General features: G+C 43.6%; 1 protein-coding gene across 1 annotated transcript; it reads right to left on the bottom strand.

The window, feature by feature from the left end:
- Positions 1 to 20514: 20514 nt before the first annotated feature.
- Positions 20515 to 43292, bottom strand: LOC138287173 (salivary glue protein Sgs-3-like). The gene is made up of 4 exons (XM_069227547.1): positions 43225 to 43292; positions 32756 to 32827; positions 26104 to 26142; positions 20515 to 24391 (listed from the first exon to the last, which is right to left on the bottom strand). Exons 2-4 carry the CDS (start codon positions 32813 to 32815, stop codon positions 24065 to 24067), a joined length of 426 nt encoding a protein of 141 aa, XP_069083648.1. The 5' UTR covers positions 32816 to 32827; positions 43225 to 43292; the 3' UTR covers positions 20515 to 24064.
- Positions 43293 to 72089: the final 28797 nt, after the last annotated feature.

Genomic DNA, 72089 nt, shown 5'->3' with positions numbered 1-72089 from the left:
ATCCTACTCTGTCTTCTTGCGAGATCTCAGGTCCCTCTTGCGGGGTGGTTCTTCTCCTGCAGGAGGTGGGGGTCTGGTGGGCTGCTGTTGTGCGGGGGCCTCCTGTCCACTAGCGCCGGCGGAGGTGGTTGGCTGTTCTTGGTCCAGGCTAGTGGCAGGGGCCCTTTGTTGTTGTTGAGTGTCCGTCCTGGTGTTGATGAGGTCCTGCAGCAGCCCTACCATGGTAACCAGGGTGGAGGTGAGGGCTCTGATGTCCTCCCTGTACCCCCGATAGTGTTCCTCCTGCAGTACCTGGATCTCCTGGAACCGGGCCAGTACCGTCGCCATCGTCTCCTGGGAGCGGTTGTATGCTCCCATGATGGTGGTGAGGGCCTCGTGGAGAGTGGGTTCCCTGGGCCCGTCCCCCCCCTGTCCCACAGCTGCCCTCCGAGTTGCCCTGTTTCCCTGGGCCTCTGCCCCCTGGCCGGTGTGCCCACTACCACTGCCCCCAGGTCCCTGTTGTTGTTGGGGTGGTGGGTTATCCTGGGTGCCCTGTAGTGGTAGACACACCGCAGATTGACGTGCCCTGGAGACAGAGGCATGGGCCCGCTGGGTGGGAGCTGTGCTGGTGTTCCCAGAGGGGTTTGGGTCTGTAGTGGCCTGTGCCTGTGTGAGGGGAACCGACTGTCCAGAGGTCCCCGATGGTCCGGGCTGGTCATCAGTGTCCAGGTCGACAGAGCTGCTGTCATCGCTGACGGCCTCTTGGGTGGGGGGTGTGGAGAATTCTGGGCCCTCCGTGGCGGTGTGTTGACGGTCGGGTCCTGCAGGGGTATAGAGGTATGGTTATAGTTTCAATGTGTGGCATATGGGTGTATCTGTGGGTTCCCGTGTCCCCAAGTGCTGGCATTCGTGTGTGGGGGCTTTGGTGAGGGTGGCTTGTGGGGGGGATGTGTATATGCATTGGGCATGCTTTGGTGATGGGTGTCCATGCTTAGTGGACGCATGCAGGCCTAGGTTTTGGGATGTGTGGGTTGTGATGGTGAGACATTGGCAGGGAATAGGTGTGCTGGGGGTGGGGGTGAGGATGGTGGTGGGGGTGAGGATGGTGGTGGGGGTGAGGGTGGGGGTGGGGGTGAGGATGGGGTTGGGGGTGAGGGTGGGGTTCGAGGATGGGGGTGAGGGTTGGGGTATGATTTGGCATGCAGGTGGGGGGGAAGCAGTAGTGAAGCTTCAACTTACCAGTATCCATTCCTCCGCCGACTCCTGCGAGGCCGTCAGGATGCAGGATGTTCAAGACTTCCTCCTCCCATGTTGTAAATTGTGGGGGTTGAGGTGGGGGTCCTCCGCCAGTCTTCTGCACGGCGATGTTGTGCCTGGATACCATGGAACGCACCTTCCCCCGTAGGTCGTTCCATCGCTTCCTGATGTCTTCCCGATTTCTGGGGTGCTGTCCCACAGCGTTGACCCTGTCGACAATCCTCTGCCATAGCTCCGTCCTCCGGGCAATGCTGGTGTATTGGACCTGTGTGCCGAAGAGCTGGGGCTCTACCCGAACGATTTCCTCCACCATGACCCTGAGTTCTTTGTCTGAGAAGCGGGGGTGTCTTTGGGGTGCCATGGAGTGGTGTGTATGATGTGTGGGGTGGAGTATGTGTAGTTAAGTGTGTTGAGTGTGGTGGTGTGTGTTGTTTTGTGTGTGGATATTGTGTGGGGGATGGTGTAGTGTGCCTCTGTGTGATGGTATTCTGTGATCGCTGATGTGTCTCTCAGTGCTTCTTTCTGAATTTTTGGTCGTAGGGGTTTGTGGGTGATGTGGGTGTGTGTTTTATATTGTATTGTGTGTGTGGGAGTGGTATGTGTATGTGTATCAGGTGTGTGGAATTCAAATCGGCCAATGTGGCTGAGTTTTGTTCGTTTGTGTTTATTCTGACCGCGGCGGTGTGTACCGCCAATGGAAAACCGCGTTTGAAAGACCGCCGCATGGATTCGTGGGTCGTAATGGCATGGGCGTATTTCTGTTGGCGTGACGGTGGAGGTTTGGTCACCTCCACTTTTCCGCCGACCGCTGGTCTGGCGGTCTGTTGTGGCTGTCGGATTTTCGGAGGTTTGGCTGCTGCGGGTCAGAATGACCGTGGCGGGTTACCGCGACCGCGGCGGAATTATGGAGGATTTCTGACCGGCGGTAGGCGCCTTTTACCGCCGAGGTCAGAATGACCACCTCAATGTTAGTTTGGGTTGTGTAAGTTAAGGAGTTACTCAAAGGTTGAATGTGTTTGAGGTGGAGGGCGGTGTGGCTGGACAGCTTTTGACTGGAGAGATTATGTGGAACATGGGGTATCAATCGGGTGAGACGCTAGGTTAACGCTAGCAACACAGAGACAAGGTAAGAGAATGGTAGAATAGGAAAGCCCATAAGGGATGGGTGGGCAGATATACACAATTTGGTGGCACTTGTGGGAAGGCAAAATGAAGGGAAAAGCACATGATGTGTATAAGGAAGATGGAAGAAGTGTAGCCAGCAATGAGGGGAGGAAAGGGCAGAAGTACGCATTGTGTGTTAGACAGAGGTGAGAGAGGCAGAGATTTTAGTGCAAGGGAAGGGCGGGGGAATTCAAGAGCAGAATTAGGTGAGAGGTGGAAAGGAGGAGCACAGAATATATGTGAGAAGTGATGGAGAGAGAAGCACAGAATGTAGGTGGGGAGGTAAGAGGCAGTGCAGACTGCAGAAAAGGGAGAGGGAAAGGGAACAGAGAAGCACACAATAAGGTCAAGATAAGGGGGGCGGGGAAGGAAGAAGAGGGGTGCATTTAGGAGACTCGAAGGGAGTGAAAAGGAGCATGCGTTACATGGAAAAAGAAGACAGAAGACAAAAGCACGGAATGTAGGTGAGAAGGAGGGAGAGGGCGGGATGAGTAGTGAGTGTAGATACATCATCATGCATGTTAAAAAGCATCATCATCATTCATGTTAAAAAGCGCACGCCACATGTCCAAAACATCCGATCGCTAAAGCATCCCTACCTGTGTGTCTAGTTTGCAGCTAAACGCAGTGGTTTGCTCGGGGTTCCCTGGTTCCAAGTATGGATATGGCACTGGGCACATTACTGCGCCACAGGTGGAATACGGACATGCAGCCAAGATGGAATGCCGTGATGCTCACTGATAAGTCAGCAACAATAATAAGAAAGAGACGGAAATTACTCACCGTAGTGCCAACGCAAATGGCCTGGCAGTGACATCAAGGTCAGTAGATAATTATACAGGTCTGTCTTCAAAACGGAAATAAAGATCCATTCCCAAAACCCCAGGTCACGTGGAGAAGTGGCTGCTCATTGCAGCAGTTAATCACACCAGCTGCGCTTTCCGAGCGGATGGAGGGCGCTCGCTGTATTTCCTAACCAGGAGTGGGGTGTGCGCAGTAAGGCTGTCACCGGAGAGGCTGTAATTACTTCTGTCTACGTTTGCATTCTGCCCATCCAAGAGCACGTTTATCCTTTCGACACCTGCAGCAGATTACAGACAGGCGGCCAATACCCAGACTGACTTTTGTAAGCAAGGCTCAGTTTTTGGCATCGAGTCCTAACTCGTAAACACTCTCATCCCTGCGCAACATTACCTCAGAGAGCTCTTTGTCCCTCCCTGGTTGGTTTCTGCTCCCTGGGCTAGCTGTAGCCCAAGGTAGTGGCCATCGTTCCAAACGCTTCTAATACACCACATGGTGTGCGTCGCATAAGGGAATTATGTAATGACTGGGACCCCTTACACAACCCCCTGTAGGATTCTATCTGTGTGGGTTGTGGAGGGAGAGGACAGGATTGGATCGCACAAACACCTGAGTGCAGTGGTTGACTGACCATTAACTCAATGTGACGATCGCCAGATCGGATGGGCTGTTTGTAAACTCTTTAGAGTCTGTTATGTTGTGGGATGGAATAACCCAAATGTCTGACCCAAGAAAGTGGAATCCGTACTAGACCCCTCCCTATATCATCACCATGGTCTCTACCGCCACACTGGTGACTACGTTAATAAATAGACTCGGGAGACTTTGGTGGTCATTCTAACCCTGGCGGTAAAAACCGCCAGGGCGAATGACCACGGGAGCACCGCCAACAGCCTGGCGGTGCCCCTTAGGGCATTCTGACCGCGGCGCTTTGGCCGCGGTCAGTGCAGGAAAACCAGCGGTCTCCCGCCGGTTTTCCGCTGCCCGTCAGAATCCTCCAAGGCGGTGCAGCATGCTGCGCCGCCTTGGGGATTCTGACACCCCCTACCGCCATCCTGTTCCTGCCGGTTCGCCCGCCAGGAACAGGATGGCGGTAGGGGGTGTTGCGGGGCCCCTGGGGGCCCCTGCAGTGCCCATGCCAATGGCATGGGCACTGCAGGGGCCCCCGTAAGAGGGCCCCGCTTGTATTTCACTGTCTGCATAGCAGACAGTGAAATACGCGACGGGTGCAGTAGCACCCGTCGCACCTTCCCACTCCGCCGGCTCGATTACGAGCCAGCTTCATGGTGGGAAGGTCGTTTTCCCCTGGGCTGGCGGGCGGCCTTTTGAAGGCCGCCCGCCAGCCCAGGGGAAAACTCAAAATACCCGCCGCGGTCTTCCGACCGTGGTACGGTATTTTGGCGGCTCCCGCCGGGCGCGCAGTGACCGCGCCCGGCGGGAGTCAGAATGACCCCCTTTGTCTCGTGGTCAGTGAAACCAACTACCTGTCCGGTGTTTTCAGCGCAACACCTCGACATATCACACATGCTGCGGCCTATACGCATGCTAGGGCCCAGGGCAGACACTCTAATGACTGGTGTCGAGGGCCCACTAGTACCTGCCTGTCCAGACGAGCAACTCGGAAGTCTCCAATTTTCACTCCTTACGGCTTCTTCTGCTTTGAGCCGTGGAGCGCACCATCGAGTGGCCGACCCAGCCCCTGCTCTCGATTCTCTCCGATCCTGCCGCCTCATCACCACCGCTCTGCGGCACTCCTCAGCCACCTGCACATTCCTTTTGCCGCTTCTCTTGGGCCCGCGGCCTCCACCGCAGCACTGTTTGTTCAGGCGCCACTCCAGCTGGATCACCCGGCAGTCTTACCTCCACAGCATGCTACCCCGTCCTATTAGATCCGCGGTGTGTCCATGCTCCACCAGAGAGGCCCAGGTTTGCTTTTTCAGGCCTGATGTTTCACTGCCCGATGCCTGCCACATCCTACAGTGCTTCTGCCACATGGGGCTGTACACCAGCGCTCTCCTTTTCTGTGCCACTGCTCTATGGTAACTGCCACAGCTTTCGCAGCCCTCCTAAAATGCCTGGCCCCCTTTGTGCTGTTTTGCATTCCTCCAAAGCTGCGAAATAGCATCATCCCAGTTCTGGCACCAAGGCATTCCTGCTGCTCCTTGCACCTCATCAGCTGATATCAGAAATGAGAAGTATGTGTCTGTCCCCACGTTTGGAGGGATATATGTGTACGGCCGACAGTTTGAACGACCAGCACAATTTTGGTTCTTGTCTCCCAACCTCACTGCGAAGTCTATACCACTCACAGCACCTTCCACTGCTCCCAAAGGTTCTTATGGTAGTCTTTTATTATGACTTCCACTGTCTCACTACGCGCAAAGGTGGAATCCATTCTTACTCTTGAGACTTTTGTATGTGATGGTCACCCATCCTGACAGCCTACTTTGAACCACTTGCTAATCAAGACTATGAACACTTTCTGTTACGACATGTGAGACACCAAACTGACAAATCAGTTGATGCTTGTTATGCCCATCCCAAGAGTTGGCCAGCACGTGGACATTGCCTGACGTGAATGATGAAATCAGAGCACAATTTGTCCAAGTTTGTATCTCCGCAAAGTTAAAAGAAACACCCTCCAAGTCCTAGGGATGTCTATGGCTAACATGCTCATACTTGGCTGTTCCAAAGAATTCTCCAAGGCACATGCTGCACATATGGAGGCAGCGCTACAATGGACAATAAAGACTGAGCACTTCAATGCAATACCCATCTCCCATACCAACAAGAGGAAAACTTGCACCAAGCCCACCATAGCTCTGAAAGTCCATCACTGGTGTAGAGATTCTTACCCACACCAAGGTACCTGTCCAGCACATCATGAAACAAACAAAACCATTCTGCAAAAGTTTACCAGTCCATGACCAGCAAGAAACCGCAGAAACCCAAGTCTACGAATGCCATGGAAGTGCCGGAGATCCCCGATGAAGTAGAAGACATGGATGATGACAATGATGATGGCCAATACATGTCATGCACGCCATGCAACCAAATGTATATCAAGGGACCCGCATCCCAAAATGTACTGTCACTGTTACTAGTCATCTCATCCCAGCGTTAATTGACACAAGTGCCTCAATCAGTATCATGGCACAACACATCTTCCAGATTCTCCCATGCCAGCCAGCATTACGCCCCACAGTCAACAACGCCACTACCGCTAGCAGGTGTCTTCACAACCAACATGACCAATAATGATCGCACGACCAGAGCCAAATCTATGTCACTCAAGGGGGCTCTGGAATTCTATTAAGCTGCAAGACAGCTGAACTAATCCATTTGGTCACTTTCGCGTTCTGCATACACCTGTCAGCAGTTGACACCCTGGTGGATGAGTTTGCACAACTGTCAGAAGGGATCAGATGCCTGAAGAATCGCATGGTTTGTCTTCACATCAATGAATCCATTCAGCCCATCACCCTCCATCATCACGAGGTGGCTTTCCACCTTTGCCTGAAAGTAGAAGAAGAGCTCAGAAAATTAGAGGCAGCAGACATCATTGAGAAGGTTAACGGTCTGACCCCAAGGGTGTCTTCGATAGTGGCCACTCACAAGCCCAAGCATCTGGAGGAATTCCGAATCTACATAGATATGCGCCTACCCAACATGCCTATCTATCGAGAAAGACACCTGACACCCACAGTAGATGACCTAGTTGTGACGTAAGTGGCTCCAAGTGGTTCTCTAAAGTAGACCTCTGAGCAGGTTACCACCAGCTAATACTAGCACCAGAATCAAAGGCAATCACCACCTTCTCTTCTCATGTGAGTCTAAGAAGATACAAGCGCCTCAGCTCTGAAGTGTCTAGCTCAGCTGTGGTGTTTCAAGACACCATTCGGGGAGTCCTGGCAGGGCTTTCCGGCATCACCAACATCAACAACAACATTCTAGTACACGCTCTGACCCTAGGAGACCACCTCAAAAGATAGTGAGTGACTTTTTAGTCCCTTCTGGACAACAACCTCTCCGTTCACAAGGAAAATTATGCTTTTCTCAAATAAGAAATCAGCTTCTTCGGATACCGGTTCTCAGAAAGCAGAGTCATCCCTTATCCAGCCAAGATCAAAGACATTGACGCTGCCCAGCTCCCATCAATGTCACAGGAGTATGGACTTTATGAGGACGATGACCTACTGTGGCAGTTTTATTCCAAATCTCAGTGCCTTCACAGACCCCCTTCATGAACTGACCAAGGCCAATGCTATCTGGGGGTGAAGCCCTCACAAGAAGAAGCATTCAGAGCAACCAAACAAGCCCTCTCAGAGCACACTATGCTGGCTTACTTTGACGCACGTCGCAAATCTGAACTGTCTGTAGACGCAAGCCTCCTGGGCCTCTAGGCGGTGTTATTCCAGAAACAAGACAGTGGTAAATGGGCCCCAGTAGTATATGGCGGGTGTGCTTTGATTGAAACGGAACAAAGTTATTCCCATAACATGAAGAAGACTATTGCGATTCTTTGGGGGTGCTGTCATTTCCATCTGTACCTCTACGGGCACCTCTTCACAGTCTATACCGAACACAAACCTTGTTCTTCGCTGTATCTTCCTCCAAGCCAACCCCAGAGATTGAGAAGTGGACCCTTCAATTGCAGGAATACCACTTGTTAGTAGCTTCCCCACTGGGGACCAAGAACCTGGTGGACCGTCTTTCCAGGCACACAAGTCCAGTCACTGTCTCGGAAGAGTATGAAGTGGAGGAAGTGGAGGAATATGTAAAGTTAGTGGCTGAGAGTTTGAGACTGGTACCAATTTCTCTATCAGAAATCCGAGTAGCAATGAATGAAGATGAGTGTCACCAGCTGCCACTGTCTGAAGTAGTGTCAGGCTCTTGGGACAAGATGATTGGGAATCTATTATATTGCACAACAGAGCCAGGCAAACTCTGCAATCCCTGCAGCATAATCGCATTGAGTTGGCCATCTTGCCGGAAGGACATTTGCTACGAGGTCCTCGTTTGGTCTTCCCGAGACAACTCCAACAACAAGTGGTGGACTTGGCACAGTCAGCACATCAAGGTGTGGTCAAGGCAAAGGCCAGACTCTTGTGCAAAGTGTAGTTCCCTGACCTCAACAGCGTAGTGGAACAAACCGTGAACCAATGTTCAATGTGCCATGCAGCTAGTACTGCTAAGTCACGAGCACCCATCATAAACACCATCCATTACTCCTATTCCATGGCACCAAGCCAGCGCAGATTTTGGCAGCCTCCTAGACGGCTGACACATGTTGTCTGTAATCGATGATTTCTCAAAGTACCCAGAGGAAGCGATTATAGAGTCTGCAACAGCTAACCAGACCATTCCTTGTTTGGAGAAGCTCATGGCGACCCATGGTTTTCTGCATGAACATTGCACCAACAATGGACCTCTTTTGTCCAATCAAAAGTTTGCAGAGTACCTGAAATTCATAGGCATCTACCACTGAAAGTTAATGCCCTGGTGGCCCCAGGCAAATGGAGAGGTAGAACGTTTTATGAGTACTGTTAACAAAGTACTTTGGATTGCACTGGCAAATGGCTACAACCTGGACTGTGCCTAGTATGCTTTCTTGTGGGAGTAGAGACTTACTCTTCACATCACCACCAGAGTCAGCCCCAATGAACTGTGGATCAGTCGCATGCTAGGGGACACCATCCCTCATGTGGAAGTTCCTTCTGCCTTCCGGGATGAAGTGACCAATGCACTGCATCAGCGTAAGGCACTGAACAACCAGATGGCCTTCAAACGAAGAGCACGCCACCAACATCTGCAAGTGGGCGATGCCATTCTCGTCTGAGATCGACACCCAGGAAGAAAATTCCACTACATTTTGAAAAATATTTGTGGAAAGTCATGAGGATACGTGTCACTGCCGCAAAGAGTGAAGAGACAGTCACCAGAAATATTGCTTTCCTTAAATGTTACAAACACTCAAGTCGTCGTACTGATGGGAACTCTTATGAATTGACTAATAGTATCAGTAGCAACATGATAATGCACCTTCTGCATGTGTTCTCCTTTAGATGTATACTATGGGTTCTAGGTGCGCCACGTTGTGTATCCCTTGTTTTACTTATTTTTGTTTTTCTTTGGTTGAGGAGGAATGTTATGTTGTGGGATGGAATAACCAACATGTCTGACCCAAGAGAGGGGAATCCCCAATAGACCCCTACCTACATCATCACCATGGTCTCAACCATCACATGGCTACGTTAATAAGTAGACTCGGAAGACTTTGGGCCTGATTCAGACCCTGGCGGCCGGTGACCGCCAGGGTCACCGGCCACGGGAGCACCGCCGACAGACCGGCGGTGCTCCAAAGGGCATTCTGACCGCGGCGTTTCTGCCGCGGCCAGAAAGGGTAAACCGGCGGTCTCCCGCCGGTTTACCGCTGCCCTTGGAATCCCCCATGGCGGCGCAGCTTGCTGCGCCGCCATGGGGGATTCTGACACCCCCTACCGCCATCCTGTTCCTGGCGGTTCGCCCGCCAGGAACAGGATGGCGGTAGGGGGTGCTGTGGGGCCCCTGGGGGCCCCTGCCGTGCCCATGCCAGTGGCATGGGCACGGCAGGGGCCCCCGTAAGAGGGCCCCACTGTGTATTTCAGTGTCTGCCTAGCAGACACTGAAATACGCGACGGGTGCAAACTGCACCCGTCGCACATGCCCACTCCGCCGGCTCCATTCGGAGCCGGCTTCCTCGTGGGGAGGGGTTTCCCGCTGGGCTGGCGGGCGGCCTTCTGGCGGTCGCCCGCCAGCCCAGCGGGAAAGCCAGAATGGCCTCCGCGGTCTTTCGACCGCGGAGCGGCCATATGGCGGTTCCCTCCAGGCGGGCGGCGACCGCCGCCCGCCGGGGTCAAAATGACCCCCTTTGTCTTGTGGTCAGTAAAACCAACCCTGTGTCCAGTGATGTTATTAAGTGCAGGCCCCCCGCCATATCAAAGTACTGTGGCCTACCCACATGCAAGGGCCCAGGGCAGACAATCTAACAAGGTTGCTCCCCTGCTGGTTTAGGATGTTCTTTGTGGGAGTTTAAATGCCTTGTCAGCATCTCCAAATGGAAAAGGGGTTCTTAAATCTGCGTTTAGCAGGACACCTCATGTGTTTCAGTTCCAGGCTCCATCAAGTCCCTCACAGGTGTCTCTTCCCATCAGAGGCATAGGTATCGATAGTGTCGCCGGTGCAGTAGGTAAGAGGCAAAGAGGCTGAAATGGCCTATTGATCAGGCTCATGTACCCCCACCCTCCAAGTGCTGTCCTTTGGTGCTCATTCACAATGCAGACATTATAAAACACTTTTGGGGTGCAGTAAAATTGGATCTGACTACTGGTTTGCAGTTCTTCTCTGCGTGCGTCAGCCTGGCCACCTGTATGGATTGATTAGTGACAGGCCTGGAGTGCGCATGCTCTCATTTTGTGAAAAAAGAGTATGCACTCCATTGGCTGTCCGTCTCTGGCACTGGAGAATAAAAGTAAGGCTATGCTCGATTTTGGAAAACGGATTGTGTGTGGAAGTCATTCTTGTGGGTAGACTAAGGCATGCGGTCAGTGAAAATCTGACACCTTCTCAGCAAAGAGTGGAATAATATTTTTTGTTACATGCTCCTAATCCACTGTACTCTGAACCAATCTACTCTGTGCCACTATAGTCTACACCACTCTATTCCACTCTGTGCCATTCCACTCTATGCCACTCCACTCTACACCACTGCAATCTACCCTGCCACTCCACTCCGCTCCACCCACTGACCTCTATGCCACTATATTCCATGTTGCTGGTCTCTTCGCTACTGCACTCTATGTCACTGTGCTCTACACCACTGCACTCTACTCCAATGCACTCAACACCACTTTATTCAAAACCAATAAACTCTGTGCCAATCTACTCTGCACCACTGCACTGTACGCCACTACACTCTACTCTGCTTTGCAACATTCTACTCTCCACCACTGCACTGTACACCACTCTACTCTACACCATTTCACTCTATACCACTTTACTTTCCACCACTCTATGCCACTGCACTCTACACTAATGCACTCTGTGCCACTCTATTCCACACCAATACACTCTACGGCACTCAACTCTGCAACACTGCACTCTCTGTCACTGAACTCTGCACCACTCTACTCTGTGCCCCTGCATTCTATGCCTCTGCACTGTACTCTGCCCCACCCACTCTATTCTAGGCCACTCAACGGCACTCTATGGAAATGCACTGTAGGCCACTGCACTCTACTCTACTACACTCTACGCCAATCCAATCTATTCCTCTCACTACACTCTGAGACTGCACTCTGTGCCTCTCTACTGTACTCTGCACTACTCTTCTCTATGCCAGTGCACTCTATCCCCTCTACTATGCACCACTGCATTCTGTGTCACTACTCCACTCCATGCCACTGTGCTCTGTGTCATTAAACTCTATGCCACTGCACTCTATGTCACTACACTGTATGACACTACTCTGTACGACTGCACTCTCTGCCACTGAGTTGAATGCCATTCTACTCTGCACCCCTGCACTCTATGCCATTGCACTCTATGGCAATGCACTCTACTCTGCACCACTCAACTCTACACCAGTTTACTGCACTCTATGCCAGTGGACTATATGCCACTACCGTCTACACCACTCTACCCTGCATCACTTCTCTCTAAGTCACTCTGATGTATTCTGCAACACTACACTACATGCCTCTGGACTCTATACCATTCTACTCTATGCCACTGCACTCTACACCACTGTACTCTAAACCTCTCCACTGTACCCTGCATCACTTGACTCTGCCCTGCACCACTCCACTGTACACCTCTTCACTGAAATAATCTGCTCTATGCCACTACACTCTATGCCACTGTACTACACTCTGTGCTACTCCACTCTATGCCACCCCACACCACTGCAGTCTACTCTGCACAACACTACTGTACATCACTGGACTCTAATCCAATCAACTCTATACCACTTTACTCAAAACCAATGCACTCTACGCCAATCTACTCTTCACCGCTGTACTTCACACCACTTTACTCAAGTCACTGTACTCCACTCTGACACTCCACTCCATGATATTTCTCTCTATGATGCTCAATTCCATTAAACACTACTTTGCTCTATTCCACTCCATCACTCTACTCCACTCTATGCCACTGTACTCTACAACACTACACCACATTATGCCACTCTCTGACACTACTGCACTCTATGACAGTTTACGCAACTCCGTCTATCTCCCCCATGCCACTTAACTCTACTGTATTCTGTGACACACTACTCTACTCCACTCTACTGCTCCACTCTATGTCACTCCACTCTATGCCACTCAACTCTACCATGCTCTACACCATTCCATTCTCCTACACTACTCCACTCTATGCCACTGCACTCTGCAATCTACTCCACTCTACATCACTCTACTCTACAACTTAACTCCACTCTACATGACACCCTCTACGGCACTCTATTCTACACCAATTCACAACACTCTATGCCACTCCACTCTAAAACACTCTGCTCCACTCTGCCACTTTACTCCACTCTGTGACTCAACTCTACTCTACTCTATGGCCTTCCACTTTACAACACTATACCCCCTCCACAACATTCCACAACACTGTACACCATTCCACTCTATGCCGCTCCATGACACTCCACTCCACTCCACTCCATGACACTCAATTCAGCTCTATACTCCACACCGGACTACTCCCCTCTACAATTCTCTCTGCATCTAACTTAACACTCCACTCAACTCCACTTTACAACACTCCACTATTCTTTACCCCACTAACTTTTGCCCATGCTGGAAAGAAGCCATGATGGTGTACAACATAAAAACATATTGGCAAAGCCAATAGCTTTTGCATAGGCGAGGCCTATTGGCTTTGACACGGCTTGCTTTCAAAACTTATCATATCTGGCAAAAGAAAGGCGCACCAGAGACCTCCACATCTTGTTTTGGGCCCCAAGACTCACACTAACTTGTGACAACCCTGTGAAGGATGGCCTCATTAAAAGTATAGCCATCTGGATGAAACTTAACATATACTACCTATCAAGTATTACTGAAACCTACTGTTAAAATAGCAGATGCCTAATCAATGGATTGTGAAGTTTATTCACTATGCCATGGTATTAGCGTTCCTGTCCACATATTTCCACCCTAAGTACTAGTGTTTATGCTGCATGTCTCAAAGTTGCTTTGTTAAAAATCGTGACCTGCTTTGAACAGACGAGCATGGATCCTAAAATGCTGGGCCAATCAAGGCTTCTTATTTTGCCCAATGTCGAGTAAGTGTATATCTTATGTAGGACTGCATTGTGCTTTCAGCAGTAGTAGATGTAACCAGTGCTTTAAATAGGCCGGTACTCTCCGGTACTGAGTACCGGCACTTTTTTATTTTGAGAGGGAGAGTACCGGCATATCTCAAGAAAAACGCAATACTTTTAATTGGAGAGTACCGGCACTTCTCAGAAACAAGCAGGTACTCTGATAGAGAGTACCTGCACTTCTATTTTTCCATTTAAAGCACTGGATGTAACCCATAAAATAATGTACAACACGACCTTCCATTCCCACTGAAGCACTGGACACATCTGAAATAGATCTTTCCTCCTGACCGCCTGCCATTAGCTAGGTCTTCATTAGATGGTCTTCCTCCAGGAAGATGGACGAGACCCGTGGGAACCGAAAAACTGGACCCTAAGTAGGCGTGGTCGAGGTGCCAATAAGGTAGGTTCGTCAGGGCTCTCTGCGTCAAAAAGCGTTTCTTCAGAAGAGGACTAGATTGGACAGGAGTCGGCAAAATTGGGGGTCTTCTGATTGAGTCACCTTTGTCGGGCTACCAACCAAGTTGGGTGAGTTCAGGGCACTGAGTGGGATTCTGTTTCTCTCCTCATGGGACGGCAACTGCTTAAAATCTAGGTCATCAGACCTTTTCTTTGTGCCAAAAGGAATCATACTTTCCTGCGAAGTGTACTAAAACGTAAAATGGTTTCTATATCTGTTTTATATGGATATCCTTTCTAGGAGTGGACATAACGTCCTATTAAAATGAAATGCAATGGTTATTTTAAATGACTTTCTTGCAAGCATGTGGCTGTCACGTTAGGGCGGCTCTTTCTAGTGGCATGTGTTTGGAATAAAAAATAACCAATGTGCCAGCTTGCCAAGATCTGACTTGTTGACTTTTCCGATGCTCGTTTCAAAATGTATTTTGCACATTTTGTAGGGCTTATCTATCTATAAGCTCCTAAAACGTAGCCATAAATTCACCCAGACAATCTCTAAAACATAGTATCTATTTAAATATTTTCAAAGAACGTAGTGAATTAAAAATATTTACAAATGGACTAGAACACTTTTGACATCAAAGAGGCACTTTAGAAATAAACATCTTTTTTTGTGAAATAAGATATCCATGTACAGTTTTCATAAACATATTAATTTTAGGGCGTTTTTGAATATTAAACAGTTATATATGGATTTTAATCTGGCAGGACACGAGTCTCGGGTATTTTACTGAAGCTGGATACACGCTTCACTCAAGGCGATGGACTCGAAAGTCTTATTGACGAAATGCTTGATAGTCTGGGGACACACATAGAGCCTCATACTGCTCCGGGTAATTAGCAGGTGCAGTATTATTGCTCCGTCCTGGATTTTAACCCTCAAATGGGGAATAACACAAAAATACTGGCAGTTTCTCATGTTCGAGCTGCACCACTCGAGGTACTCTGTTTAATGCCCTCAAGAATTTCTTTAGCTATTACTTCTTGAATGTGGGCAGGTAAACAATTGTGAAACTTGCACACTACGTGTAACCCAAAAAGGGCAGAACTTCTGATGAATGCATATTGTCTTTTCTTTAGATAGTATTGTGTCTTTGTACACTATTCATATATGCTGTTTGGCACTCAATCTTTAGTTCGTGCCCCATTCGGGGTTACCCCAGGACTCAGAACACAATGTCTTATTTGAAAGGGTGCGAGCTTCCCATGCATGAGGGCTAATCTTTAGGTCTGGCCTAGAGGCAGCCTCGCCAGCGTCAGGTGCTCCTGAATATTCATGTAATAAAATACATAGAAACACAAGTACATAAAGGGGCTTTCAGTCAGCTTTTTTCAACCATTGGTCTGCTCAAGTGTCAATCATATTTCGCTTTTGTCTGCCACAGAATACAGCATGTGGCAACCGTTAATGCACCTCATCAATATGAGCTGTCAGAGGGTGCTGTCATGGCAAAGGACTAAAAAAAAAAAAAAAACTGGTGCCAGATTTTCAAGGCACCATGGGAGTGTCTTTTTTTGCGAGCCTTCGGTGGCGCTAACCACTTCTCAATATTTACAAGGATGTGTTAGGCCACTTTTTGCGGCTTTATGCCTCCTTGTAAATATGGGCACTTCTGACGCAGTTTTCTGCATAATAGAGCATTCAGTGGGTGTTACAGTGGGCGTTCCACAGCAACACCCCTTGATTTTGACGCTGCCCCAGATTTCGAGATTTCGTAAACCTGAGACAGCACCAAAAACTAACGTCACCCCAGGGGTAGCTTTAGCATGGGACAATGAGGAGGAATAGTTTTATTCCTCCTCGTTTTTTGCTTTTTCTATGTGTGCATTCTGCAGCCCACATAGAAGAAACAAAATGCCATGGATGATAGTTTAGATGCAGGAAGGCACACCTTCCTGCACATAAACAATCACACCTCTCATCACAGAGACCCTTGCACTCTGATGCAAGGATGCCTGCGGTGGCGCAAGCTGCTTAATTTAGCACCGGCGCGGGGGGAAACTCAGGAGACGGCGTATTCCTACACAGTGCAGCTAATTTATTCTCATAAATCTGGCCCCTAGTGTTTAGCAATATTAGCTATGTATGGAGTTGCTGCTATGATGATACTTGATTTGTGAATAAACTATGGCCATTTTGCACCATGTCTATTGTATGTAAATTAAAAAAGGGTTATGTGCACACGGCAACAGACGGGAGCTTCCAAGGGGAACTCGTCCGTCTGGGAGGGGTTTGGATTGTATGTAGCACAACCTTTCAAACCACACGCTGCTACAATGTGCATGTTAATTCGCGCTCCATTTCTTGTTTTTAAATTCTCAGGAATGACATGAACTATATAGCAGAATAACATGGAATGTTACAATAACACTTTTAATAATGGCTATCACCTTAAATTTCTGGTACGCACATAAAAGTGGTGCATGCAGTGCTTAATTTGTGCTTGTTGTTTCCGGTGCTGAGCACCGGCACTTATTTGTGAGGGCCGGGGGCTTATTCTTATGCCTCAAGCATTTGCTGTGAGCAAAAGACACATATGGGAAAGACGGAAGAAGGAAAAACTTAAAAGCGTCATAGAGGGAGAAAGTAGAAAGTTGCAGGATGAGCTGAAAGGGCAGTGGTGGCCGTAAATGGATTGAAAAGGCCCGAGATGGCTTCAGGATTACGCTGCCTCAATATTCAGTGCTGGCAGATTTAATTACAGCAGCCTCGTGTTTAAGAGGAGGGCTTTGAGCACCAACACCTCTTTATTTACAAATTAAACACTGGGTGCATGTCATGTTTTACACTGTTGGCAAGGGGTGAATGTTTTGGTTTGATTTTTGATCTCTATGTTTCTTAAAGTCCCTGCTCAGCCCTGTACCCCTCCTTGGGCTCCTCCTATTCACATCTTCACCAAAGTTAGTTTCAAAGTTGTGCATGGATCAGTGGCTGCAGCTAATTGTAGGAGGAAGGAGGGCGGGCGGGACACACATGCACACTCACACTCATTCATTCACACATGCGTGCACACACACATCTATTCACAACACTCATTATCAAATATTCAAACATTCATGCACGCATGCACCAAACATTCATTTAAAAACCACACACACACACTTACCTTCAGCTCTGCCTCTGAGGTCCCAGGACGGTTGGGACTGCTGCCTTCCCTCACTGGCTAACCTACGTTCAGCCAATGCGGGAAGGCAGCAGTCCCAACTCATCACATAGTGGGATTGGGTCAGTGAGACTGCTGACCGCACCCCGCTCTGTGACGAGGTGTCACTTACTGACATGCGGCCCTGGGCGCATCAGGGCTTAAAACTGGTCTGAACCAATTGGTGACGTTCCCCCTTGTCATGAGCTGGAGGGCCTCGAGGCACCTTTGGTAGGCTGAAGAGGTCACATCCACAGGGCTGTGACTTCTTCAGCCCAGCAAAATTTCAGCTCAGGTAGCCAGGAGCCTGCACAAATAGCACATGTCCAGCTCTTGGCTGCCTGACCTGAAAATGAAGCGTATTTGTCAGGCTGACCTTTGCTTAGCCTGACAGACACTCTTCATGAGGGGCAAAAGGTGGAGGTGTGTGGACCTCAGACCCAAAAGACAGGCTGCGGCTTGTATGCATAACAGGACAGGCACTAGTTTGAAAAGAGTCATGGTGGCAGCTGAATTCGAAATATGTAAAATGAAGAGAAAACATATATTTGCTGCTATCCGCATCCAGAGTTATGGTGACACAGAGTTTATTGTGTAAATATTTTGTAGCTTTCAATAGTAATGCAAGTGCAGTCACACCATAGCCCAGGGGCCTAACGAGCCCACCGTACCTGAATAATGGATGATTTTTGCTATCAAACGAGAGAACAGGCAGACCCACTATGCTGGCTCGCATTGGGGTCCAATGCTGTGCCATTGCCTCCCACAACTCCTGGGACTCCTGCATGTCTGTTGTATCTTTATGAACTTCAAACGACTGGACAACCCTACTAGGAAATATTACTGATAATAAAACGTCGGTATATTTTTGTTGTTGAATCAGGAAGAACCTGGAAAGCAGCTGTTTTTTGTAATCATCCTAGATAATTGAAAACCACAATGAGGAGTTTATAAGGCAAAATAACCAAATGTATACCTATAATTGGAAACATACATTTCTGTTACTGCTCTTAAAATAGATTGACTCACTGGAAAGAATGTCATCCATTGACTTAGTCTGGGTATAAATTAATATGTTTTCACAAACACTTAGCCTTAGGACTTTTCTCACAAAACTGTTGCAGTGCTTGCCATCTCTCAAAAGCGAAGAAAGTAAGGAATATTTCAAAAGTACCTAGCTGATCAACAGCTAGCTAATCATACACCCCAATGCTGAAATATGTTTGCAGCAGTATACATTTCATTCATCCTATCCGTTCATTTACTGTACTGTTGAAGTCTTTGTATATCGTGTTAATCAAGACCTTTTAATTTCCATAAATATTATAGGAGTTTTCAGTCAGACCTTTTCATCCATTGGTTTATCATGTCATTCATATATTGTTTCTATCTACTACAGCATACAGCATGGGGCCACAGGCCAGTTCACTTCAGCCTTTGGCTACTTCACTGTGAGTGATGGCATTCAGTATATATTACAGCCCTCTTGGTCCATCGATCTGTCGGTGTGCCAATGACATTTGTGTTTGGCCCACTACAGCATAGGGGCATGGGTTAGCTCACAACAGCTGTTGGCTAACTTCACAGTAAGTGACAGAATTTTAGGCAGTGGTTTTTTAGGTCTAGCCTTTAAGACAGATTTAGCCGTCCCACCAGACCATTGTTTTGCCTCGGCCCACCACAGCATACAGCATGGGGCTAGTGAGTAAAGCCCAATTCACTCACTGGCTCCCTTCACTTTGAGTGAGTCCCCAAAGTCTGTACACATTGTTTACATCCACCTACAATTAGTTCCTTTCTCTTCAGTGACAAAACTACTTTAAATTGTGCTATTTAATTTATTTTATTTTTATGTTAATGTGATATGGTCCCCTTCAAAAATATTAATACAACATGTGCCACATAACTGAAAACAAAGCTAGTAAAACCACAACATCAGTAAACAATATTTAAATTTTTTATGTAGCCATGTGACAGCTATATTCACGAGGGCACATGTGTTTTCCTTTTGTTTCTACCTTTATGATTGCAATAAAAAAGAACCATTGCTTAACCTGCCAAAGACAGACCTATTAGCTTGCCAATGCTTGTCTTGCTTTGTGCTTAAAATGGACATGCTTAGAAATAATCTTGTAATCTGCAGGAAAACAATGCAATACACTTTATTTAAGTGATATAACAATGTGGATACAATGAAGATTTAATTTTATTATAGTTTATCAAATGTAATACTTTTGTGAAAGAAAACAACAGTACAAATGTAATGGGTAAATTTAAGCTAATAAACACAAGCAGTATCATGATCAAAGGATGCGAAAAGGTGAGACATTAAAAACAGAGGTACTTTCAGAATGATGCTGGAAAGGTGACAGTGAAAGTAGAATTGTTTCAGACAGATTTAAGGAGGATCTTGCAATGCTTCAGTGAGTTGCAGAAAGAGGGACAAAAACAGGGCCAGACACAATGAGGCTGGAGAGTTGCAAGTCGGGTACTTGAGGCAGAGGGTTGGTGATGGAGTAGTGAGTGTAATACATCTGCATACAAAAAGAGTAATAAGACAAACCTTTATTGCCCCAGTCACATTTTTTGGATAGAAATCTGCAGCTCATGCAGTCTTGTACAAGTGGATGCAGAAGACTCAACACAAGAGTATCCATTGAAAGAGATGCAAGTAAACACTCAATAACACTAGTAGACAAAAGATGTTTGAAAGGCATTTGTGGCTTGAGGTTCTAAGGTTAGTATGCAAACTAGTTAGTGCTTTTGAATACCGACTGCTCTGCATTCCGACCTCAGTTTATGTTGTGAGTCGTGTACTAAACAGCTCTAGCGCAAAACCACCATTAAGAATGAGTCGCAAAAAGATTTACCTCATCTATATGCGTGAAGGATTCCTTTTAAGACTTACTGTTAATTGGTTGAGAATGCATACATTTGTGAAATATTAATGGGGCTAAAATTAAAATAAAATTACCATCCTTTGTATGAGATTGGGGGAGCATGTAGCAATCGCACATAGGGATGACTGTTCACCCAAATGCAAGCAGAGAACGTTCACAATGAAATAGCTGTGCCATAAAATCACTTCCACTTCATGAATTTGTTTGCACCTTGCTGCTTGTTTGAAATGGGGTTTCTGGTTATCAGAGTACGCACTCAGCACAAGCAGGAACCACCAATCTAGTCAGGGTAAGTCAGATACACACTTTAAATTATCCTGTGCTCACTCTCTGGGAGATTGGCACATAGCAAGCAGGCTTAAATTAGGAGGCAATGTGTAAAGAATTTGTGCAACATACAAACAAAGTAACACTCTACGCAGACTCCACACAGGTTTATAAAAATAGAGAATATTTATTTGAGTAAAACAAGACCAAAACATCAATAATCCAATCAGTAGAAGTCGAGATATAGTTAAAAAAACATAAACTCAAAAATGTGCTTAGAAGTCATTAGCGGTCAAAAGATTACTTGAGGTTGTGAGGGACCTGCGCAATTCCAATGTTCGGCTGAGTGAGATGGAGGGTAGGCCAGCTACAGGACCAATGCAGGGTCTGCTGAAAAGTACTTTAGATGGAGCAAAGCATTGACGTTGAGGGCATGATGCGTTGGTTCCAGTCTATGTAGTCGGGTAGATGTGTCGTCATTTAGCCTCGCACTCCTTTGAAGCGAGTGCAATACGTCATCATCAAGCCGCACAGACTGTGAATCTCCTGTTGTTGAACAGCCTCTGCGTGGGCATTGCAGGGGTGGTGTGGGGGATGACATCAAAGGAACTCTATGAAGTGCACAAGGATCCCTATTATCCTAGCCTAGTCTGCCAGGCTATCCTTGGGGGGTAATCATACCTTTGGGTGGGGTTAGACTACTACCCTTTGAAGTATAAGTGTGAGCCCCTCCACGGAAGACCCATCAGTAGGCAGATAAATGCAGACGCAGCTTAGTGTCCTTGTTATGGCTGTCTGGAGGGAATGCGCAAAGGAGCTGTTGCCCAGCCCAAGCGTGTATTGGAGACAGACTGTCAGGCACACAGAGCACTGAGAGTAGGGAAATGCCCACTTTCTAAAAGTGGAATTTCTAAAATAGTAATGTTAAATCTGACTTTACCGGTAATTCCCAGTGCTGGTCTATGAGAAGAGTAGGCCTCACAGCAGGGAGAAACGACTTTGGGGAGGTTCACTACCAAGACATGTAAAACATGAAAGTACACGTCATGCTTTACATAGCACCCTTCCCTATGGACTACCTAAGGCCTACCTTAGGGTGACTTGTATGTAATAAAAGGAGAGTTTAAGGCTTGGTAAGAGGTTTTAAATGCCAAGTCAAAGTGGCAGTGAAACTGCACACAGGCTCTGCAATGGCAGGCCTGAGACATGTTTAAGGACTACTGAAGTGGGTGGCACAATTAGTGCTGCAGCCCCACTATTAGCATTTAATTTACTGGTATTGGCTATACGGTGTCCCACTTTACAAGAGACTTACAAGTAAATTAAATAAGCCAATTGTGTATACACCAATGTTACCATACTTAGGGGAGAAGCACCGGCACGTTAGCACTGGTGAGCAGTGGTAAAGTGCTCAGAGTCCTAAGGCCAACAAAAAGATACAGCAAAAACAGGAGGTAAAAGGCAGAAAGTATGGGGAAGATCACCCTAAGAATGCCAGGTCTCACACAGCTCTCTTAACTAAAAAGCATGAGCGCAGAGTATCTTCAAGATACTTTGACCCAGATACATTCCTGTTCGCCTATCAGTACTAAGGTCCCATACGAGTACAGCCACTCACCATTTAGTGGTCTCGAGCGTGTTTCTCCCTCTGTTGTCGAATGTTTAACATTGAAATAAAACATGAGCTTGATGTAGACTGGCTGCTTAGGGGCAGAAGAAGGAGTTGATTGTCCTTTTGATTATGGATACAATAGATAACAAGCTCATATCTATGTAATGCAAGTAGTCTGTTTGTTTTGTTGTGACCTCACTTTCACGAGCACTGCGCAGTTTTTCACCTTGTAGAAAACCCATATGTGATACGTTCTTTGCCTTATTTTTTTAAATATAGTTTGGTTTTTATTAAATGGTGTGTTGTTTTTGTAAGTCAATACATAACTTTCTAAGGGGAATCCTTGAACTCCCACCAAGCAGAAAAACGTTTCTGCGAAGGATACCCCCGACGGAGTCACCTGATAATTGTATTTGTAACAGACCCCGATGCTAATGGCTACCATGTTTACCTTGTGTATGTTTATCTGTCCACTTCGTAAAGGACATATCGCCCCTTCGAGATGTTGGTAGGTGATTAATGGCTTGAAGGTGAAATTGGGGTTGTAAATCCCTGATACCTTCTACAACGAACTGCAAAGAGGGGCCTCCCTTTAATGTCCCCTTTACTTTGTGCTATGTTGTAGGTTGCAAAATGTACTTTGCATGTCGGGATGACATTTCTGATTTGCAAAATATATTTGGTACTCTTGCCTTTTGAAGCCGAAGTGCCTGTGAGTGTGCAAATCGTAGGTTTTGTGACTGCGAAAATCCTTGATACTGCTGGCCCAGAGTCTCTAAACTAGCTCACTTGGGAAACTGGTCCTTAACATGAACTCAATTTTCTCTTGCACCAGGTTTTCAATATATATTAGCGCTGAGTGATGGAACAGACTTGGACCAAATTTACCGACAGCTCCTTTTCTTCGCACTATATAATGTTTGCATAATGTCAGTGCCACAGACAAGCACACTCCTCAGAAAGGGCTACACATATATTGCTCAATATAGGAAAAGCAGGATCTCAAATACAGAAGAAACATTCAAGTGTGGAAGTGTGTTGCCAAATATAGACCGACTGGTACCGCACCAGGGCAAGGAGAGGGACTCGAAGAGCTGGTTACAGATTAACTGGGACCTCATAGCAGTTCATCTATTCTAGCAGTACACCCTAGATGCCCATCTGTGCTTTCAGCATTTCCAGGTGCAGTCCATTGGTAATGCTGTGAAAAATCACCGAGACATAAGAGCAGTATTGATGCCACCAGTCCTTTGTCCCGAATACTCAAGTGATCACCCCATAGCTGCACTGTAGTGGTTCTGTGATGCACTATTTTCATTCGGGTGTTTTATAGGTGCTTAGTAGGGAATCAGTTTCAGTTTCTATGCAGTGATTTCATTGTTTGTTTCACACTTCTTGACAATTTTGCTCATGGAGTGTAAGGAGGTGATTGATTGAAGGCTTTGCAAGCCATTTCTGTCTAGTTTTGGTGTTTTCAACACGCCTAACAGTTCACCAACTTTAAAGAAACTTCTAAATTCTCCTCCATCTAGTAAACATTGATGGCAGGAAGTCATTGTGTTCCCAATAATTCTAAGCATTCATTGATTCAATTGCTAGACAAAAATATTGACCATACAGAAACTCCGACATTCATTAAACATTACTTAATTTTAATAATAGAGTTTAAAAAGTGGACTGTAAGCAGCATTGCAACAAAAATCAAGGATGGCAAGGTTCAATGATGAAAAAAAAGGCACAGAAAAATGTAATCCTAGTGCGGACTCCACAAAGAATCTCACAAATGTACTTGAGATAGTTGGTCCTGTGGAATTAACTGAATTAAGCCCATTGTAGAAGGAGCGCGAAAATTCCCAATTCTTTATCAGATGTAGGGAGAACTTGTATCTGTGTTGCTCTAGCTTGTCCCATCAGCAGACGTAATTCTTTTGAGCAAGTAGTTGCTTGATCAAGTCTGTACAGAGAATAACTCAATTTTGGCCTGTGGAAAAATTTGATACAGCTGTCCAATGTTAGTGTAATCCCATCTGTTAGAACAGATTGCCACATTCTCACCAGTTTATCAAGATTGTCTTAAACACGACTGTGGCATAGGGTTAAGTTCCTGCTACACATCCCCCCTTTTCACGGTTGTCGTACTTTGAGTTGTTGTTGAGACTGTACTTGTTGCTGATGTAGTGCTTGTTGCTGATGTGGTAGTCGGTGTTGATGTTGTGCTTAAAGTTGAAGCTGTACTTGGCACGGAGGATGTACTCACTGTTGAAGATGTGGTTGGAGTTGATGTGCTTTTCGCTGTTGGAGCTGTTGTTGGTGATGTAGCTGTGGTTGTAATTATCCTTGCTGTTGTAGTTGTCTTTTCAGTTGTGGTTGTAGTCACCACTGGTGTTGTTGTTCTCTGCGTAGTTGTTGGGGCTGTTGGTACTGGTCGTTTTGTCTGTATAATAATAGATATACAAAACTTTACATATAATATTGCTTGTAATTTTAATTTCTACGTTAAGCATTACGGCTATTCCTCCATTTAGAGTTTCTATTTCAAAGTTGAAATACATTGGATATTGCAATATATCTAGTGCATCATAGATGGTAGCATTTTCCAGTGTAGATCTAGGAGGCTACTTTCATACCAGATTTTCAGGATATCCATTTAAAGTAAGTTTTAATGCTACAAATCTAAATGAAACTCGATTAAATAACCAATGTCAATCCTAAAAATCAGATGTACCTAACCTTCCTGGACCTATGGGGCACTGAATGTCATATTGCATTTATTGCCCTTGTTGAAGGTGGGGAGGGGTTAGTCTCATTCGAGGTGGTGTGTTGATTTACTGATGATGCCCCTTCCCTCCCTTATTGTGAATGGTTCTATATAAAGTAAATGTTTGCTGAGTTATTTGCAGAGCAAAACACACACAGTTCAAGATGCTGAATCACTTCATAAGTAATAGTGAGGTGAAGGCATAACTTAGCTCAGTACAAAATTTTACACCCATTGAATAGTTGAAAAAACAAATTCTATTTTGCTAGAGGAAGTAATTTTTCAATGTCTCAGTCAGAAGCCTAATTACATTTCAGTCGTTTTATCCTGACCCGTGCGTAAACCCCTGTTCATGCATGGGTTTTAATAATGAATTGAATGATATTTAACATATCTGATGATTATCGGATATGTTGAATACCTCAACCTTCGTTTAATTTTGGCAGGTGAAACCTGATGAAATCGGATGGGAGAAATCAGGAGTGTAACAAAGGCCCCCACAAGCTCCTGTGATGTGGGCCAGCCCCCGAGCTCCAGGGGGCCCCCTCAGCACAGCACCTGCCCCCCCATGTTCTGTGCAGGCCGTCCCCCCTCCAGTTTTGTTACCTCACTGGGGGAAACCATACGGTAATTACTGTACCACGTGAATTTTTGTGCGTTAAATACCAAAATCCACGTCATTCCCAAGAAACTCGTAATAGGGGGGGCAGACAAACAACAAACCCTCTGGTATTGTTATTTACCAGGTGGGGAAAATAGCACCGATACTTCTAATCAGGCTCTAAGCAAGAATAATATATGTTGTATGCCCTTATATTTTAACTGTCCCTCCTAAGGAAAAAAGGATGAGATTATACACTGTTTACTAAAATGTTTGTAAATATATATATATATTCTTTACCTGTATAAAAATGATCGTCTTAATTTGAATAGGCAGAATATATAAATATTGCCTTTCCTTCAGAAAGAAAAATGGCCAATAATCACACATACCTATAGCAATGTACCCTAAAAACACATTGGCGACATTTAAGTCAAAGGTGTTCCCAAGACTGCAGACTGTTGAAAGGGATGCGTTAGAGGGGTAGGGCTTACATTACAATATTAATTCATATAATGAGGACGAAACTATGGGTGTGGTTTGAGTAGGTTTAGGCTTGTAGACCCACCAAATAGTAAAACCTTTTCTTGTTTTCAGAATGAGCGATAAATACGCAAATAAACTGCAGTGAAATGCATGATATGTGTAAATCTACTGCATTTGTAATCATTGTGGATATCCAGAAAACCTGAGTGGATTATAATCTTGAGCGGAGAATTCTAATTTTTGGAGATAACATGATAACCTTGTCTTTTCTTTTAATAAAATAAATAAAATATCTACTTACACACGGACGTCGTCTTCGGTGATGGCTGGTGCCTTCGATCTAAAAAAAAACAGGACAAAAGTTAGTCAGCTTTTGAATTCTTATTTTTTTATTGTGTGACATTCGCTTCAATACAGTTCTTAATTTGTGCTTGTTGTTTCCGGTGCTGAGCACCGGCACTTATTTTTTAGGGCCCAGGCTTATTCTTCTGCCTCAAGCATTTGCTGCGAGCAAAAGACACACATGGGAAAGAGGGAGGAAGAGAAAAACGAAAAAGCCTCACAAAGGGAGAAAGTAGAAAGCTGCAAGAGTGAGCTGAAGGGCAGGGAGTGGCTTTATACGGATTAAAGAGGCCCGAGAAGGTTTCAGGATTACGATGCCTCAGTATTCCGTGTTCACACATTTAAGTGCAACAAGCCGCGTGTTTAAGAGGAGGGCTTTGGGCACAGGCACCTTTTTATTTACAAATTAAGCACTACTTCAACCCCTCCATGCTCTTAAACACTCCTTTGGTTTAGGCGGCCGTTCCCAAAACCAGGCCCTGAATAATTTTTCGGGAAACATAACCCAATTGTGCCATTTTCAATAAAAAGACCGCAACGCACACGTTATTAATTCAATATTGTTGCTGTCTCGATTTGACTTCTTTCATTCTCAACACGTCTCTTCCTTCAACTCTTAAGCATCTAATTTGACTGCCCTGAGTCATCTCGGACCTTACGAGTGATATAACTGTCTTTCATGCACCTTTAGACAAACACCTTTAGCACGCAAGTACTACGTTCCAAGCTTGTCCTGACACTACACCCAAACATTCCTTTTCTTTTTTTTTAAACATTTTTATTGGTAATTTATACTGCACCAACAGCTTGAACCCTGGACACATCTTGAACACAGCCAATGAGACCCAGCGTGAAGAAGTGAAGGGAAATTGGAATAGAGGTGCATAAGATAGAAACGATAAAAACAAAGTTCCAAAGGCAACAGTTCTGGATTTCATGTCATAAGGGCTGAAAACAGAGTTATGGACAAATTCTGTAATGTTAGTAATAGTCGAAACAGTAATGGGTGTGGTGGCAGTGATGGTAATACTACTAATGGTAATGAGAGAGGAAGTAATGGTGGTTGAAATGGTAAAAAAGGTGGTCGTGGTAATGGTGGTGGTAATTATGCAAGTGGTAATGGGGTGATGGTACAGAAAGTGGTAAAGATGTTCGTGGCAAGGTTGGAGTTTTTAATGGTGATTTTATTGGTTGTGGTGGTATTGGCAGCGGTACTGTTAATGGTGGTGGTGGGAATTATGGCAGTAGTGATACATGTAGTAAAGCTGATGTGAGTCCTGCTTCTTACTTGATCCCGGAAACATAAACATTAAATGGGCCTCCTGCATTAAAGCAAATACTAAACTTTTTGCTTTCTGCCTATAATGCATGTATGGAATAAAGAATTTGATGTGTGACAATTCAGTGTATTTTTCAGAAGTAAAATAATCCCTCATATTTTGCAATGCAGCACTACTTAAGTGGTGAAATGGTACTCCAAACAGCCAATAACACAAAGTGAGAGAGAGAGATACTCCTCTGGATGGACCCAAAGCCAATACTGTTTCGACTATTACTACCATTACAGCATTTTTCCATAACTCCGTTTGCAGCCCTTATTACATGAAATCCAGAGCTGTTGCCTTTGGAAAAGTATGTGTTGGAAATGGCCCTTTTTGCAGGGATATTCACTGTAATTTTGCCTCTAACTTCCTGTTTTTGTATCCTGTGCTGCATTTCATTTTTGCTGATTTTAGGACTCCGGGCATTTTACCACTGCTGACCAGAGCAAGTGCTCCCTGTCTAAATTGTTTTGGTGATTGGTTTCTCCACAATTGGTATACTTGATCTACAAGTAAGTCCCCAGTAAAGTGCACCATGTGTGCCCAGGGCCTCTAAATCAAATGCTACTAGTGGGCCTGCAGCACTGTTTGTGCCACCGTCATGAGTAGCCTTGTAAGCAAGTCTCAGACGGGCCACTGCAGTGTCTGTGTATGCAGTTTTAAACTGCCATTTCGACCTGGCAAGTGCACACACTTGCCAGGCCCAAACCTCCCCTTTTACTATATGTAAGTCACCCCTAAAGTAGGCCCAAGGCAGCCCCATGTGCAGGGTGCATTGTATTTAAAATGTTTGACATGTGCTGGTGTGTTTTACAAGTCCTGATAGTGAAATACTGCTAAATTAGATTTTCCCTATTGCAAGGCCTATCTTTTCCATATGGTAACATGGGGATTGCCTTGAAATATCTTTTAAGTGTTATTTGAAATTGGGATCAGATTGAGATATGGAGTTTGGGGTCTCTGAACTCACAATATAAAAATGTATCTTTTGATGAAGTTGGTTTTTGAATTGTAAGTTTGAAATTTGCCACTTTTAGAAAGTGGGCATTTTCTGGCTTAAACATTCTGTACCTCTACCTGTCTGCTGAATACACGTCTGGGTCAGGATGACAGTTGGGCTGTTGGTGCATAGACTCTAGATAGTCACACAAAGGGAGCTGAGGTGCACCCTGCATATCCTGATGGCCCATCACCAGGCTGATGGGTCTTCCCGAGCTAGAGTGGTGGGAGGAGCTGACACTTGAACCTGAATATGACTTTGCCTGTCCTCACTCAGAGCATTCTCTAACCCCCTGGAGTGTGTCTGTGGTTAGGGCAGGGAAAGTAAGGGTTTTGTGCACTACAAATACTTCTCTTAGAGGTTTGCCTACTTCAAGGGCAGAAGTGGATATAAGTACTGGACCTCTGACACCCCATAGTTACAGTCCTTCTGGACTGAGGACATTTTGCCAGGAAGAAGAGCTAGATGCTGTATGATGGACTGCCACTCTGCCTATTGCTTTGCTGTGCTGTCCCGAGAGGGAAAGGACTGGGCATCCTGCTTCCAAAGGTTCTCAAGGGCTTGGACTGAGCTTGCCTCCTGTTAGGAAGTCTCAGGGACATCAAAGACTTCACCTACCAGCACATGGGGTCTCTTGCTGAGAGTACTGACTTGCCAAGTGGTGCCAAATCCAGTTTTTGGGCCCTTGAGAGTGAGTTCTGGTGTAAAAGGAAGAAACAGTGCATGGACCTCCAGAATGACTTCGGAACCGGCACCTCTCTCTGACCCTGCAACGCTGCCTGTACCAGAGCCATAACCCCGCTGAGTGGAATGACCGTGACCGACGTCACAGGTCCGACGCCCCTCCAGTGCCTTAGAAGTCCTGCCACAGCGGGAGTCCAGAGCACTGTGTCACCAACGTCCGTGGCACCCGACACCAATTCCACCGCAGCACCTGTGGCCCCATGGTGTGATTGCAACATTGCAAAAATCAATGCCTCATGTCTTGACCTGCTGGATCCATCGACCCTGCCTTGTTGTAAGGAACCAATTCCTCACCAACAACGCCGCATCACCGCACCTGCAACTGTAAGGAACTGAGGCCTCACCTCCCCAGTGGCAGCAAGGAACCGACACCACACCAACTCCAGCAACGCCTCTCCTCCCTGACCCGGTGCAACAATTTTGTTTCCTCATCATTTTCCAAGGTACTGTAACTGGAGTCCGTGCAACTCTGCACTCCTTCGCGAGTGGCGTCAGACTGTTGGAATTGACTCCGTCAAGACGTTAAGATTGGAGCTATTGTGTTTCTAAGCATTATACTAAGATTTAATCTTTGAAAATGTGCAACTTTACCTGCATATGTTGGATTTTTGTCATTTTGGTCTTGTTTTACTCCAATAAATATTGGCTATTTTTCTAAAGCTGATGTGGAATACTTTTGTGGTATTCTCACTAGGTTACTTTGTGTGTGTTCAAATACTTTACACATTGCCACTGAGATAAGCCTAACTGCCTGAGCCAAGCTACCAAGGGGGTGAGCAGGGGTTATCTTAGCTGTGTGACTCCCTAACTCTTACTAGAGTGAGGGTCTCTACTTGAACAGGGTGCAACCCACTGCCAACTAGAGACTCCATCTCTAATAGTATGTATATTTTAAAACATTGGTAACAAGACTTGCAGGCAGCTGTGAGTGAAGCCAGGCCTAAAAGCAATAGGAATACTTCAAATTCTTCAGCTGAAGGGCCTTCACAACGTCAAGCAATGTTCAATCTTCCACTCTTACCTATAAATCCCTTGAGTAGGATAGTATCCTCAAACATTGTATACTCGCAGTACAATGTTATTCCTGCTTGTATACCAGTGGTCTTCAAACTATTTAATGCCGCGCCCCCCCAGTTGAAAAATAAAAATCTTTGGGCCCCCCCTCAGAATTTTTCACAATTATTTTAGAAAGATGGCAATGTTTAAATATGTCTAAACCTATTTAAACATTGCAGTTAGGTATTGTTACCTTTTTAAAACTGCAATAACATGCTTCTGCTTAAAACAAAGGCATGTTATCTGTATAATTTTTCTTCTGGCCAGAGTTTGGGGCCCCCCCTGGGATCACTTGAGGCCCCCCTAGGGGGGCCCGCCCCCCAGTTTGAAGACCTCTGTTGTACACCATTAGTAGCTAGATGAAGAAATGCACATTTATCTTTCTGTCACCACCTCAAAATCCTCCAAGAATATTGCAAAACTACTGATCAGTTAGGATACATCTCAGGTGGATACATCAATACTTGCTGCAATCCTCTGTGAAGACCAGAAAATCCTGTCTATAAGTAAAAGTTAATATCATATTCCAAATTTATGGGAATTTAATCCATGGGTCGAATAAGGGGTGAAATTTAGATGAAGGCCATGTATGAACTGTGTACAATGCTTCATGGAAAGTGAGTAACAACATTTGTATTAAACACTTTTACAACTGGGAAGCCTTTGGCATAAGGTGAAGACTGGCTGTGAGAGTACAAGGTTAAAAGGGCTAACCAATTGCTTTATGCAAGGATGATGCCAGTATGATGTGCAGTTGTTCGATGGAGGAAGTCTCTGGGGTTAGGGGTTTCAGATGTTTGCTTCCTAGAAGGTGACATATGAACACTTCTAAAGTGTTAGCTGTAAACGAACAAAGGTTAGGAGGGCTAGCTTGAAAGGGAGCTGACCAATATCTTCAGGGGGAAAGCTATTATTAGAGGAGAAGCTGTTGTGGCATCTGGGCCAGAGGCTGCCGGGCCCCACAGACTCCTGATCATTACTGAATTTTTCTATCCTTTTACTGATGAAGGGGCCCATTTTAATTTCCTGCACAAGGGTCCTTGACACCCTTGCTACACCACTGCTTAATACTCTGGCTTTGAGAGATAACTGAGACTGAGGGCTTGATTTAGATTTCTTTTTCACAACAGAACAGTGAAGGATATCCTGTCTCCCAAAATATAAATCCCATTGTTTCTTATGGGATTTCGATTTTGGCGGACAAGATATCCGTCACCGTTGTGACAGAGTAACCCCTCTGCTGAAATCTAAATCAGCCCTAAATATTGGAAAGTTTCACAGGTATGTTCTAGATTGATGCAGTCCTGGATAGCTAGCTAGCGGGGAGGGCTTGGGGCATTTGGAGATCATTGTTCTTGTTAATTCCACTGGTGAGTAAAGTGTTGGATTGATCAAAGTGAGGGGTCAAGTCAAACCCAAAAGGTGAAACCCATCTCTTTGCCCAAAGAAAAAGGTTTCTTCATCAGCTGTGTTTAGCTGTAGCCAGCTGAACTTCAACCTAAGTTCAATGCCAGTGTGGCAATGCGGCTGATGTTCGAAGGAATGAGACTTGGTGGTTGCATGCAGATGCAACTACATGTCTTTGTTGTAGGAGGGCCTTTCCTCAGGAAAGTTCTTGATAATGGAAAAGAGATGGAGCTGTGGATACTGACCAGTTCAAGTGAAATAATACATTTCTGAATGTAAGAGGGAGGTCAGCAGACTAAACTGGCAAGGAAGGTGCGCAATTTGGAAACATATATTTTAATAGAAGATATTAATACCAAGTAAGAGCTGTCTGGTTGATCTTGGCCACTGAGGCAGGCCTCTCCAGGAGAACCGGGTAGTAAACTGAGTTAAATATTATGAAACCATCAGGAAGAAGTAGCAAAGACTTGAGCCCATCAAATGCCCAATGCATTAGATTGCACTAAACTTCTCACGGAGATTGCAGTAGACATTTTAACTAAGAAAGCGTTTGAATGCACATCATTTATGGACTATCTTCACCACTTCAGGTACAAAGGGGGACTGTTTAATTTTATAAATGTAGAGGTTCCTTATTTGAATAGCATTAATTTCTGGATTTTATCGTATTTTATGCACTTTGAAATAATTGACCGATAATGGATCTCTGGCACAAGGAGATGCACTGCTTTGCCCAAGAGCACACCATTTGTTTTTCAGGCACTGTGATATGAGGGATACAGATCCAGAGCAGAACATTCATGCACCAGACCATTTTTATCATCGGCGTTCTCTGCCTGTACCTGAGATTATCTTGTAAGAAGCAAGGGTGACCACAAAGCCTTCTGGGATAAGAAGCGCTGCGGCGCGCCTGCAGGGTTAGACAGGTCTCCACTGATCCCAACCACAAGCACATCACTCTGAGCCACAAAAACGTCAAGACGTGGAATGAGGCACTTATCACTTAACACCGGCCTCTTTCAAGAACATTGCACGACACGTTTAATTTCCGACATGTTCAAAAGTACTTTAAGAATATTTACCTGTGTGCAATGCAGGGCAACCAAAAGAAAAGCGAGGGCGTACGAGAGTTTCATCTTCATAAGGTCAAGTACCTGGAATTGAAATTAAGTATTTAGAAACACGTTTGGATTAGTCTGCTTTAATGCAAAAATACCCCATTGTGTTCTAAGGAGACCACAAACATACATTATCATATTCCCATTATGGACTGTGAAACAACCACCTCAAACCATAGCAATTATGTGCATTTCTTTTCAGCACAGAAAGCAGTTAACCACAATGATGTTGCCTCTACACTGTAAAGACAGTGTATCACATTCCGTACAGATCTCCGCGGAGACGCCTACCCAGGTCTCTGGGGTCCTGTTTGCCGGGAATAAATTGTTAATGATTCTGAAGTACAGAAGGGCCACAATGCCTGTCACTACACATCACTATATGCCAAGATAGCCTAAGGCATCAAGCAATGTGACTTTGGGCGCCATCTTGCTTTGCTGACATAGCATGTATTGCGTGAGAAGTTGTACGCAGTAGGGCTGATAAGGGGCATCTTCAGCATGCAGAATAATTCAATTATTTCAGTTCCAGAGACATATGAATAATTCGTACAACGCTGTGTTTCATCTAGTGAAGAGGCAAAGAGTGAGGCCATTTCTAACCCCCCCTCCCCCACAAAAACAGGAAGAGCATATTTTTTCAACAATGCACTAGTTCCCCCATTTACCTGCTTCACGAAACAGACCCTTTTCCTTGCAGGATTGGACTGTGGTGACAGGAGCTCTTCCAGACTATCTTCCAGAGGTCTCTGAAGAGTGTGTAGAGAGCCAGAGTGAAATAAGCGCTTTTTGAGAATGCGCTCCTGGCCTTGCCTGCGTCAGTCCTGATACAGGGACTTATGGCTCGGACGGAAACAGGTCCTAGCAATCCCAGTTGGAATCAAGTTTGGATTAAGCCTGGTTCACCAATGCTTAATGGAACGTGCTGGTAAGCAGGAGCGGCCAGGCTCACTCCACGTGAATCACTGAAGCCAGGATTGGGAGGGATTTGAGTGAACATGACACATCTGCAGCAAACTGAAAATTAAAGTGATATCCCTATACAGGAACTCAAGTTAATACTGATCAAAAATTATGTCTGCCCCCACACAAGCATAATCAGGAGCGCAGCTTGGTCAGTAAGACTGGGGGGGGGGGTGTGATTGTCAGATTTTCCAACAATCATCACGTTGGCATATCATTTTAAAATACATGATACGGCAAATAGGGAGCATGACAGGAATTAAGAGGCAGAGGAAAGAGAGAAGACAACAGATTGGTGGGGATACACATAGAAAACAAAATATTTTGTAAAATAACCAACATCTTTGAAGACTTACAAAACAGATGGAGGGAGAGTGTATATATGTGTTTTTGTCTGTTTGTTTGTAAAAATTCTTGTTGCATTCTGACAGACACCTCACCATGCCCGATTGAAAGCAGCTGTACCCAACTATTTACCACAAAATACATTTACTAGGGGGGTGTAACACCGCAAACGCCTCCCTGAAGCAATGCCCCTGAGCAAAACACTGGAGGAGGCTAAATTATCTGCAGAAAATTAATTTCATACAGAACTAATTTCTGGTCAAAATATGGCTACAAGTCCACCTTTTAATAATACAATCACCACTCCAGGAGTGGTTTGTCGAGAAGGCTTCAATGACATTATGACATTATGAAATGTAAGTGGGAAAGTACGAAATTGTGTAACAGGTTAAGGGAGGTGAAACCCAACTCAAGCAGCAACCACAGTTCTTGTTAGGGTGAAACACAAGCAAACCACAAATTAACTTTGCTCAACCCTCTGGTAGCTTGGCACAAAAGCAGTCAGGCTTAACTTGGAGTCAATGTATAAAGTACTTATGCAACACTTCAAATAGTAATAAAGTGAAAATACAGCACAAGAAATATCCCACAGCAAATTTTAAAAAAATAGAGTAAAATGTAATAAATGATTTGAGACCAAAACAACAAAAAATCCAATCAGTAGAACCAGAGAATTGCAAATTCAAATATTTAAGGTGAGTATAGCGCTTAGAAGCACAAAGCAGCACTCATGGTTTTCTGGTTCTCCTGGAGTCACTTCAGCTTTGGATGAAGGGTGCAGGTCCAGTCTTCCTTCTGCACAGCAAAGGAGCTGGGCAGCAGAGTAGCAGTCCTTCTGGCAACAGAACAGCACAGCAGTCCTTCTGTAGTAATCACAGGTCCAGAGGTATACTGAAGATTTGAGTCAGATGGTCCAATATTTATACCTGGTTCCAACTTTAAAGTAGGAGAAAGGTTCTGGAGGTTTTCCCTCCTATAGATGTTTGGAATTCACTACCTCCCTGCCTTGTTCCCAGCTTGTCTGGGGTCACAAAAAGCTAGTGTAATACCCTTTGTGAGAGTGCTCAGGCAGAAGCTGATGTGCAAGTTTGGTAGGTGATAGCTCTGTCCCCCTATCATGTCAGAGATGGCCCATTCTGCCAATAACTATTCCCTATTTGTGTCACTGTCTGGAAGCATTACAAAAAGACCAACTGCTAGCTACACCTAGTCATGTGACACAGGAGACTGGATGGAGGCATCAAATGATTGGGGCAAGAAAATGCCAACTTTCTAAAAGGTGCATTTTCAAATTTGTGACCTAAAATGTGACTTTACCATTACAGAGTGGTTTAAATAAAAATTCTTTAGACACCAAACTCGAAATCCTCACCTGCTCCCAATTAAAAAATTATAATTTATTAAACGTAATAAGATAACACAATGTTAGGCTATGAGAGAGATAGGCCTTGCACTGGTAAAAAACTAATTTAATAATTTTTCGCTACCAGGATATGTAAAACTTAAAAGTACATGTCCAGCTTTTTTAATACACTGCATCTTGTCCATTGGGCTGCTCATGGGTTTCCCTAGTTGTGACTTAAATGTATTAAAAAGGAAGATTTCATCCTGGCAAAAGTTTGTTTTGCCATGTGAAATTGACATTTTAAAACTGCACACACAGACTGCACTGGCAGGCTTGATACATGTTTAAAAGGGCTACTTAAGAGTGTGGCACATTCAGTGTTGCAGGCCTATAATTTACAGGCCCTTAGTACATGTCGTACCCCGTTACTTTGGACTTGCAAGTAAATTAAATGTGCCAATTGGGTGTAATCCAATATTACCATGTTTAAAGTTGAGATCACAGTCACTTTAGCGCTGGTGAGCAGAGGTAAAGTGCATAGAGTCCTAAATGCCAACAAAAATGGGTTCAGAAAAAAGGAGAGTAAAGGGAAAAGGTTTGGGGATGACCCTACAGTAAGGGCCAAGTCCAACAGGGACATAAACTTTAACATCAAAGAAAATTACAATACTGCTGCTGACCTGTGAACCAAAAGCTTTAATTTTCACAGGCAGAATGGTTTTAGCAGTTTCAGAAGAGGCAAAGTCAACATCAAACTTCAAGAGGAATCATAATTTAATATTGAAAGCCCATTACTAGAATTGAGGTGTGTACCCTGAATATTGACCAGAATTTCAGTGGAACACAATATAGAGGACAAAATATTGAAAATGACATTATTGACAGATTAGTCTAGATTTTCTATACCTAAACCCACAGATGTCGACCAATGCGATCTGCATATATCTTCAAGGTACATAGATGTGGAGTTAGAATAGTAAATCTTTAGTTACCAATATGTATTTTCCTTTCAATACTTTGTCCCTTGATATTCTGTCTTTGATATCTTTATACCACAATATTCTGGGTGTCGATATTCAGTAGTACAACCCAGGGTGGAAGGAATACCAGGGACTGTTGAATGCAATTTTCTTCTGATTGCCAGAATTAATCTATTTCTTAATAGTGGATGGAAAAAAATGAAAAGGACTAACAAGAAAAGTGTTTTGTGGAACCATACACAATTGAAAAAGAAGAACAGAAATTCTTGCTCATCCCATAATCCCTGGCTCACTACTTAAGCTTTTCCAAAACATGCAGCACGATTTGCGGCCGTGTAACTGTGCCATTTTAATTGCCATTGACCCTGGCAACAAACAAGACTCAATAAAAAATGTGTGCTGATCCTGAGGAAATACAATTTTTGCTACTGCTTCCCCTTCAGATAGGGCCTTATGATTATTGTAGGGACAAAGTTGAATCCCCTGCTGATAACAACGTAAGAAAATGCTTATTATTGCCCTGCCCTAGATCCAAACCTGGCTGCATGATCCATTGTGTTAGGGAGCTTACTCTAAAGGCTATAGAATTCCTTACCTTCAAGAATTATTGGGTGTAAGACCTTGAAGAAACACACCTGGCCATTGGCCCTCTTTTCTGTCCCTTATTCTAAGGATGTATGTGCATTGATACCATTGTATCATATAAAAACACAATGAGATGAATGATCCTAAAGCCATCAATAAATATTATACTAAAGAGCAAGTGGCCTGGGAAGAGGACCTAGAACAAAAATGAAGATGGCTAAAAACCTATGATTCTAAACACAGGCTATCTTGCTAAGTCCAAAGTCTGAGTCGCAATTATGGAGTGAAGATAACATTTTGGAAGTCTTGGTATTGATACCCAAAATCAAATCCTTAAAACAAACTAGGAGAGTGATTTCTCACTCTACCATACCCTTCAAAATCCATCTTCAGTAATGGGATCCTTGCTTCACCCCTCCACCCCCCACCCAGGAGGCCTATTCTATCACCAAACGGAAGAGCATATTTGTAAATGAAGTCATACAAATATTAAAAGTCATCTGGGCATCTTGAACACTGATTTAGCATTATTTAGGAACACATCTGAGATCTTTCTGCTACACACATAATATTCCGAGGACATACCTCACCCAAGAAACGGTTCATAGACTGTCTCAACCTTTCAAGGCACAAGTGTTTGCACAAACCTGTTTTTTAAAATAGTTTGAATAGATGTTGTGGAAGCTATACACACATTTTTCACTAAATTGACTTGTGACACTAGATACATCAGTAGGGTATGTTGTCAGCACCGGTTTCATATTGTGTATGCATATCGTTTAATCCATGAATTGCTGGTTGTAGGTCCAGATGAAAGAACCTTCTGGTTACAAATTGCACACCAACGTTTTCCAACCAGTCTTTAATTTTCCAATAAAACCTATGTAATAATAAGCCACCTCACAAAACTTCCAATCTCAAGGGTCTCATAAACATTTACCTAATACATGTTTATTAACCAGGGCACTATTTGTGGGGAAAGATCTGGAAAAAGGTGTCCGGAACCACGCCTGCTTTGTTCACACAAGCGGAACGACGCTTGCCTGATCAACGTAGGCCTTTTTCTCTTCCTTAACCATGCATGTGATGAACAATGCACATGCGTGGTTAAGGCAGAGAAAAAGGAAAATCCATCGGGAGAGGACACGGTCAGGTAAGTGGGGCTGGGACAGGGTTCGGGGTAGTTTTAGGGGTGGGGCAGGGGGTGAAAGGTTTGGGGTGGTTAGTTTTTTTTTTTTTTAAGGGGTGGGGGGTCAGTACTATGGTTTTTCGGGCGGGAGTGGGGGGTCGGGGTTATTTGTTTTTTAGAGGTGGGGGGTCGGGGTAATGTTGTATTTAGGGGGTTGGGTTTTTAGGGGCGGGGTTGGGGTAATTTTGTATTTAAGGCAAGTGGGGGGTCGGGTTTTTGGGGGCAGAGTAATTTTGTATTTGGGGGTTGGGGTAGTTATGTTTTTGTGGTTGGGGCGGGTTTTTAGATGTGGGAATCAGGGTAATTTTGTGTTTAGGGTGGGTGGGGGGTTGGGTTTTTAGAGGGGGTGGGGGCTGTGGTAATTTTGTATTTAGGGTAGGCGGGGTCAGATTTTTAGGGGCGGGTGGGGGTAATTTTGTTTTTAGGGGTTGGGTAGTTTATTTTTAGGGGTGGGGGTCGGTTTTAGAGCTCAGGGTGGGTGGGGGTATTGGGGTAGTTTTTAAGGGTGGGGGGTCGAGGTACTTCTTGTCAATTTCACAGTGCCATTTTTTTGGGCCTTCCTTCCTGCGGCGGAACGCCCACCCCTTTCATACATTATACCTGGCACATTTATAATGTGGCACAAAGATTTATAAAGTGATGCAATGCTAGCATTGCACTACTTTGTAAATATGGCGCAGAGTGATGGCCTGTGTAGCGCTGCCATAGTGTAAAACAAAATGACGCCATGGCAGCGCAGGAGACTGAAACTGCTGAATTTCCTGCTCTGTGCTATTCTTCTGCTGGAAATAATTACCCAGTGTAGTGTATTTACCGGGGCCAATAAATAGTGCCTATTCTGAATTTTGTGTGGAAAAATTAGACATAAAATGTTGAATCTGTGTTTACCACACCAAATTCTGCATGGTTTGCCTTTCTTTCGGCTGCATTCCCCCAAAATATCTTGCCAGGTTTTCTCTGGCGACATCTATCTTGGGGGGAATTGGAGGGGAGGCATGATGTATTTACAATTGATGTAGGTATTCCAAACTAGGGTAAAATCCCCTGTGGTGAGTACACTGTACTTTGAATTCCAATCTCTCAAAAACCCTCATTTGTGGCGGGATCAGAATGTAGCCATAAATCAGAATTAGGGCCTTAGAGGTGAGCAATAATGAGAAATATACTATATTGGGAGGCAGGACATTCGAAGTCCCTCTGTAAGTTACAAAGGATGTTTTTAAGCCTGAGTAGAACACTCTCTACTTGGTTTAAGCGTTTTACTACAGGCAAAATGTCTCAGTGGATTTTATGTTGGATGCTGACATCTGAGGTGGCATGCACGTCATGAGGGTGAGTTACAGCAAGGTCAAATCAGTCTTTCACTCTTCAGATGCTGCTAAACCTAATAACATTAGCTTTATTATTTACAATGCTTAGATTAAAAAAAAACAAAAAAACATCCAAGTAATTATTTCTGAAAGGAGAGCTAAATCTTGAGGAAATCCACCATTGGGTTTTCCTCTATCATGGGAATGGTATGGTAGAGGCAATTTCACTGGTGCTGAGTCCTTAAGCGGTTGCAAGGCAGCTTTGTACACCATAGTGCTTATCATGTTAAAAAAAAAGGAAACGCAGTGTCCAAAGTTTTTCCTAGGAGTCCCAGTCAGAATGCAGGAATATCTACACATGATCCCACTTTCTGTCTCTTTCTACCTCCAGCCTACACATATTTCCTGCCTCTTTATCTCACTTTTCCAGCTTTTTCTCCAACCCCATCTCTTCCTTTGTCGCTGTTTTCCTATACTTTTCATCCTCCTTCTTTATCCCTTTGCCGCTGCTTCCACAAATTAAGCACTTGGGCCAGATGCAAAACATTTTCATTTACAAAAAGTGGTCTCAAATTGCCCATCAACTTTAGGTGAATGGAAAATAATTTTGCAAATCGACCGAGGTCGAGTCTCAAAATTCTGAATTTTAGTGGGTCTCAATCTGACCTCCCTCATCAATCTTCAGGAGGTAGGTGGAAAATTGCTACTCATTACAATTGGATGCCATTAAAGGGATGATAGTCTGCTGGTGTCAGCAAACCATCATGACTGTGATGGCATGTAAATAAACTTTTGTTATGCAGCCTGTTTTCCTTCTTGGAAACAAGGTTGTATTTTAAAAAAAAAGTTTGTTTGAGAGTTGGCTGTGGGCCCCAGGACGATGCCTACTCCTAGCAAACCTTTTTTTATAGTCTGAAAGGAAACGTTTTCCCAAAGTGACCCCTTCTCTTTTACAAACATGTTACCACCCCACCTTTTCAATGTTGTACACCCGGATTTTAATCAGAAACCATAGTGACACATACTGTAACGCTTCACTAGTATGAAGGGACACTCTAAAGATGCCCCTACAAATAGCGATTTGTTCTGCTTTTCAGAACCCATTATGCGATTCAGCATCATGTTACTGAATCCAAAAACGGGTCGAGTATAATAAAAAAAAGCAATTTGGCAGTTGCAAACCCATTGACTTTGGGAATTGCAGATTTCGAGTCTGCAAAATGGCTTTATACATATGGACTCACGTCGTCAATATAAATCAACAAAAAAGTATACAATAGATGTACTTCTGTGAATGAAAAAAATATTTCCAAACAAGGTTATCATGCCCCCTTGTTTTTTTAAAGTAACTAACCCCTTGTACATGATCACATTAAAGTAGCCAGGATATAGTCAAATGAGTATCCTTAAAATAAACAATATGTGCACCAGTTGGTATTAAACATTTTGTTAATAGAGGTCTAATACGTTTAGAAACCTTTTTTTCCTTAAACCAAGTCAACTGACATTTATATGGCCTCAAACCCCAGAGGAATCCAGGCACCATATGCAGAGCCAGGAAGCAACAGTCCGACGCGACCCTCTGGGTGTAGCTATCAGAGGGGCAGCGGGTGCAGTGATGCCAGGGCCTATAACCCCAATTACTGCTGTCCTTTACCACCTAGACAGACGAGATAGAGGGTATTTGCCTTGCTTTTATTGGGGTCCATGACATCCTTGCAAAGCCAGGGCATGACCGTGATGGTGAAGCTTTTTGATCTAGTTTTAAAAAACCTACTCATACATTCTTCGTCGTAAGGTTTTATTCTGTGTTCAGGATCAGCAACAGGAGAAGCTGTTGTCTACGCGGCTTAGGCACTATGGATAGCCTTCAAGCATGTGAAGAATATATCCAATGCCTCACCACAGGAGGCCAGTGCTTGCCAGCTCATTCCTCCACTGTGACAGTATTGACAATGTGAATCAATCTTGGTTAAGCAAATCTTTACGCGTCCTAACTCTTCTGGGTTGCCAGCTGGTTTTATTAAAAATCTGACAGTCACTTGAAAAGTGGTGGCTTTTTTGGGGAGCATCAAGTCTAGGGTTCAGACACAGTAGAAATGGGGTATGGAAATGCATAAGGTGTCAGTGTAGCTTTAGCATTTCTTGCTTTTTGCTTTTTTTGTTTTAGATCGTACTTTATTCAGACCCTTGAATCTTTTTGTTGAGGACCTGGTGGGGACCCAAAGCTGAGGGACCTTGGACCTGTTGACTGAGCCTTCATAAGTTTTTGATTTAGTATTTCATATATTTTATGTGGTGAATTCATTTTTGAGTTTTGTTCTGATTTTTAGATTCCTTGTTTGGATCCCACCTTGATTCTGAACATTGCTGCGAATTTCGAAGATTAAACCTTGAATATTGAAACCACAGTATTGATGGGACACAATATCGAGAACAGAATATTGAAATTAGATATAGATTTTCTTTTCCTAACTTCACCTATGTGTACCTACCTAGTACATATATCTTCAAGATACGTAGATATGGAGCTAGGAATAGTAAATCTATGCTTGCCTATGTGCGCTTACCTTTTGGTATTTTGTCCCTCGATATTCGGTCCTCAATATTCTTTCTATCTCAAATTTGTTGGTGTCAGGAATCAATAGTACAGTCAGAGTCAAGAGGTACACATCATAGGAGCAAGGGCTGTTCTGTGTTGTTTTACATTCTCTGGCCCTGACTAAAAGTGAGCCAGATAATTATGACCCCTGCACCAAGCAATGGATGCACAATGAACAGAATTATAAGTTGCACATAGTTTACACCACCCACTAATTACCATTTGTGATAAACTCCACAACCTCTCAATTTTTCTATTTTATCAAACTGTCGTGTTATACTACTGGAAGAAGCATATAAAATACTGTGGCACGTGGACTTTGGTGTGGAAAGCACCAACATCTGCATGTTAGGCCCATTGTGTACTTATGCCCGTTGAATGAGGACCCTCCCTAGTACTGGATTTCACCAGGGATAATAATTATGGCACCACCCCACCCTCTTTGATGTACTGGTTTTTATGACCTCTCTCAGCATCCTCCCGCAATTTATTGCACCAGACTTTCCTGCCTCCGCATTCTACATAGTTCTATACTTAGGGTGGTTGTGGGGCTTTTAGAGAATGTAAGTGGTCAGTGATTAAATATTTCAGTCTGCGTGTGTATGTGTGAGTGTGACACAGGGGTGGGGTGGTCAAGCTACCCAACCTTTATCAGCTATTCACCTAGAAAGAACCCCCCCTCCAACAACCCAACCTTCAGGAGTCGAGAGTTACACGCCGGAGCGTAACACAGGCCCCTCCCAACCATTCAGGGGCCCCGATCATTTGGTTTTACTGCACCCGCCGCTCTAAGTATTCGTAACTGATGCAATAAGGTGGGAAGGTGTCAGCTCTCTGTCCCAGAGGTGTTCATACCTCGTGTACGTCATGCCGCCCAACCTCCTCCCCTCGTCTGCTAACTTTCATTGTCCATATCCACAACACCATAACAGCTGAGCTGCCAGGCTTGCTACTGTTCCAAATAACCAACATCTATTTAAAAGCTGAGAGCATTTTTACATCTAAAAAATTAAACACGTGCAGTAGATGCAGAGAAAAAAACGAGAGTCAAATTATTAATCGTAAGAAAAATAATCTTTGAAATGAATGTAAATTTATCCTGAAATCCACTAACCTTGAATGACCTGGAGGAAGTGCAATATGAGCTGCAGTCACCTTATCACCTTGTGCGCGGTGTTCACCTTGGACTGCGGAGGCTGACCCAACCTTCCAACATTTATACCATGCAGTGAAACCAGCGTTGCAACAGGGGAGCTATTTTCACCGACTGAAACGCAGGTTCGATCCCACATCCTGGAAACATGCTTTTGTTATGGTTAAAGGTTTCTGCCCTCAGCACCCACACATGATCTGCGGCAGTTTTTCATCCGGTATGACTAACTCTTACAAACCACTGTTCAGTTTCGTTTAGGCTACATTGAAATTAGTATTAAATAAAAATAAAAAAATAAATAAAAAAAGTCACATTGACTCTATATCAGATATTGCGCCTCTACTTTCCATGGATGGCCTGCAAAGAGCCAAGGAGGGAAACGAGGTTCACGAATCCCAAGCAGGTCATTCATACTTTGGAATCCAATGTTTAAAGGCGATTTATGCTGCGCAGCAACTATGGATGTGCAAATATATGGGGCCTAGTGAAATAATCGGATTCGTTTCAATCTTCACAGATTTGCGATTTTTTTCACAGATTCGTTCCTCCATAAAACCGAGTTGTATGGTTGTCGAAATGTGTCTATTGAGGCAACACGGTGAATTGGTTCATATTCTCCTCGCATACATTTTAAGGTCTTCACAAACAAACCTTTCAAAACATTTTTTCACTTATAATAATTGCATTTTAGGTAATGCACATTCTTTGTAAAGTATAGTTTTGTGGAGAATAAAGTCAGTGTAGATGCAATTAGTGAGGGTTTCTACAGGTTAATGTGTGTACGCAGCAGCAGGGACTACTCCTCTGTTATGGCGAAGGAGCATTGTCCTCCTGTTAGCCGAGGCAAATGAAAAAAAAAATGCTAATAACAGTTCTATTATCATTTTATTTTTCCTCAGGAGCCGAGTCTTGTGGCGGGCCATTGGAAGAATGGTGGAGGAGTGGTATACAATGCTGTCAGTGCGCATGTCAGTTTGGCTGCCCGTTTTAGGATGGCCAAACCGACATGCGCACTGACATCTCTCCGAGCCAGCTGGATTGCTGGGTGGAGATCAACAGCGGGCACAGGCTCCCAGTCCCTAATGGGGCATAAAACTGTAGGGGAGTCTGGGAGCCTGTGCACAGCAGAAGAGCAAAGAGCGGCGAGGGGCAGGTAACTTCCTTTTTTTGATTTGTGTTTTATTACTGGCCCCCTGCGTGACCCCACCAATTTTCCCTGACACCAGCCGCTATTGCTCAGTAGGCTGTAAACTTGCTGCAATGAGCTGGACTTCACCAGACCTGTTCCGTATGTTTCGGGGTCAAGGATTCAACCCTGTGCCCTATTACATCTGACCCAGGAATGTATCTGATACTTAAGTGTGCTGGACTACCTGGAGATCAGATTAGAGTACCCTTCATTTGGTTACTTTTTATTTTGTTGGTTGCCTTACATTTTGTGTTTGAAACCTGAGGCTGCCTAGCACTGGCTCAGCATAGTCTTGGGATGACAAAACGTAGTGAACGACAAAACCAATAAGTTGGAGAGCCGCATTCGAGAGTGCCATACCATCACACAAGCAATGCAGTGATGGAATGGCACAGTGTGCTGGACTTGCTCAAAGTCCATTCTTTGGCTGTGAGGAACAAAACCTCATCCTAAAGACAGAAAAATGTCAATGGTTAATAATGTTAAGTTATACTTGCATAATTTACTTAGTGCTAGATTTATCACGCAACACAACGCAGCAAGAAAACCTGCTTCACTGCGGTATGTGAAAGGGAGAGAGCAGGAACGTGCCAAAATTACAGCGTATTCCTGGTTTCTGACTGCGCTGGCTCACAATCTGCTGCATAACGCCAATGCAGGCACCCTTGCACCATGGTGCAAGGGTGCTTCCATTGCAGCAGGATTGTTTTTTTCCTCGTTATAAGTGTGATGCAAATTGCAGCACACTTAGAAAGAGTTAAGAAAGAGATGTAAATATATGTCTCCTCATTGCACCTCCCCTGGGACGGTGTGGTATTTTAATGCATTGCCAGGCTTTCCACTCTAGGTAAATCTGGGAATGCACCTAAATCCATGAATGGATGTGTGGAAATACCCATGGTCCACCAACGGAACCCCTTTCAAGGGCAGAGTAATGTAAGGCAGCAACAACAAACAAAAGGTGGGTATTCACAAAACTGACTCAATTTAGAGGTTTGTTTTTAGTAATCTGAGCCTTGATAAGGTTGAAAAAATATTGACTGAGAACAAGCTGCCATCATCCAATATTCTGAAACATGACCCTTGCTCAAATTGCAAAGAACAAATAAAGGTAGGCCTGAGGAACTGCAATAAGTTGAATTCCGTACCTTAAAGTTCAGTCTATTTTATATTCCAATACTCCAGTTTGAGGTGTCTTGGAATCCTCAGTTTCCAATGTGCAAATTGCTGTACTTTGTGTGGATACAAGGACGACTTGATTGAACACGTAATACTTAATTTGTTAACCTCCATCCCTCTTAGATATAAGCAGGAAATATTTAAAGGAGGCATTCATCAAAGCCAATTCATGCCCTCACCATGCACAGTTTTGTCGTCAATGATATTATTGCAAATGTTGCAGTGATATTATTAATGAAGTCATAGAACATGTAAAAACTGATGTAATATGGGGAGGGCACTAGTTATAGTTACCTTAAGGAATGAGTTATAGTTAGTTGAGATAACTGTAACTAGTGGATTTCAGTGGTTCACATTTTCACCTAACCATAACGTCCCTTCAACCTTTGATTTTTTCCAGTGAATTTCTAAGGTTTTTTTTCTCATGCAAAGTAGGATATTGTTACCGTACCTAATTATAACACCACTTTAAGCTTTGTTTTTTCAGTGAATTTCTAGGTTTTCTTTCAACGCAAACTAATATGCTATTACCGTACGCAATGCCAACTTCACACTGTGCATGGCCATCCGCCGTGTGCAGTGTGGAGTTGGCTACAGGACCTAGCATGTGCCAGGCCCTGCCTCCAACCTCCCCTGAGGGCAACCAACCCTTGTGCAAGGTATGCAGTTAGCTACGGGCAGCCAACTCAAGGCCGTGCACAAAGTGCACTCCATGGCCAACTCCAGAAAGGCAGCCAACACAGAGTCAAGCACAGCCTTTAAACCAAAACATAAAACGTGAGCCTATTAACTCTATTAAGGGGTGAGCATATGAATATATATATATATATATATATATATATATATTTATATATATATATATATATATATATATATGTCAGATCTATAATCTTTCTCCAAAAATCATCAATGTTATTAATCAAATCATGAGTGATGTCAGTTCAGATGTCATCAGTGATGTCACTGACCTTGCCAGGAGTGATGTAATATGTGATGTCATAGTCAGTGCATTGTGGGTGTGTAAGTTAAACTTAGCTCAGGTAACTATAACTGCTGAACTTCTATGGTTTTCTGTGTACAATCCGAACCCAACTGTAACATCCCTGTAACCTTTGTTGTTTTTAGTGAATTCCTAAGTGTTTTGTAGTTCTATTTCCTAACTATAACGCCCCAGTAACTTTTGTTTTTTTCAGTGATTTTTTACGTTTTTGTAATTCTATTTCCTAACTATAATGTCCCAGTAACCTTTTGGGTTTTTTCAGTAAATTTCTATGTTTTTCAATGCTATTTCCTAACTATTACGTCCCTGTAACATTTGGTTTGTTAATGAATTTTATCTTTTTTTGTATAAATTGTACTACTAGTTGACCCATAAGCTCAATTTACTAATAAAGATTTTCACATGTTTGTAAATACATTTTATTCATACATTTATTTTGGTAGAAATGGGGTCTTTGGTTGGCAGTCAAGCCCCTGTCCAAGCAAGGACCCTCACTCTTATCAGGGCAAAGGAGAAACACACCTAGTTAACCCCCACTCACCCCCTTGGTACCTTGGCATGAGCAGGCAGGCTTAACTCAGAAGCAATGTGTAAAGTATTTGTACCAATACACACAGTAATACAGTGAAAACACTACAAAATGGACACCACACCAGTTTAGAAAAATAGGCAATATTTATCTAAATCAAACAAGACCAAAATGACAAAAAACCAACATACACAAGTTAAAATATACATTTTCAAAAGAATAAGAGTCTTACACCATAAGAAAAAATGGAAACAATGATTTTGCACAAAGTACCTGGTTAGTGTAAAAAATAAGGCCACACAGACGAATGTGCATCGGAAAAGGCAGCAATGAGTCGACTCATTCCTCACAAATGAGCCCGTGTGTAGTTTCTTCTCCGGTCAAGTCGACGATGCACTGTTTTTTCTCCCTCGCAAGAGAGTGATGCATTCATTTCTGGATGGGGCACCTCGTATCCACGCAGAGTCAGGTTGACTTTCATGCCCAGGGACGATGCATGGAAAATCCGGTTGCACAGTGTTAAAAAACTGCGCTGTGTGGGGTATGCGTCATTATCAGCATCTGCAAGCGGGTATTGCACGTCGTTTCTCCAGCTGCAATGCACCGATCTCCCAGCTGCGATGCAGGTGGAGCGTCAATTTTAGCTGCGAAGCCGGCATCACATTCGTTTATCGGCTGCGTTGCAGATGGTGCGTCAATAATGTCCCAGCACTGCATTCTGTGCGTGGATTTTCAACTCTTGTTCTGCCAACTTCACCTTTCTAGGGCCCAGGGAGTGGATAGGGCACCATTTGGCAGGGCAGGAGTCTCAGAAGAGAGTCCAGGTGCTGGCAGGGGATGTCTTTGATGGCCCTGAGACTTCAAAACAGCAGGCAAGCTCAGTTCAAGCCCTTGGAGATTCTTCACAATCAGGAATATACCACAAAGTCCAGTAATTGTCCCCTTTCACAGGCAGAAGCAGCAACTGCAGGATAGCCAAAGAAATCACAGTCTCATGCAGGGGCAGCACTTCTCCTCAGCTCTTCTACCTGGCAGAGGTTCCTCTCAGTTCCAGAAGTGATCTAATTTTCAGGGGTTTTGGGTCCAATACTTATACCCCTTCTGCCTTTGAAGTTGGTAAACTTCAAAGGGAAGGTTCTCTTGTTTGCAAGATCCTGCCTTGGCCAGGCCCCAGACACACAGTAGGGGGTTGGAGACTGGATTGTGACAGGGAAGGCACAGCCCATTCAGGTGTAAGTGACCACTCCTCCCTCCACTCTAGCTCAGATGGCTCATCAGGATATGAAGGCCACACCCCAGCTCCCTTTGTCTCACCATCTAGAGGGGATTCACAAACAGCCCAACTGTCAAACTGACCCAGACGGGGAATCCACAAACAGGTGGAGTCACAGAATGTTTTAAGCAAGAAAATGCATACTTTCTATAAGTGGCATTTTCAAACTAACAATATAAAAACCAACTTCACTAAAAGATGTATTTTTAAATTGTGAGTTCAGAGACCCCAAAGTCCACATTTCTATCTCCTCTCAAAGGGAATTTGCACTTTAAAGTTATGTAAAGGCAGCTCCCATGTTAAGCTATGAGAGAGATAGGCCTTGTAACAGCGAAGACTGAATTTTGCAGTATTTCACTGTTAGGACATGAAACACACATCAGTGCATGTCCCATCTTTAGCAGACACTGCACCCTGCCCATGGGGCTACCTAGGGCCTACCTTAAGGGTACCTTACATGTATGAAAAGGGAAGGTTTAGGCCTGGCAAGTGGGTACACTTACCAACTCGAATTGACAGTTCACAACTGCACACACAGACACTGCATTGGCAGGTCTGAGCCATGTTTACAGGGCTACACATGTGGGAGGCACAACCAGAGCTGCAGGCCCACTAGTACCTTTTGATTTACAGGCCTTGGGCACCTCTGGTGCACTTTACTAGGGACTTTCTAGTAAATCAAATATGCCAATCATGGATAAGCCAATTACACATACATTTTACATAGGAGCACTTGCACTTTAGCACTGGTTAGCAGTAGTAAAGTGCCCAGAATATCAAAAACAGCAAGAACAGAGTCCAGTACACATCAACAACCTGGGAAGCAGAGGCAAAAAGCTAGAGGAGACCACATCAAGGATGCCAAGACTAACACATTCTTAGTATATATTTAAAACTAAAAAATAATAAAATAAGATAAGGTAACATTTTTTTCTGTAAATGCCATACACACATTCAATACTAAAACAACAAGACACTTAATACAAACATTTTCTATTGCACTTTCTATAAGCGAATCACTGTGCATGGGTCTGTGAGTGACTGTGCAGGTGTGTGAGTGAGTGTATTAGTTGCTGTGTGGGTGTGCATGTGGGTGTGGGAGTGGCTGTGTGGGTGTGTGAGTAGGTGTGTGAGTGGCTGCTTGGGTGCATGAGTGGTTTTGTGAGTCTGTGAGTGGCTGTGTTAGTGGCTGTATGGGTGTGTGAATGTCTGTGTGTTTCTGTGTGTGGATGTGTGAGTAGGACTTTGGGTATATGAGTGGGTGTGTGAGTGGTTTAGTGGGTCTGTGAGTGGGTGTGTGAGTAGCTGTATGGGTAAATGACTGTGTGTGTGAGTGATTGTGTGGGTGCGTAAGTGAGTATGTGAGTAGATGTGTGAGTTGCTGGATGAGTGGCTGGATGGGTCTGTTAGTGGGTGTGTCAGTGGTTTTGTGGGTCTGTGAGTGGGTTTGTGAGTGACTGTGTGGGCGTGTGAGTGGTTGTGTGAGTGTGTAAGTGGGTGTATGAGTGGATCTGTGAGTGGGTGTTTGAGTGGGTGTGAATGGCTGTGTGCATTGGTGAGTGAGTATATAAGTGGTTTTGTAGGTCTGTGAGAGGGTGCATGAGTAGCTGTATGGGTATGTGAGTGGGTGTGTGAGTGGGTGTGTAAGTGAGTGTGTGAGTGGGTGTATGAGTGGGTGTATGAGTGGCTGTCTGGGTCTGTGAGTGGATGTGTGAGTGGTTTTGTTGGTCTGTGAGTGGGTGTGTGAGTGGCTTTACGAGTGTGTGAGTGGGTGTGTGAGTGGTTGTGTGGATGTGTAAGTGAGAGTGTGAGTGGGTGTGTGAGTGGCTGTGTGGGTATGTGAGTGGGTTGTTAAGTCTGTGAATGGGTGTGTCAGTGGCTTTATGGGTTTTTGAGTGGTTGTGTGGATGTGTAAGTGTGTGTGTGAGAGTGTGTAAGTAGATGTGTGGGTCTGTGAGTGGGTGTATGTGTAGATCCCTGTGTGCTCAAAGCATTTTCTTGCCCATGAGTGGTCCCTCACAAATTCTTCCTTAAGTCCCTTGAGGTCTGCATACCTCTACACTGACCCCTTCTATCACTTATACATTTTACTTTTTCTATGGTAACTGAGTCCCAATGCACAAAATGGCAGGCACAACTTTCTCTCAGGTTGTGACCAGTCAACCATGGCATTGCTGTTGGTGCGTGGATCCGCATCTCTAGATAAACATACATCTTTTTACTTTAATAACTCTAAAACTACTGAACAGATTTACACCAAATTACAAAAATCACTCTTTCTGGACCAAGATCTAGATTTCTGCCAAATTTGGTGTAATTTTGTTCAGCGGTTTGGGCTGTAGCCATGTCTACTCGCAGGAGATTCGCAGAACCGGGGGAAAAGCAAGGCCCTGATTGGCTGGCGCAACGTGAAAGAAAGGGTGCGGCTGCCATTTTGTTTGTCGCTCCACCCCAGGGAGAGAAAAATAAAATGTAAAAAAACATAAGGTGTCTGTGGCTGTAGCCAAGCCTCAGAGGTACCAGGAGGGTTGGGACTGCTGCCTTCCCTCAGTGGCTGACCTAGGCCAGCCACTGAGGGAAGGCAGCAGTCTATATCTTGTTACAGAGTTGAATTGGAACAGTGATACTGCTGACTCATCCCACCCCACTCTGTGACAATGTGTCACTGATTGACACTTGGTCCTGGGCACTTCAGGACTTAAAACTGAAGCATCCAGGTCCGAAACAATCAGTGACATTCCCCCTCGTGAGGTCCTCGAGACACCTTTGCCAGGCTGAAGAGGTCATGCCCACAGGGCTGTGACTTCTTCAGCCCGGGAAAGTTCAGCTCAGACAGTCGAAGTCTGCACATTTACAGCATGTCCAATTCCTGGCTGCCTGACCTGAACCAGAAGAGTATCTGTCAGGCTGTCTTTTGTTCAGGCCTGGCTGACAATCGTCACATCAGGAAAAAGGTAGTGGGGCGTGGTCTCTCAACCCATACGGACTGCTGTCCTCTTGTATGCCTCAACTATTTTAAATGACATATTATCTTACATTTTTAATTCGTATAATGTCAAATGTTCTCACCCTCAAACTTCTGAGTCTGACTGACACATTTTTGACATAAAGCCTGGAGTAGCACAATTTAGACTCCACACTTTACATGTTATCATTTTGCAATGATGCATTTATGTTCGACATTACCTTCAGTGTGTGGCTCAATCATATTAACGTGTATGAAGCATCTAAATGCATTGATGAAATGTAACCACTGAAAAGACTAACGAGTTTATATACACATGCACTAATGTTCATTTAAAATACTTACATGTAATCATTATTTACGTTTTACACGTACACTCCAACTTATGCTTTGCATTTGTAAACATGCATTCTTTCATTCACGTTTGCATTTATTCTGAAAAATACACATTTGCATGTACAACCATGTATTTGAAATGCACTCTTAGGGCTAAATGTACAAAGCATTTTTGCCTTCGTAAACAGTCCGATTCACAGAACAGGGCTGTTTGCAGATACAAAATGGCATTTTTGCATGTACCAAGCCCAAATTGCAATTCGGTAACCTGTTACCGAATTACAATTCGGTTCTGCGATTTGGCATTAGGAAGGGGTGTGTTTCGGGCATCCCTTCCTAATACCGAATATCAGTGGCATGTATGAATGCTTTGCAACCGAAATGTGGTTGAAAAACATTTGCAGTTCAACTTCAAGTTGTTATAAACTCATTCAATGGGATGGGGTCCGGATGGGACACCTTCCCCTTTGAAAATAGTTGTACAAATATTTTTAAGAGCCGGCAGTGGTTCCACTGACTATTGCCTACTCTTAAAAAATGGAAAAAAAACTTTTGATTTTTCTTTTTGAAACACATCCTATTTTTCTTTACAAAATGGGCTGCATTTAAAAGAAAAAAGATTGCTTTATTGAAAAGCAATCACATACATGGTGGTCTGCTGACCTCAAAAGGCCAACATCGCTGTGATTTTTATGATTCCCAATGGGTTGCAAACCGAGACCTACCTCATTACTGTTCATGAGGTATGTCTATTTGCAACCACTTGGAATCACAAAATGTGTAAAACACATTGGTATTTGCGATTACCAAATAGCAAATTGCAAAACATTTCTATTTGGTAATTACAAACACTTACCTTCTTACATGTGGCCCTAAATGCTTAGTTAAAGTTAGCATGATTACAGCCCTCATGTAAAATGTATTTTGCTAGGTCATCATGTTCTTTCCCTGCAGGAGCATTCTTGTAATTTCATTAGCTAGAGAGAGGAATAATGTAGTATGTATTAGTTTACTGGTAATAAGGCATGAGAAGAGAAATATTGTCTAGGAGTGTGGAAATCTAATGAGCGGATAAAACCTCATATTCATCACGTACCAGGAAGGAGAGATGCTCAAGGTTGCGGTAACTGCCTAAGTTTCGGTGGGGTGGGAAACCTAGGTGGTGTTGTAATTGCACATCACAAGAAGTACATTGATTGGTTCCTGGTGGTCCCTGGATGTGTAGGAAGAGATACAAATGTTCCTGAAGAATCTTGCTTTTAATTAGTGTTTACCCAGTTAGTAGTTAGAGCAGATTACCTTAAACCTTGAGGGGTGCAGACCTCTTTCTTTTCTTTTATTCTTGCAAGTGTGAGGATTTATGCTAAACACTTATTTCCCTTTTCCGTTGAAACTTCTGCTGAAGCCTTTACTAAGCTGACATCTTCTCACATTTCATAATTTTCCTCAGACCCTATTTCAAAACCATCCTAATTCCCAATCTAGAGCTATGTTTAGATGATTTTAGAATTATTTTATGTTTAGGAGAGAGAACTACAGTTTTTTTATTGAGATATTTCAGCTTGCCATCTCTATTGCTCTATCTTTTGAATATATTTTTGGCATGTCTATAAACTGGATTCGTCAATAACTTGTAATAAATCCTTTTCAACTATAGTCAGTCTCAGTACTTATTGTGGGATCACACTGGGTTCACAAGTTTGAAATGTATTAATGATGTTGACTCCATTTTACGGTTCATGTCAACTTAAAGGTCCATATGTCCAATGGGGAAAATCCTTTGATGACTTTAGCACGAGAATAGGAGTTACTTCCCTGTGCGCTCCCAAGCATGTCACTCACCTAAATTCTCTCTACCACATATACTTGCTCAACAATATGACATTTCTTAAAGACAGCGCTGTGGAGGGAGACAGGGCGCATAAATGCTTGTTGCTGTGAGCCACTCTACCATCTAACACGTGGATAGGCTTGTAGCAGCATCTAAATGCCAGGTCTGTGGTTTGAAATGGAAACCCCAAACTCCGACATGGAATGTGGCTGAAGCACTGAGACACTGCTTGTCCTCACCTCGAGCTACTGAACTGATGATGTGATTCCAAGCCTTGAATCCTGGTGCACCTAAAAGAGAAAACATTAAAAGAGCCACGAGCCAGGCTCTGGCATGCAACCCGACCGCAGCAAGAGTATCCTGTGCAGACCTTAGGGAGCAATTGGAGACCTCCATTGAATGAGGATGTTTTGGTATGTGCATTTGCCCTACCCAGTCATCAATACAATTATGTTTGCTTGTGTCCTTTGATTCTGAAAGCAACATATTCTATTACTAAAAGCCCTACTATGAACCATCTGTTTCCTTAATTTAAAATAAAAAATCCACCTAGGATGCCCATTACTAGAGGAATAAAGAGGGCAGCCAATGCCCCGTTCCTTTCCCTCTGCTGAACAGCCCTCTTTAACACCTATAATATGCATGCAACCCATGTCCAATTTGAAAATTGTGAAGCAGGGTGGCGGGCCAAAGGAGGGCACTAAATATAGAAGCCAAAAGAAAATCCCTGAAATGCTCCGAAGTAAGCAGATTTGTAGAAGGGAAAATCTTGCTGAGAAATACTCAGTCACAGCAGCAAGAGTAAGTCAAGACCCAGTCACACGTTCAGTGTCACCTCCAAAGGTCATATTACCGATACCTGCTGTAATAGCAACAGAGCTAACTACAACATTAAATAATGAATCACAAGCAACTTCGATTAGCCCCTACTTGCTGGAAGTGTGAGTGGGCAGAGTGAGGGAGAAGCTATAATGAAAGAACAATGTAAACTATGAGAAGACAGGATATCATCTTCAAGTTTCTCAACCATAAGTCAGGCATCTGAAAGATCATACATTTGGAGATGGAGTCAGTGGGAATTCCAATGGGAGTGCCTAAAATGTTTGGACAAAGAAGAGATCAAACTTTGTTGGACAGCAGCAGGCAGGAGGTGGCAGAAAAGAGGGCATCTAATGAATTCTATTGGTACCCTCGCCTTTTTCCAACCTATTGATCTACACTGTAAACATCTAGACAGACCTGTAGATGGGTGTGTGGCTAAACAGAAGGCAATTCCCTTGCTTTCCTCCTCCAGTGGTCTATCATAGACAATAATGATAAAAACACCCTGAAGTTCGATCATCAGCACGCCAGAGTCCTAACCAATGTCTATATATGTTCAAATGTCTTGTAAGAAGCCCAACTACTTCTCTTGATTTATTGTGTACTATCAAATGAAAACAGAAGAAATTCGCCCTCAGGCAAGATCTATTACCAGCTTGAATAAACATATGTTGTGTTCAGCCAAAATGGGAAGGCATTGTATAGCTTGGGTGCCCAGACAATTCTTACGTAGTCAACCACACAAAAAAGTAAACCCAAGTGTTCCCCAATGACCAGTACCACAAATAGGTTGGTGGAGCTTTCAGGCCCTCCTCTGATGAGAATCAATTCTGCTCCTCATAATTCTGAGACCTGTACCCTGCCCAGCTCTCAAGTTCAGTAACAGTCACTTCCAGCCAGCTGAGCGCCAAGATTTCAGAACTCTACCCTAAGGAAAATGCAAGCACATTAGCAGACCTATTGAGAACACAAAGCTTAATGTCAAAAATGAAATATAGGAGGATAGTGGTGATAATAGGTACATGATCATTACAGATGTTGCTCGCATTCAAAGACTCAAACACTGTGAGTCCCAGAGAAATAAAACGTTGGTTGGTTAGGAAACAAGGTTAAATTCAGGTGTAATCCAGACTTTTGACTTAAGAACATGGGCCCATATTTATACTTTTTTAGCGCCGCATTTGCGTCTTTTTTTACGCAAAAGCAGAGCAAACACAAAATACAATTATATTTTGTAAGTTTGCGCCGATTTTGCGTCAAAAAACGACGCAAATGCGGCGCTAAAAATGTATAAATATGGGCCATAGTTTGCTGTTTGTCTGATGCTCCAAAGGTTTATTGAACGGAACTGTGTTTAATAAAAGTGAAAAAAACAAATAAAATTATTACTTGTCTTTATTTAATCTGTCCAAATTATAAACTGCCTCAACTTTCTCAAATTTCACATTATTAACTGTCTATACACTTTCTCAATTTCAAATTTTTTAACCTGTTTTGTGACATAAACAATTGTAAATGTCGCCAACACTGAACATTCTTATTTTTTAAATTATCCTGACTATTTATTTAATCAACTTTATTATTTCCCTAATTTGAAGTTTCCTCCTATTACACTTCTCATATATGACCTTTTCTCAACTTTAAAAACAAGGGCCTGATTTAAAGAAGTTTGATGGGTAGCCCACTGTCTGTCAGTGTTGCAGCGAACATTACATCCTGCATCCTAACAGACTACCACTCACCATATTTAGAGATCACCACCGGCCCAATTGCGCTCTCTGTGCCTTCAGAGGAACCGCTGTCACGTGGGTTCCTGTTAAGCCACTGTGGTGGCTGTCCATCAAACTCCCACGTTGAAAAACAAAAAACGAACCACCCACCTACCATGGGAGTTTTCAGTTTTTTTCTGACTAGAGGTGACGGATTAAAAAATACATCAGACCCTTTGCACTAAGTGGGTAGGCGGTCTGATGTTAAAGTTAGCTTTCCCGAAACAGACAGTGGGGGCAACATGGCTGGAAAGATGGCGGCCCTCCCAACTGTTATAGCATGGAGACAATTTGGTAGGCAGGGTATTCTGCCACACTTGCACCGGAGTACTCTGTCCATCAAAGGCTAAATCGGGTCCAAATTTTTTAACATTTAGAGCTTCAAACTTTTGTAAGTAATTTTTCCCCTTAAAGAAAAAACGTAAAGAGAAGGAGCTGCAACTGCATCTTTTAGTCAGCTGGGCACAAACAGTGCCACTATATATGTCCAGCTTGAAGAATCTGGAGAAAAATATGCGTTGTGGGTAGATTTGTTCAGCAATCAAATTTGGCGGAGGCTGGTGCAGAGTGGCAAAAACAGATGAAGCCCACAACCATATTGCATGTTGTTTGAGGAAAGACTGTCTCAGCCCCTCCGAAGGAGGGCATACCTACTTAATGTATCTGTTTTTCTCTATTAAGTATTTTAGTTTTCTTTAGTCCTGAATCTGTTTGGAGTCTCTGTTTTCTGGATATCATTTGTGTTGAGGTAAGAGGCAACATTGTGTATTTACTTTTTACTCAGTAAAATACATATTTTTCATTATGTATCCAATTGCATGTATTGGTATCGTTTGCCATCTCTACTTGACTTTTACTGTTCAAAAAGTCGTAGATCCTAGCAGGCCGCGCACAATCCAAAATTGCCCTATTACACTACCTACACTAACATAATGAAAATCTCACATATTCTTAGTTATTTACCCATCTGGATTCTAACTTCTCCTTTCTGTTATGAAGCAGTATCTTTTTCTTTTCAGGTGCTCTGAAGCAACCAAAAGGTGACCTTGGGTGATTTACAAAACTCCACACTAAATGATACCAGTCCTTGACCTCAAGGCATGTTAGGCGGCACCCTCCATATTGAAGTCCCAGCCTGGAGGAAGAAGGAACACTACAAGATTGACATCAGAGACTGCACTTTGAACGCAGTGCTAAACTAGCAGGTAAGACATAAATCATAGCCTAACACAATGGGAGTTCACTTCACTTCCATAGCTGCTCAGCTATGCCCCTGTAGCCACATGGTTCTACCAGCCCCTGTTACTGAGCTAGGTCTGGAGGATTACCAACTCAGGGGCAGTCATGTCAGCATGCACAGCAAATAACTAACATAAATCAGACCTGCCCTGTAGAGGAAGGGAGCTGTAGGCAATGTGAATCCGTCAGAGATTGCTCTATCAGATATTTTCCATCACTTGAAATCTTGTGGTTAATGTAATACTCTAAGATTACCTTTGTATTGGCCTTTTCCAATACCTCTTGTGCTATTCTTCGTACAACATATCACGTACCCTGGCCACCAGATGAAAGACTGCGTGGCACCTTGCTGCCAGATCTCTTTTTGCTTTAATTGATTCTATAACTACCATCCCTTGCCCTCAGCTGATATTTTGGGTTTGTGCTCTTTTTCTTTAAAATAAAATATCCTATAATTCCTAAAATAGTCACACATTAGACACTTCTTGAAACACACACTGTAGCCATGCTGTCAATACTACACTGGGGCTACATCTGTTGAGTAACAGGCCAGCATGGTGTTGATATTTCATTGATTGAATTATCCTCAAGAGTTGTACAGGAGGGAAGTGTTCTGCAACCCAGTAGTGCTAGGTGTGCATCACTGTAACTTCTGTTTCTTTAAACAGTTGAAACAGAAATACAATCAAATAGCGTTTCGAGAGCATTGTTGTTTATAGAGCTGCAGTAGTTTGCACCAAAGTTTAATGATAGGTTTTCTTTCTTTGGCGCGGTGTTGGATGAGCTTATGGTAGAAGGTGAGATTTGATGGCCCAGTCATCTGCAGTAATAGGAGATAGCAAACATTGAAGCATGCTTGAGCAGGACTTGTTGACGTTAAATGGGGGCACCATGATTTACAAAGCATATATATCTTTATTAGACTTCCTGGGTGCAAAAGGGTTAATCGCTCTACCGCTGCAGTCCACAATGATGGGGGTTCCATTAATTCAGAGCACATGGAATTAATTGGGGATCAGGTTGAACTCTGAGAATCCCTTTAGGAATGAGGAATTACCAGGGAAATCTTCAACCATGGTCAAATTCTCCCAGTAATTTATCAGTTTATCAGGACATTACACCCAAGATATTTCAGGTGGTTTTTGCTACTTAAATCCCTTGAGAAAACAGATAGATCAGTGATATCCCTAAAGCTACTTTTATCCACCCTTCCGTAATGAAAAGGGACCTCACAATTGCAGTTTTTCTTGACATAATCTCTTTACTGGTACAGAGATATCGGCCCAGATTTAAGAGAGCCTAGTGCCATTCCGGTGCCACATAAGCACCATTTTTTAATGCTAATGTGGCGTTGGAAGGCCAAAAACTCTGCACCATATTTACAAAGTGGTGCAATGCTTGCATTGAGCCACTTTGTAAAACCTTGCGCAACATTATGCCTGCGCCAGGCATAATGTATGCAAGGGGTGTGTGCCAGCGCTACGGGAGGCCGAAAAAACGGCACAAAGAAAGCTAAGAGATTTGTTTCATCATTTTTATTGGCAGTTTTAACGCCTGCTAAGAGCAGGCATTAAAGGGAGGCTCCTATTGTTTTCAATGGGCCTCTCGGTGCTTTGCAGAATTAGCGTCAACAGTTTTTACTATAATCCTGCACAGCGCCGCACTAGCGTACAAATTATGACGCTAGTACCCCTGACTACTGCCATTGTGCAGCGTATTTTAAATACGGCGCACACATGGTGGCATTAGGGGGGCGCTAAGGGGCGTAAGAGAAGTGGCGCTGCACTAACTGCAGCGCCACTTGTCATAATGCTGTTCCATAGAACCAACAGGATAAACATTGTTGGGCTCAATGTGTTCAGTCATTAATTTTTCTACCACCAGTATGAATGTATAGATGTACGTGGTATTTGTATAGTGGCAACCTAGCAAAAAGCCAGCTGAGTACTGCACAGGCTCAAAGTCAAGCATTCAGTGAGTGAGTGACTGGAGAGGAATCTGAGTTCTGAGACTGAAGGTGTACTGAGTTTGAAGTACCTTTACCTTACTTACTTCATTCGCATTACCTACACACTGTTTAGTGCACATACATTAGTCACTGAATCCCAGGCTATGTGCCTGGTAAAATTCCTTGTAAACTTCAGGTAACTGTAATCCTTGTTTGCACAGTCACGTCCACACCCAGATCAACATTAACCCTTGAGAGGCCCGAACTAAACTCTACAAATCCGTGTTTGGCTTCCAGCTTACATCTATTTATAGAATCACAATCCTTTTTCTAAGGCTGATTTAGGAAGCACATAGATGTGTCCGAACCTGTGCTCACTTTAATTTCTCCTTATCATTTAACCATTTTGTATTCATTTATTTCGAACATAAATTATGTACTTTAGGCCTAGTATATAGTACGGTACAATTGGTTAGAGAAATATTGAGTAGATTTACAAAACACAATGAAGTTATTAGTCGAAGTTGTTCATTCTAGGCCTTGGCACGGTTCACAGAGTCCTACTCCGTGGAATTCCGCAGATTTGAAAAAAAAACTCTGTGGAATTCCGTGGAGGCGGAGTTCCATGACCCGTGGAGTCCTGAATTCGCCCGATCTCGGAAGCGCTAAGCAGGATTGGGCCTAGTCAGCAAGGCCCCACTTATCGCTTCAGAGATTGGGTGCATTCAGGAGAGGGCCATAGACAATGAAAGTTGCCATTTCAGGCCTCTTGTGCACCAGGCCGATGCACAAGAGGCCTGAAATGGCAGCTTTCTTTTGCTGCCTATGGCCCTGGTCTGAATTCAGGCCAGGGCCATAGGCAGGGAAAGCTGCCATGTCAGTCCTTGTTTGTTCACCAGTGTGCACAAACAACAACAAAAGAAAGCGACGAGGACTTACCTGGGTCTTCCAGGGGGTCCTCCTCTTCTCGTCGTTCAACAGCGACTAGTCTTCAGCTGCTGCCTCCCTCTGGCCCCTGCTACAGTGTGCACTGCAGCCCATAACTGGGCTGCAGCGCACACCGGGTGAGCTCCGCTCCAAAAACTCTGTTAGCTTTGCCAGCGGAGCGGAGCACCCTGCACACCTCTAGTTCATGTGCTGTTTTACGAAAAGCAACAACAGGAAATGTGATTTTGGTTCGTTGGGGCCTATTTATCACACCACCTTTGCTTTCATTAGAGACCCCATATCCTTGACTGGGTGACCCCTGACACAATCAGTTTTGAATTAATCTTTTCTGGACTCTTCACATGAATAGGAGCAGATATGTAGGGACTTCTGATCGTCATCATTCATAAAGTAACCATGAAAAGCAAAAATGTATGAGCTAGAAACAATCTCTTCTGTAGCACAAACGTTTGTCTGGTGTGCTCACATTGCTCTGTCCAGACAGACAATTTTGTAATGCAAATATGAGTGTGTTTGTTTCTATAGAGGAATGATCTTAGTCACAGGTATTATTGATTATTTCATGACATTTCCATCAGAATTGTTTCCAAAAAGCTGTGGATTTTAATCTGTACAACGTGAGAAACAAGTTTAAAATGCATTTTCGGCCCAGTTGTTTTAAAAAATCCGCCTAGGCTCATGCCCAGAACCTGATACTGGCAGCAGTGTCTGCAACAAATAGAGACTCCTCTATATTGATGTGCTGTGCAGATATCATCATCATCATCATTAAGAGATCAGGGGCCATACGTACAGAATTTAGGGATTGCGAGTTCCTAGTTGCGATTCGTTGCATATTGCAATTAGGAAATCACAATTCCTAATGTTCAAAGAAGTTGGCAATAGTGATTCCTAATGGGGTTGCAGTTGAGCTACCTCATGATTATTAATGAGGAAGGTCACACTTTGTAACCCATTAGGAATTGCAGCCATCGCAGGGATGGTGGCCGGCTGGGGTCAGCAGACCCCCTGTCTGTGACAGCTTTTTAATATAGAGCAATCTTTCTGTTTTTTTAAATGCAGCTCTTTTTCCTTAAAGAAATACGGGATGCATTTAAAAAAACAAACGAAGGCCTAAATTTAAGAGGGCCTAGTGCCACTTTTCGCCACATTAGCATTATTTTTAATGATGCTAATGTGGCTCAACGAGACCAAATTTGCCACACCAGATTTACAAAGTGGCACAATGCTTGCATTGTGCCACTTTGAAACCCCTTGCACCACATTATGCCTGCACCAGGCATAATGTATGCAGGCGAGGTGTTCCCTCATTAGGGGGACCGCAAAAAAGGAGCAGTGGAATCTATGAGATTCCACTGCGCCTTTTTTATAGCATTTTTTAACACCTACACAGAGCAGGGCTTAAAAGGAGGCACATCATTATTTATAATGAGCCTCCATTTACTTTGCAGGATTAGCACCCACATTTTTGGTGCTACTCCTGCAAAGTACAACAATAGCGGCAACAATTTTGATGCTATTGTCCCTAACCTACGCCATGGTGCACCATATGGTTAATAGTGTGCACACATGGTGGCATTAGGGGGGTGCTAAGGGGCACAAGAAAAGTGGCGCTGCATTTAATGCAGTTCCGCTTTTCTTAAATTTGGGCCTAAATGTTGCCTTAGACCTCTGCCTGCTCTTAAAAATGATTTGTTGCAACATTTATAAAGTAAAAGGGGTCCCTTTCCATTTGAGAACGTTTACCATTGTGCATAATTTGGACACAAAACATTAATACATAGCACTACAATTCAGGATTTGGAAGGGACGCCCTAAACGCGCCCCTTTTAAATACTGAATTTCTAAACACAAACTGTGATTTGGTGACGTTATCAGACATCGATTTGTGCTTTGTACGTATGTAAAAGCATTTTTGCATCTAGAATGGCCTGTTTCTGTGAATTGGGCCATTTCTGACAGCAGACCCGCTTTTGTACGTATGGCCCTAGGTTCTATTTTAGGTGTGGCTCACCAGTGAGACTGTAAATTTGCAGTAAGAATGCTTTGAATGTTGACCAGAAAGCCGGTAGCATAGGCCAGTACGCTAATGAGGGAAACTGTGCCATGGTTAATAAAAGACCAAGTCTGAGGCGTAAACTAATGACTTTAAATCAATGCTTTGTTATTTCAGTTAGTTATGCTTCAGAGGCCCTGGAGAAGTGAGGGCCACTTTTACCCTCAAAGACTGCAAAATGTGAACTGGTGAATATTTCATCTTGCAGAGAAGTTGCGAAAGCCTTGATGAAGAACTGGAGCCGTGCTATGGTAATGGCTAAGCCTTGGGGTAAGGGTGGGGTAACATCATGAAAATAGATAATGCCATCCACCCGAAGGGAAGAATAGGGTGGCAGACTGTATGCAGATTTTGAATAATAATGTTTAAAAGTGTATCAATGTGAAGGAGAGCTGTTATATGTTATCAAGCTTTAATAGGGACCGAGGGACTGATTTAATAATTGGCAGTTGGAGTAATTACCTTGGTGAGAGTACTCCACCCACCAAATTTAGAGGTTGTCACTGCCCCTGCAGTTACTCTAGAACTTCCAGGAGCCAACGTCATGGCAATTTCTGGAAATACATTCTAAGGGACATATTTACAAGAAGGTGACACATCATCGATGATTGCCCCCTTTTCTTGTGCCCCATTGTGCCCCCTCCTAAAAAACACCATGTTTGCGCCGTATTTACAATACGATGCACCATGGCGCACGTTAGGCCAATAGCATCAAAAATGTTGATACTATTGTGACGCTTTGGTGGATTAGTGCCAAAAATTATGGCACTAATCGACCAAAGCCAAGGGAGGCCATTGAATACAATGGGAACGTCACTTTAACACCTGCGTAGGGCAAGTGTTAAAACTGATGCTAAAAATGGCGCAGTGAAATCTTGTACATTTCACTGTGCTATTTTTTCAGACCGGCCTGCGGGGGAATGCCCCCTTGCATAATTATGCCTGGCGCAGGCATAATGTGGTGCAAGGGATTACAAAGTGGCGCAATGCATGCATTGCGCCACTTTGTAGAAATGGCCCGATGAAAATGCCTCCTTAATGCCACATCAGCATAAAAAATGACACTAATGTGGTGCAAGGAGGCGCAAGGGTCTTGTCAATATGCCCTAAGTTTGATGGAAACATTCGCCCAGGCAAAGAAGCTTTTGGGGACACTAGCACTCAATCACTGAAAGGCTTAATGACTTCACCTACTAACTGGCATTGGCTTAGATTTAGGTAAATTTGTAGTCACATTCTGTAGTGAGAGGTCAGACCAACAGCATCAATCAAATCTCAAAGGGTTGGGATGGAGGAACTGAGATGAAGGTTTTAATGTAAAGATGAACTGAAAAGAGGACAATCATCCCTTCTGTTTTCTTCCTGTGCTTAAACTCATAAGTACAGCGGGAGAACCAAGGGAAATAAAGCATGGCCTTGCTCTCCGGATAAAATGTGGTCAGTGGGTTACACAGTGATTAGCCACATATAAGCCTGAGAATAGCCAGGGTACACGGTTAAAAGTCTAGTTTCTGGACTGAAACATAAAATGATTAGATAGTGTAGCTGAGGTTGAAATGAGATATACGAGACCCCACAGAAAGCTTGTCTTTCTTTTGTCCATACAACCCAACTGGCTACCGAGAGGAAAAGAGGAGTGTATGGGCAGTAGTCAAGCAACTAGGACATTTTCATAAATAAACCTTTGCGATTTATAAGGGTGATTGAATGATAATTTTGAGTTTACTTGGATCCAGTTTATGGATTCTCAAATGTATTGGCTTTTGCTTTATGAAATGATAGCTTTTCAGAAATTATTCCTTGAAACACTAATAATTAAGGATCAGGGATGAAGGTAAGTGAAGAAGCTTCTTTTTCTACTGTAAGGAAAAATCTGTTTTTGCACCATCACCTCGAAGTTCTTGGACTGATGCTAATGTTTTTCGACTCTGAAGGTGCACCGAGCAATGCCAAACAGGCATCAGTGCCAGTGCTCTGACCTTTAAAAGGTATGTGTCAATTGGCTTATCCGCAACTGCCAAAAGTTAACTTACATATACGTCCCTAGTATATGGTTACATGAGTTCCCAGGGCCCGAAAGTTAAAGTGTCTGTCATGGGCTACAGCACTTATTGTGCCATCATGAGTGAGAGAAAGCAAAGTATGACTCCAGTCCACATTTGCTGCCTGACAGAGTGGTTTTTGACAGCTAACTCGACTTCACCTTTTTAAGCAATGCTAAGCCCAAACCTTCCTTTTTAATATTTATAAGTCACAACTAAGGCCAGCCTACTGAGCCCAAGAGGCAGGGTGCATTATATTAAAAAGTTGCACACGTGTTTCTGAACCTTACATGTCCTGTCGTTTTACTGATGAAAGGGTAATTGCCATATTGGCGAGCACAGAGTTACACGCTGACCACTCAGCAGTGCTAACTTCCAAATGGGACTACTAAATATGATACTTCAAGGTATCAAAAGAATTGTTGCATTAAACTTGACTTGATGGTCAAGTCGAATTTATTGTAACTTTTGCATGAATGACTATTTTACTAAGTTGCCACTTTGTTACCCAAAGTTTTACAGTGATCATTTACGTTTGCTGGCCAGGAGACATCCTTCTGCCCTACTTGGGGGAGGTGTGAGGGACTCAGAAAGGAAGAGAAAAGAACTGTCTCTGGAAGAGGTGTGATCTCTCCCTGGCAAGAGGGGAAAAAAGGGCTTGAGGCCAAAAAGCAAGCTTCAAAGAAGCCGCCTTTTAATTTTAATGGTGGACACACACAACACGGGCTGCTCTTTTGTTTTTGCAAACAAGTTGGCATTGAGGACAGAGAGGGGTAAGCCATTGCCAAACTGTTTTTTTCATGAGCATGTAGGCCTAGGTAGCTATATTCTGTGGTTGGTTAGGGAGTTCCACTCACCAAGAGAAGGCTTCTGCCAACTTGAGAGTGGGCATAATGGTGTATTCTGGGCTATCTAGATGCCACACTCCAAAGAAAGTCATCAGTAGGCGGGAGGAACCTGGTGGCCAATTGGCTAGTTGGCACCACATCCCCTGAATGCACAACTGTGCACAAAGATGGCACCCTTGGTACCCAGACTTCAGATCACGTCTCTACTGAAGATTAGACTGAAGAAAGACTGCCCTGTATTTCCCTGGACCCAGCAAAGAGAGACTGTTCCAAGGCTGGACTGCACCTGCTACTCCATCGGCTAGGAAAGAGAGTAGTGTGCCTGTGGTGTCCAGCTAAAGGAGAAATCATCCCTCAGCCTCAGACAGGGAAGGCGACCCTGAGGGTCAGTTGGCTGACTACCTTTTACAGCCAGGGGGTCAGAAAAGTTAAAGAGGCCTGCCTTGGAAAGTTGGTAACCAGGAACAACTGATCACCACTGATCACTGAAGTGCAGCATGGGAGACCAAGTCCTGGCACTCAAAAGTTGCACCTAAGTTTGCTGGACCCAAGAGAGTTGTCGGAGTGTAGCTGGTTGCCCAAGATTGAAGTTATTACCATTTAAAGAGAACCACTGGTTTTGATGTAACGAGTGACCAGTAGAGCAGTGGCAACTAGTGTTTGGTTGGACTTCAACCAGACTTCATAGCATTGACCCCTGTGGCTATAGCCACCCCGTTGTGTTTGTAGAACAAAGGGTTAGCCCTAGGAAGATCCCTATCACTGGATCAGCATCCTCAACATCCTTCAGCATCTTCAGCATCCTGTATTCCTTGCACCAGGACCACTCCATTGAAGTCTAAGGAGATTCACCCATAGAGTCTGGAACTGGACTGGAGAAGGGTTTGGCTGTGAGATAACTGTCCAACAAAGCCACTTTGGCCCCTGTGACTCGTTCTATGCTGGAATTGGTCACCCAAAGTGAGCCAGAGTAGTAGTTTACAACTTTATTAAAATTTTCCAAAAGTTTGCAATGTTGACCACAAGCATGATCTATTACAACGCTTTATTGCGCTAAGCGAAATAGCAGCAATTTATTGTTTTTTTGAAAATTCATATCTCTGGAAATCTCTGATGTATTTTTGTCATTGAGGTGTCTATGTAAAGATAAAATTACAACGTATTTCTATAAATTGGTGATTGTTTTATTGAGTCATGCTTCTTTCATATTCAACTGTTTTGGTACTTCTTAATGCTTTACACTTGTTCCTTGGATAAAGCCTGCCTGCTAAAAGTTACAGCTATGCAGGGTTGAGCTAAGGTTTCTCAATACAGGTAGTGAGTGTATTACACAGTGAGGTCTTACAACCACACCATACAATACACCATTTAACTCACATCTACTTTGTTATTTTTGTTTGTCAGTTGAAATCCAAATGTATATCCATTTTTGCTCATACTATCTAGTAATTTGGCTTTCGCATTGAGCAAGGCGAGAAGGTGCATTTGAGATTTTATATCTGTATTTAAATCCTTCTTGGCCCTGCATTGGCTGGCCCACTGGTGTATTACTTACCTCAGAGACTCTACTCTCAGAAATTAAGTGGTTCCCCCACTTCTTTGGACACTCGCAGGTATCCATCAGATTTCCCATTACTGCCTCACACTAAATGAGGCCCTTAGCCATAATAATCGGAGTTTCAAATGGAAATGGTTTTGGTGCTTATCTAACCAATACAATTATAGAGCATACAATGGGAGCGAAGGATTCTGCATAAAGCAAGAGGCAACATGGGGAAAACTGAGGACTATTTGTGACAAGAATCACAACCAGATCACAACCTTTTATCCATTTCCATGCCATATTATAAATATCAAGCCCAATCCACAAAACCATTTGTGCACCTTAGTTTAACTTATGGTCTAAGTAAAAAATGGCATTCAGCAGTGGTGGCAGGATGATGCAAAAACACGAGCCAAACATAATTAAAAGATGTATGGGTAAATGTGAATATAAAGACTAACTTGCAATACATTATACAGGTGGATCTTTTACTACAGTAATTAAAGAGATGTATACACTGCCACTAAAAATGTAAAAACATAATGTTCTCAAGTTAACTTGATGCAATATTTTGACTGATATTAGTTTGCTGATGAAAAGCAAATATCAGTGTAAGTTTTTTGCGGACAGATAGTAGTCAGTATAGTAACACTGATACACAAACATTTAATTGTTTTCCTCACAGTCTCATATTTTTATACCAGTCTATTTGATCGTGAAGATGTTCATTTACCACTCAACATGAATTGGATTGTTTATAGGCATCTGAACAATAGGTTTTTATGTTTACCCAGTCATTGTTATTCTTTTTTATTTACCTTGGAAGGATTAAATGCTGAGCCTGCCTTGCTTGGATTCAGTATACATCAATTCAATTTATTGCTCAGGTGGTTAGAACCACTTGCAACTCTACTATTTATTAAGGTCTTACAATCGGTAGGGAATGTTTCTTGGTAAATGAACATGCACCCCTGCCCTGAGACACCTGGCTGCAAGTAAATGTGGTATCCTAACCTTCTTTTGGCCGGCACACCCAAAATTCTGTATACATTCTGAGTTCTAAGCTCAAAATGGATCATGAAACCCAGAGCATGGCCCTGAGGTCAATAAGGGGCAAAAAAAAGTCTGTCTAGGTGGTATGAAACTACTGTTTGTGTCTCTGGGACATGCACAATAAGCAGTGGTTTTTAAATCTACAGTATTTCTTCATGCATTTTTACTTTTTCAGGTAATTGGACCCCGCGTATAGGCCTATTTTTAAATCTATATTATTGGTTCAGGCCTTTTTAGTGTTTCAGGTAAGAACACATTGCGTCTAGGCCTTACTGGGTAAGATTCTGCTTAGCATGTCATGCCCAGACACTGTGCTGACATCCCGATGAGTATGTTGAGTGTGTATTCTATGTATGGGGCCGTGTAGCAGTCTGCTTGTGAGTGTGTGTATGGTTTAACTAGTGAAATCCATTTTGGTTTGTTCCTGGTTTTGACACAGCACAAGATGGAGGTTGTGGTAAAGCCTTCTCAGGCAGTGAAACTCTATTACCTCCGTTCCTGAACTGGAGGGTGAAAAGATAGACACTGATGGGTTGAGGGATTAAGAGGGTTGCCTTTGGAAATGCAATGTGATATATGTAGCAAGGGGTTGGGAGATTGCTGATAAGTCCTTTGTGAGCACTACCATTTGGTTGATAGTGGGGAATGGAGGTGACTCTGGAAATTCAGTTGTTATAGGGGGAGAAGTTTCTAGGCTGGACCTGGTATTTTTTCTTCCCTTGAGGGACCAATTCAGGAGGTCTGATGACATCCAGGTGTAAAGCTGCACACAATTTGTGCTTATGTTAGCCGACTCCTGCTTTTAGCCAGCAACATCACCACCTGCTGTGAGAAAAGAAGCAGATTCCAAGGAAATGTATCTCTAGCTGATCTGCTTAAACCTAAGGGTCTCTAGACCTTCCTACCCTGGTAAAGACCACGGGCCTGATTTAGATATTGGCAGAGGGGTTACTCCGTCACAATGGTGACTCATATCCTGTCTGCCAAAATCTAAATCCCATTAGATCCTGTAGGATTTAGATTTTGTCAGACGTGATATTCGTGACTGTTGTGAAGGAGAAACCCATTCACCAATATCTAAACCAGGCACCAAGGCCCATATTTATACTTTTTTTAGCGCCGCATTTGCGTCGTTTTTTGATGCAAAATCGGCGCAAACTCACAAAATACAACTTTTTGCATCAAAAAACGACGCAAATGCGGCACTAAAAAAGTATAAAGATGGGCCCAAGTTTGTAAACCTAACAATTCACCAGAGCACCCGATCTTACGACTGCCAGAGAGGATGACACAGGACCTGTGCCGCCTTTTCCAAGGAACGTGTTCCAGGCTCACTGACCAGAGTAGAAGTTTCTTACATCCAGGAGTGCTGGAGCAACCTGTCCAGAAGGCCTTTGCTGAGTTTATGCTGTATTCACTGACTCGACATGAAGAGAGAAGCCGAATCACCTGACTAAGGTCTGGTTACTGCGAACTGAACTGCTTGTCCTATGCTGACAAAAGCTGCACATCCACACTTGTAAATCTCGAGTGCACTTCAAATCAGGTAAACACCAACGCCTGAGAAACATTAACTTGGCTAAACTTGAATTTGATAAGCATATTTCGATGGGAGGTTTTGGAGATAACTGCCCACCCATATACAAGAACTGCATAGTCAAAGACTATGTACTGACTTCTAGGTCACAGGATACAGGAAAGCTGCTCCACTTCAGCATACTGGGCCTGCACCTGCTCTTAGTTTCAACACTTTCTTGTTTCTCTGTGTAAAGTACTCCGTAGTGCAACCTTTTTTCTGTATACAATATTATGGGCCTGATTTAGAGTTTGGCAGATGGATTACTCCGTCAAAAAAGTGGCGGATATCCCGTCCACTGTCTTACGATCTCTATAGTTTATAATGGGATTGTAAATATGGCGGACAGGATTTTCGTCACATTTGTGATGGAGTAACCCCCCCACCAAACTCTTAATCAGGTCCAGTGTTTGGTGGGATTAAAGTACTTCCTTTTTGTTAAAAAGAAAAACACCAGGCTGGACTTCCACTTATTGTGCCTATTGCTAATTGCTTGAGTTTTGAGTCTCTAACCCCATATTATCTTCCTGAGATGCCTTCGATTTCATACACTTACTACCCTGTTAATCAAGTGCGGTAGGGGTGTAGTTCGCCCAGTTTGCATGCAATGGTAGGATGGACTCTGAGACACCAGTGGTAAAAGACCCCAACCACCAAAGTTGAAGATCAGTAACCTCTGTTTGCCTTGTGCCCTCCTTATAGGTCCTGACAAAATCAAAAACATTTTTTTTTTATAAAACAACATAATAGTTTTCATGGCAAACTGCTCTGTCCTATATGACAGAAACCTTGCAATTATGTTTATTAGAGAGGTATGAGTTTCATATGATGTTCACCCGTCAATAGACCTGATCACTTTCATTATGACTTCAGGGCAAACCCACGGAAGTCTGTAACTTTTTTGGATGACTATTTGGGAGCAATAAAAAATAGTTATGGCCTAAATCAGCTCCTACCAAAGAACTACATTTGAGCTTACAATCTTGGGACAGGTTGCTGTTCTACTTCCTGTGCTATCACAGCGTTTGTTGAAGACTAGGGTTAAAATATTAGCAGTGGCCCCACCAGCCCAAGGATGGCCGCTTTCTATATCCTTCCCCATAACTGCCCTTGGTCACCATATTCCCTTTCCTCATCCTAGGTGATTGTCTTCCCTCTACAGACCACTGTTCACGTCCCAATGCTATGTAATCATTGGCCCTAGATTCCAAGCCAGCCTCACCTGCCATGAAAACTTGCTGTACTGTTGGTCTGAACCCCACTTGCTACATGAGGCACAGTCACCAGTGCTGGTCCGTTTGTTTATTAATCCCACAACCCACCCAATTCAACACGTTTTAATTATCGTATTTACCTTAGGAGGTTGTAGAGTTGTCAGCCCTGCCCATCCACACAAATTGTCGAGATTTGCATCTGAAAACGTCTGGCAGTGATTTTCTATTTTAAGAAATCCATAGTTTTGCTTTCAAGCAATCTAGTAGAAAGCAATCGAGCAACGCAGTTGTTCTTAGTTTGTACATCTTTTTTTATCATTAGACAGCCTGATTTCCTTGATTTTTTACTAAACTGCAATCCAATTGATAAAAGGCAACATCAGTAATGGCAATTATGATATTCACCCTTCAGTCAAGCAATGTTTTCTTTTTTAATCGGCATTTTATTGATACACAGACAAAAGAATGACACAAACATAAAGTCATCAACATTTCTGTCACCAGTGCCATCTAGACGATAATTATATACAGTATCTTAGTCATTACCTGAGTACATCTGTTAGTGTACATACAGGACCATGAATTGTTATCAGATGCCAAGAGATAATACTTTCTATATCTCCTCCTGGAAGAAACGCAGGTATGCGGTTAAAGGGCCCCAAATATCTTTGGGCCTGGAGGGACCTGGCATTTACTCCTCATACAGTTGCAATTGTGACAGTATGTCATACCTAGCGATCATTTCCTAATAGTAGGCACTGCTGACCCCCGCAGTAGAGTGCCACTCTTCTCTTTGCTAATAACAGAGATACCAACACAAATTTGAGGTTGGTTGGTTGTAGGTCCTTTACCCATCCTAGTAGGCATACATTTTACTGGCTCTAATATCATATCTGTTAATGTCTCAGAGACTTGTGCTCAGTAGCATCCAACAAGGTCACTTTGCCCGTCGAGGTGCTGGAAATCTGCCTCCGTTGTCCCACAATGTACTCACTTAGCATCAGCCCAAAAACCAAACTTGTACAAATTTACCAACGTGTCACACATTTGATGCAAATATTTGAAAAGTATTATGTGTAAATTGCAGTATGATGTGAGGATTTGCATTTGTGCACTGTTAGTGCATCTGACCTTATTTGGTTACTTATAATTAGTTTATACGGGTATGCGTAAGAGGTTCGATGGACCTTTTAACTGCTCTTAGAGTAGTTCCCACCATAAGACTCAGTTCCAATACAAATCAATAGCAGTACCAATCAATAACATAAATAATCTAGGGAGTCAATAACTTCCACGCACCATGACCCCTTGACCATGAATAACCACACCTTTATGTAAAAGTGAGAATGTTTGTTTCCCTATATTAACAATGCTAATATCACGTAACTTAGTCTCAAAATCAAATGATTAGCATACAGAAACAATACTGGTTGACCGAATCTTCTAAAGAATCTCAATTTAATCAA

The sequence above is a fragment of the Pleurodeles waltl genome, chromosome 1_1 (genome assembly GCF_031143425.1).
Source record: "Pleurodeles waltl isolate 20211129_DDA chromosome 1_1, aPleWal1.hap1.20221129, whole genome shotgun sequence".
NCBI lineage: Eukaryota > Metazoa > Chordata > Amphibia > Caudata > Salamandridae > Pleurodeles > Pleurodeles waltl.
Note: the sequence above shows the minus strand (reverse complement) of the source record. Positions and strands in the feature narration are given on the sequence as shown.

Bases quoted from the DNA above. Each gene is read 5' to 3' on its own strand.
- LOC138287173 (XM_069227547.1), bottom strand. From the start codon at position 32,815: ATGAAGATGAAACTCTCGTACGCCCTCGCTTTTCTTTTGGTTGCCCTG. The intron at 26,143-32,755 runs GTAAATATTCTT...GTTTTTTTTTAG, and splicing joins TTGCCCTGCATTGCACACAG to ATCGAAGGCACCAGCCATCA. The intron at 24,392-26,103 runs GTAAGTAGATAT...ATTATTATACAG, and splicing joins ACCGAAGACGACGTCCGTGT to ACAAAACGACCAGTACCAAC.